Source organism: Centroberyx affinis, unplaced genomic scaffold, assembly GCF_046629955.1.
Source record: "Centroberyx affinis isolate AG114_WGS23_722 - 3 ecotype Tasmania unplaced genomic scaffold, CSIRO-AGI_Caff_v1 ptg003124l_1, whole genome shotgun sequence".
NCBI lineage: Eukaryota > Metazoa > Chordata > Actinopteri > Beryciformes > Berycidae > Centroberyx > Centroberyx affinis.
The window spans coordinates 1-72,089 of NW_027281186.1; the positions used below are offsets into that span (position 1 = coordinate 1).

A 72,089-nucleotide genomic window follows, 5' to 3' on the forward strand; every position below is an offset into this window, starting at 1 on the left:
GTGATTATGAATATTGTCCCTTCTTCATTCCCCTGGTTCTCTCTCACCTGTCCTCTACTCCCAGTGACGTTTTTTCTCCAGTCTGTCGAACATCTTTCCACTAAAGTGACCCAAACTGAATTCCCCTCTCTGACCCAGGAGTCCCTGGTGATCGACACGCCCCGAGTGAGGAAACAGACGCGTCACTACAACTCGTTCGAGGACGACGAGCTGATGGAGTTCTCGGAGCTGGACAGCGACTCGGAGGAGCGGCCGTGCCGGACCCGGCGCCTGGGCGAACGCAGCCGGCGGTACCTCCGGGCCGAGTGCTTCCGGGTCGAGAAGAACCTGCTCATCTTCGGGTAAGGACCGCAAGCTGGATGAGAAGTGTTCCCATACAGTCCTGCAGCCACAGTCTCACTGAGCAGCTGCACTGGAGCTCTGGGGGTGTTGGGGTTCCCTTGAGCAAGGCATTGTTTGTTTTTATGAACTAATTGTGAACTAGGTTTTAGGGCTGCAACTAACGATTATTTTCATTGTCGATTAATCTGTCAATTATTTTCTCGATTAATGGATTAGTTGTTTGGTCTATAAAATGTCAGAAAATGGTGAAAAATGTGGATCAGTGTTTCCCAAAGCCCAAGATGACGTCCTCAAATGTCTTGTTTTGTCCACAACCCAAAGATACTCAGTTTACTGTCATAGAGGAGGAAAGAAACCAGAAAAAGAGAATTTTTACCTATTTTTCTTAGAAAAATACTCAAACCGATTGATCGATTATCAAAAAAGTTGGCAATTAATTTAATAGTTAATCGATTAATCGTTGCAGCTCTACTAGGTTTTACAGAGATGGTAATAGCATAATAGATTTGCTTTTCTTTCTTTTTTTTTTAAGATTATTAAGGGCTTTTTTTCCTTTATTAGACCAGGGTTCCTACGCAGGTCTGGAAAGTCTGGAAAAGTATTAAAAATGAATTTGATCATTTCCAGGTCTTGAATAGTTTGGGAATTGTCTGGAAAAAATGTCTGAAAAATGTCTGGAAATGTATGGAAAATGATGCGGTTCAGGTCCGATACACACATAATTCTAGCTTTTATGTTGTTGGAGACCCACTTTGAGTCCACAGTTTTTGTTGATGTGAAGAATAATGTTCAGGGAGAGGGACGCTCTTATTACCCAGCTGCTGTCAGCATGCAGTCAAGAACATAGGGTCTGGGAAAAATATGGAATTTTAAAATGGAAACCGTGTAGGAACCCTGCCAATCGTCTCTCATATTCTGATATTTGTCACTGTGAAGAACAATCTTCATCTATACAGTGATATGACCTAGTTAGCAGGGGCAAGATGTCTATCTGCGTAAATCATATTGAACACCAGACAAAATCTTCAGAACAAATTAAGGTCTTTTTAATTGAAAATGTGTAGGAACCCTGTTAGACAGTTCCAAGTAGAGAGTGACAGGAAAGACTGGGAGAGACAGAGAGGGGGATGACATGCGACAAAGGTCCTGGGCCGGATTTGAACCCAGAGCGTTACATGGTACACGCCCTGAGCCACCAGGACCCCCCAGATTTGCTTTTTTTCAATGGAAAATATTTGACATTCATTCATTTCTAGAAGTAAACAGCCGGCTTCAGAGAAGGAAATAGATTGAAATGCTTTCATTTGCACTAAGTATTGAAAAAAAACTGAATAGTTTGGTATTGAAAATGCGGGTCTTGGTCCCCTTCCAAGCAACCTGCAGTGTGGTTTGAACATAATCCAAACCAACAACGGGACACAACCCCAAAACGCAAGGGTTTATGGGTATGAGGAGACTGATGTTGACATCTGATAGCCAGCAGTTCCTCATGCTTGGAAAGCCTAGCAGAGCAAAATGAAGTGAGGGAAAACCGTAATCCCCGCCGCCAAAATCTCTAATCTGGCAAGATGACAGGTTACTAAAACTCTGTCCAATAAATGAGCTACTTGTGAGTCATGTGACTTTTGTTTCCAGGCCCTGGTTTGCTTGTAATTAGGCAGTGTGAATCTAAACGAACTAAATACAAAAATGCAACAAAGTAAACTTTTCCATTCTGGTTCAGACCAAAGAAAACAAACTCTTGGTGTGATCCATTGTACTTGTTCCTGTGTTTTAGCTGTCCGATACTTAAGAGTAGATGACTGTTTAATGCCCTCCACCCCTCTTTACGCTCCCTTTTCCCTCTCTCTCTCTCTCTCTCCTTTGTTCCTTCTCCTTCATCTTTTTCTCTCCCTCCCTCCCTCTCCTTCCCTCTCTCCTTTTTCCAGTTGGGGTCGGTGGAAGGACATCCTAAACCACGGCCGGTTTAAATGGCACCTGGCAGAGAGAGACATGGAGGTCGTCTGCAGGTAAAGACGGGAAATGTTTTTGTTGTCACATCCCAGGAACTCTGAAACATATTCACTTAAGAATGCTCTGGCATCATTTCACTATTTTCATTTAAAATCTGTAACTCCATTTCTCATGTTTACTACAGTATATGTTTTTTTCTTTTTCTTTTCTTTATTAAATTTAAAGTGTACATGGTGTACAATTGAGTTATGATAATTTTGTTTAGTTTGAACGGAAGTGAAGTGAACACTAGTGAATCAAAGTGAAAAGAAATGTATTTAAGTGATTTAAACTCTTACCCGGAGTGATTTACAGTGAGTGTCACAGTAAAATAAGCTTAATTTCCTTCATCACCAACATAATAAGCAGCCAATCTCGGCTCAAGGTTCGGAGCCACGGTGCCCTGATAATATTCCTGCAAACACTGAATGATCATGTATGAGAGTAGTGTTAGAAAAAAATAAATAAATGTGATAAATATTGATTTATTTGGTGTGTAGGGCTCTGCTGGTGTACTGCCTGAGACACTACAAAGGAGACGACAAGATCAAGAGCTTCATCTGGGATCTCATCACACCCAGCAAGGAAGGCCAGGACCAGGCGCTGCTCAACCACTCCGGTTAGCATTTTACCTTTCATTTACACTGTAATGTTAGCATAGGAGCTAATACCCAACCAACTTTGCATGTCACCATTCACCTGCACTGAAATATTTGCATTGGGGCTAATGTTCATCCTCTCTCTCCTCTGGTTAGCATATTACCCTTCACTTGCACTTAGGGCTGCAACTAACGATTATTTTCATTGTCGATTCATCTGTTGATTATTTTCTCGATTAATCGATTAGTTGTTTGGTCTATAAAATGTCAGAAAATGGTGAAAAATGTGGATCAGTGTTTCCCAAAGCCCAAGATGACGTCCTCAAATGTCTTGTTTTGTCCACAACCCAAAGATATTCAATTTACTGTCATAGAGGAGTAAAGAAACCAGAAAATATTCACATTTAAGAAGCTGGAATCGGAGAATTTTGACTTATTTTTCTTAAAAAAATTACTCAAACCGATTAATCGATTATCAAAATAGTTGGCGATTAATTTAATAGTTGACAACTAATCAATTAATTGTTGAAGCTCTACTTGCACTATAATGTTACCATAGCTAATGCTTGATCGGTAAGGATTGTAGCATTGCCTTTCATTACAATTTTATCTTAGAAGCTCGTACTCTTAAGTAGCATTTCACCATTTACTTCTACTGCAGTGTTAGCATATATACTGTATATTACACATCTATGGTAAGCATTTACATTTGCTACAAAGGATAATTGTCTAGACTCTGTTTTTGTATTCTTCTCTCTCTTACTTGCAAACCGTGACTGTGCACTACCTTCCTCCCTGTATTTACTAGTGTACTTTGTTGGCTTACAAGTAAACTGATATGAATTTGGAAAGGTTTTAAAAAAAAAAAAAACATATAAAACATACATATAAAAGAACAAGCAAAATGCATTGTGTTAAAAGAATCAAATCAATAGTGACACATGCACACACCTTTCTCCATCCTTCTCTGCCTCCATGCCTTTCTCTCACTCCGTTTAGCCTTCTCCTTCTCTCTCCATCCATCTCACCTCTCTCTCTTTGGCCTCCATTCATCGTGCTCTCTCTATCCCTTCCATCTTCTTTGACTCAATCTCTCTCTCTCTCTCTCTCTCTCGCTCGCTCGCTCGCTCGCTCGCTCGCTCACTCACTCACTCACTCACTCACTCAAGTCAGTTCAGTTCAATGAGGTTTTATTAGCATGACCATATACAGTAGAATATTGCCAAAGCACATACCCAAGGGCAATAACAAAAGAGCAAAAAGTAAGAAAAAGAATGATTAGGCCTATTAAGGTTAAAATAATCTCTCTCTCTCTCTCTCTCTCTCTCTCTCTCTCTCTCTCTCTCTCTCTCTCTCTCTCTCTCTCTCTCTCTCTCTCTCTCTCTCTCTCTCTCTCTCTCTCTCTCTCTCTCTCTCTCCTCCTCTCTCCCTCTCTCTCTCCCTCTCTCTCTCTCTCCCAGGTTTATCAGCCCCGGTGCCTCGGGGTCGGAAGGGGAAGAAGCTGAAGAACCAGCTGAATGTTCCTGAGGTGAAGAATGCAGACTGGCTGGTCCACTGTAACCCTGAGGTGGTGCTGCAGGACGAGAGCTACAAGAAACACCTCAAACAGCACTGCAACAAGTCAGTCTAATCATTTAACTAGTTCTAATGACCAGATTAAGTAGTTATCTGTAGTCTACCAGTCTGTAGCTGGCCCACTGTAACCCTGAGGTTTACAGAAACACCTCAAACAGCACTGCAACAAGTCGGTCTACTCATTTAACTGGTTCTGATTAACCAGATTAAGTTATCTGTACTCTACCAGTTTCTAACGATCCACTGTAGACTTCTGACAGCACTGCAAGAGAGGAAGAGTACAGAAACATACAAATCTGAATTTTCCAGGACTCTTGGGGCACGTTTGCTCCAAACATTTTTTGGAGAAGTTTGGTCAAAATTCTGAGCGTTTACTTCTTTAGATTGGTTCCTTTGTCCAGGTGAGAACGATGCCATTCAAACTCAGGTGGCATCAAGTAACGGGACACAGAGACACCTGAAAATGCGAGTCGTCTAACAAGAGAAGTGTGGTGTGGTTTGTTAGGAGACCTGAACCAAGTACAGGAGACGATCCCAAAAACGCTAGTATCTGGCATCTGACAGCCAGCAGTTCCTCATGCTCGGAAAGCCCAGCAGGACAAAATTAACTGAGGGCAAATTGCAGTCTGGACTGATGCTCTTATTCAGCTATTTCTTCATGTGTTCTTAATTGGTATGACCACCAGAGAAGAAGAGACAGACAAGTTCTGAGACTGGAATCAAATTAGTGTAGGATCCCCCTCCGCAACGGCAAAATCTCTACCTTGGTGGGATGTCAGGTCACCGAAAGTCTGTCCAGTAAACAAGCTGCTAGTGAGAGTGTGTGTGTTTTGTTTACAAGCTTTGGTTCACTTGTAATTGGGCAGTGTGAACTTAAATGAACCAAATACAAAAATGCAACGAAGTAAACTTTTCCACCATGGTTCGGTCCAAAGAAAATCAACTGTAGCTGTGATCGCAACCTTAACGGTCCTCCCTCCCTCCCTCTCTCTCTCTCTCTCTCTCTCTCTCTGCCTCTCTCTCTCTCTCTCTCTCTCTCCCCCTCTCTCTCTCCCTCTCTCCCTCTCTCTCTCTGCAGGGTGCTGCTGAGGGTGAGGATGCTGTACTACCTGAAGGTGGAGGTGTTGGGCGAGGCTGCCACCCAGGCTCTAGAGGGGATTCCTGCTAGGTACGGAGAACACACACCATGTTCTAGATGTCATATCTGATAAAGTAGATTTTAATAGATTAATTGAATGGGTGACTGGCTGATCTATTGATTGACTGTGCAGACAGTAAACTGCAGAAGTCTCTACTCTGTGAATGATTTTGTGAATGCTTGTTTCTCTGCTTTCCAGCAAACTGGAAATGTATCAGCTGCATAGAGATTGTAGCAGAATAACAAATTCAATGACAGATTTTTGATTGATTGATTGATTGACTTCTCTTGTGTTGTCAGTAAACTGGAGGTGTCCCGACTAGACATTCACACAGCAGATTCCAGAAAAACACTGAATGATTGACATATTTATTCTTTTTGTGTGTGTGTGTGTGTGTGCGTGTGTGTGTGTGTGTGTGTGTGTGTTTGTGTTGTCAGTAAACTGGAGGTGCCTCTCCCTGACATCGACTACATAGAGATCCCAGCTGGGTGGTGGGATGCGGACGCTGACAAGTCGCTCCTCATAGGAGTTCACAAACACGGTGAGGATAAGTGTGAAGACAAACGTTTGCTCATTTTTAGACAAACACCACTTCTACTGTGTTTCCTGGGGCGTTTTCTTTTTTAAGTTTATTTACCCAGGGAAGGCTGCATGAGCGCAGTCGCTTTATTTATTGCAGCCTATTTATTCACAGTCGCAGTTTAAATATGATTCAACACTTAATAGCTCACCAACTGATTTTAATCCTCAACTGAATTTCAATGACTGAATGGCAGGAGCCCTCGTTTTAGCAGTTTTCAACATTAATGCTTTTTGAATTTTTCTGTTTTTTCCAATTGAAATATGTCAAATAGATTTTGACTCGCGCTGTAGTTGAGCAGCTGAACAATTGTATTCAGGGAACAAATGTAGCATCTGGTATTTGAGTGTGTGTGTGAAACAGCATTTAAACCATTATGGGACACTAAAACACCCCGTTGAATCCCAGACTAATGAAACTTAGATGGGTCGGCTGCTCTTTAAGGCAGAGTGACACGCCACATCTATTCCTTGGTAGGGGAAACCCGGTGTGTGTGTGTGTGTGTGTGTGTGTGTGTGTGTGTGTGTGTGTATTCGCGTGTGTGTTTTTCTGTGTTGTAACACTGTATGTGTTTATTGGTGTGTGTCAGGCTATGAGCGGTACAACGCCATGCGGGCCGACCCAGACCTGTGTTTCCTGGAGCGGGTCGGCATGCCTGACGTTACCGCGCTGTCCGCCGAACAGGGAGGAGGGGAGGGGGGCCCCGACATGACCGACAGGTAACACACACACACACACACACACACACACACATACACACACACTTGGACAGATGCACACTACTACACAATAGAAGCACTTAAATAGGTACAACACATAAACACGTATACATAAACAAACTTAGATGGGCAACACACACACACACAGATACACTTAGCTAGGTGACACACACTCATCAACAGTTTGCATACAGACACACATACATACTGTAGGTAATGCACACACACACACACACACACACACACACACGCACACAGCTGCAAGCCTAAACCCAAACTTAATTTTTTACCATAACCTAACCCTAACCTCTAAAAGCTTTAAGGTTTTTCACAAGCTGTTTTCTGGTAGTTCTACTGTGTTCTACTGTACTCTACTGGGTGAGCTAATCCTGACAAAAGCTGGGGAAAGAGAAAGAGAGGAGAGAGCGAGCGCGGCGTGAGAAATTAATTTTGCGGGTGCCGCCGCTCCGTCGGTAAGGCTGCGGAGCAACATGCATTTGAACAGAAAGCTTTGATCTGTTTCCTGAGGTTTCCCGCTTTGTTCTTCTTTCTTTTCTTCTTTTCTTTTTTTTTTTTTGTAACGCTATCCTGCCTTTAACACAGATGATAAAGGCTGCATGGCACACGCTCTCTTTCTTTCATTCATTCATGCATTTCCCTCATTCAAACACCTAGGGAGACAAATGTGAACACCTAGAGAACCCGGTGAGACGTATGTTATTTTTCTGTGATTTTTATAGCGTTTCTCTTCTCTATTCAGTTTGTAAAATATTAAAATATGTTTTCTGACATGCGTTGTCCTCTGTCAAACACCTAGGTAACCCGGTGTGGCGTTGTATGTTGTGTTTCTGTGTTGTTACAGCTGTTCTCTTCTTCTCTGTTCAGTTTTTAAAATATTCTTTCTGTAGTCCGACATGTGTTTCCCTCAGTCAAACACCTAGGGAACCCAATGCGGCGTCGTATGTTAGATTTCTGTTGTTAAACCTTTTCTTTTCTTCTCTATTCTGTTTTTTTATATACATCTTTCTGTATCCTGACATGCATTATACTTATTCAAACACCTAGGGAACCAAATGTGGCGTTGTATGTTATATTTCTGTCTAGTTACAGCTTTTCTCTTCTCATTTCAGTTTTTTTTAATATTATTTCTGTATTCTGTTGGTCTCAAACTCAGAGGAAACCCAATATGGTCTCATGGACTATGTTTCTTTTTTGTGCACACCCTTTTTTTATATATTTGTCTGTGTCCTGACATGCGTTGCCCTCATTCAACCACCTAGGGAACCCAGTGTGGCGTTGTATGTGTTTCTTTGTTGTTATAGCTTTTCTCTTCCTCTCTAGTTTGTTTTCTTTATATTTAACTGTATCCTGACATGTGTTGCCTTCAGTCAAACACCCGGGGAACCCGGCGTTGCATGCATTGAGACAGAAAGCTTTGATCTGTTTCCTGAGGATAATTGAAGTTGTCATTCGCTTTGTTACCTTGTTAAACCGTAAGCTGTTCCCAGCTGAGCTCAGTGACTGTGAGGCGGGAGGATCTTCCTTAGTCTCGTAATGTTAACTCTGCAGGCTTCCTCATAGGTCAGGAGGAGGATGGGAACATAAAAACAAATAAGGACAGGGGAAACACTCGAAACACAGTAAATGTAGCCGTACAATACATGCACACTATAGGCAAAGTGTTTCAAGTGAATAAACTTTACCTCATTGCTGCCTGAGGATTGTTTTGCCTCTTTTTCTCCACACCCATCACAGGAAAAGTATGGAAAATAAAGTTGATAATTTGATTCAATTTCAGTGCATTTAAAAGTTCTGGAGGTGGACAAGAAGTCTGGAATAGGAAAAAGTTTCAGTCTTGATATACATGTCCTTAAGATCTGAAATTCTTAAAACATCTAAATTTAAGGCCTTGAAAAGTGTTTAAATGAATTAAATACAGTTATTAGTGCTCTTATCTTTTTCACCATGTAATGATTTATTTGCACTGCATGTCCACATGTTTATATTTTCCTAACTTTCATTAGCTGTGTTCAGTCAGAAATAGGCCAGTTTTGCCAACTCTTCATTTTGGTTTTCAAATTTGTCTGAGTTTCAGTTCCAGGTAGCATTAACCAAATCTTAAAAAGCCTTAAACTTGGCTTTGTGAAACTTGCAGATACCCAGTGTGAGGAATAATCTTAAAGTCACACTGCCCAGAGGATCTGATGACAGATCCTCAGACACCATCAGCTTTCAACATTTTTAACCCTTAACAACAAATTCAAAATCCAGTCCAGAAGTTAAGGACTGAAAAAAGAGTTTTGAAGTGGAAAAAGTTTTGGAACCCTGTTAATGATAACTTTTCTCAGATCTGCTCACCTTTGCTTTGTTTTCTAAAAGTGAAGGGTCAGTCCACTCTAAACCGGTATTCACCTTTCAAGTTGACTTATGAACAGTTTTGAAGCTGAAAAGTTGACTCCAGGAGGAACGGAAATAAATGTTCAGCCATAGACGATAGAAACTTCAGTTAAATTTCAATTCTCCCTATCAACAACTCTCCATCCAGCTCTGTGTCCTTGATGAACTCTGAAAAATAAAGCGCACGCAAGCTAAGATGCATATTATGAGTCCACAGCACTAAAAATAAATGATGAAAAACACATTTTTCTCCTTCTGCAAAGAAAGTATTTCCTCGCTGTCATGTTTCAGCTGTATGCCTTCACCAGTTTGTGATAGTGACAGTTGAACAGGACCTTAAATTACATCTGATATCCCCTCTGTCAGAAAGCGGCCCGGTCACAGCCTTTACACTCCCTGTTATGACAGCAGACACACTCCGCGGGAATCAACAACACACCGCTCAAATTTCTAAAAAAAACCCCCCGGGAAATAACAATCCACATTAGGCCTGTGGATTGCAATAAATCAACAAAAAGAGCTACAAAGGTAAAATTCAAGCCCGTCTGTCTGCTAGCTGTAAGTGGGGTCGACACGGCAGCTCAGCTCAGCGCAGGTTTTTATCTTTTCATGTTTCTCCTGTAGCAAAGAGCCTGGGGAACCAGATGTCAGCTGTTCAGTTATGTTTCCTTGTGGTAAACACTTCTTCTTCTTCTCCTTCTTTTCCTCCTTCTCCTCCTCCTTCTTCTTCGTCTTCTTCTGCTTCTGCTTCTGCTTCTACTTCTGCTTCTTCTTCTTCTCCTGCTTCTCCTCCTCCTTCTGCTTCTTCTTCTGCTGCTTCTGCTTCTTATACTGCTTCTCCTGCTTCTCCTCTTCCTCCTCCTGCTTTTCCTTTTTCTCCTCCTCCTCCCCCTCCTTTGTCCTTCCTCCTCCTCCTTCTTCTTCTTCTTCTTCGTCTTCTTCTGCTTCTGTTTCTGCTTCTTCTTCTTCTTCTTCTTCTCCTGCTTCTCCTTCATTCTCCTGCTTCTCCATCTCCTGCTTCACCTTCTGCTTCTCATTCTCCTCCTTCTTATTCTTCTCCTTCTCCTCCTTCTGCTTCTCCTCTTCCTCCTGCTCCTTCTGGTTCTTCTCCTTCTCCTTCTTGTCCTTCTTCTCCTCCTTCATTCTCCTTCACATTCTGCTTCTCCTCATTCTCCTCATGCTTCATCTTCTTCTTCTCCTCCTCCCTCTCCTCCTGCTTCTCCCTCTTCTCCTCTTCTTCCTCCTCCCTCTTCTCCTCCTCCCTCTGCTTCACCTGCTTCTCCTCTTCCTCCTCCTGCTTCTCCTTCTCCTCCTCCTCCCCCTCCTCCGTCCTTCTTCCTGCTCCTACTACTCCTTCTTCTTCTTCTGCTTCTGCTTCTGCTTCTCCTTCTTCTTCTCCTGTTTCTCCTGTTTCTCCTTCATTCTCCTGCTTCTCCATCTTCTCCTTCTTCACCTTCTGCTTCTCATTCTCCTCGTCCCTCTTATTCTTCCCCTTCTCCCTCTGCTTCTCCTCTTCCTCCTCCTTCTGCTTCTTATCCTTCTCCTTCTTGTCCTTCTCCTCCTTCATTCTCCTTCTTCACCTTCTGCTTCTCCTTCTCCTTACTCTCCTCATGCTTCATCTTCTCCTCCTCCTCCCCCTCCTCCTGCTTCTCCCTCTTCTCCTCTTCTTCCTCCTCCCTCTTCTCCTCCTCCCTCTGCTTCTCCTTTTCCTCCTCCTTCTGCTTCTTATCCTTCTCCTTCTTCTCCTCCTCCCCCTCCTTCGTCCTTCCTCCTCCTTCTGCTTCTTCTTCTTCTTCACCTTCTCCTTCATTCTCCTGCTTCTCCATCTCCTTCTTCTTCACCTTCTGCTTCTTATTCTCCTCCTCCTTCTTATTCCTCTCCTTCTCCCTCTGCTTCTCCTTCTCCTCCTTCTGCTTCTCCTCTTCCTCCTCCTCCTTCTGCTTCTTATCCTTCTCCTCCTTGTCCTTTTTCTCCTTCTCCTTCATTCTCCTTCTTCACCTTCTGCTTCTCCTTCTTCACCTCATTCTCCTCATGCTTCGTCTTCTTCTTCTCCTCCTACTTCTCCCTCTTCTCCCTCTTCTTCCTCCTCCCTCTCCTCCTCCTCCTCCTCCTCTGTTTGTTTTTAATGTCTCTGTATCTTGACATTAACTCAGACTGAAGCAGCAGCCCTAGTTTTCTCTCTCTCTCTCTCTCTCTCCTCTCTCCTCCATGCTTCGCCCTCAGCCAAACGCCTGGGGGAAGCGGCGGATGTGGCGTTGCTTTTTGTTGTTGTTGTTGTTGTTGTTGTTGTTGTTGTTGTTGTTGTTGTTGTTTGTCCCTTTAACTCCTGTCTCCCTTTCTCTTCTAATTTCTACCGCATCCTGATATTCAGCCAGATTAACACGACAGCGTAGCGTGTTTTTTTTTCTTTCTTTCATTCATGCGCTGCCATCGGCCAAACGCCTGGGGATGTGCTGTTAAGTTACCGCTCTTTGTTGTTGGTTTAAACTCTTCCGCTTTGTTCTTTTTTTTCTTTTCTTTTCTTTTTTCTTTTTTTTTACGCTACCCAGCCTTTAACACCGATTATAATGGCTGCATGGCGTGCGCTCTCTTTCTTTCTTTCATTCATTCATGCATTTCCCTCATTCAAACACCTAGGGAGACAAATGTGAACACCTAGAGAACCCAGTGAGACATAGGTTGGTTTTTTTTTTGTGATTTTTATAGCTTTTCCCTTTTCTTCTGTTCAGGTTGTAAGATATTTAAAATATGTATTCTGACCCGGTGTGGCGTTGCATGTTGTGTTTCTGTGTTGTTACAGCTGTTCTCTTCTTCTCTGTTCAGTTTTTAAAATATTCTTTCTGTAGTCCGACATGTGTTTCCCTCAGTCAAACACCTAGGGAACCCAATGTGGCGTCGTATGTCAGATTTGTGTTGTTAAACCTTTTCTTTTCTTCTCTATTCTGTTTTTTTAATATATATCTTTCTGTATCCTGACATGCATTATACGTATTCAAACACCTAGGGAACCCAATGCGGCGTCGTATGTCAGATTTCTGTTGTTAAACCTTTTCTTTTCTTCTCTATTCTGTTTCTTTAATATATATTTTTCTTTGTCCTGACATGCATTGCCCTCATTCAAACGCCTAGGGAACCAAATGTGGCGTTGTATGTTATATTTCTGTCTTGTTACAGCTTTTCTCTTCTTCTCTGTTCAGTTTTTTTATATTATTTCTGTTTTCTGTTGGTCTCAAACACAGAGGAAACCCAATATGGTCTCATGGACTATGTTTCTTTTTTGTGCACACTCTTCTTCTTCTCCTTTTTTTATACATTTCCCTGTGTCCTGACATGCGTTGCCCTCATTCAACCACCTAGGGAACCCAGTGTGGCGTTGTATGTGTTTCTTTGTTGTTATAGCTTTTCTCTTCCTCTCTACTCTGTTTTCTTTATATTTAACTGTATCCTGACATGCATTGCCCTCAGTCAGACACCCGGGGAACCCAGCGTTGGTGCTCTCTGTTATGTTTCTGTGTTGTTCAAGCTTTTCTCTTCTTGTCTGTTGCGTCTCCCTGTCAGTGTGTGTAAGAGTGAGGAGGCGAAGGACGACCCAGAAAGCAAACCTGACGGAGGGGAGGATCGAGACGAGAGCAGCAAGGTGAGGGAACGCTCTCCTGAGACTCCACATCGCCGTTTAAAAAAAAAAAAAAAAAAAAAAAAGACGTTTCTCTGTCTTCCTCTGTCTCTCTCTCTTCATCTCTCTCTAAAGAAACCCGAGCTGTTGAATGATATTTTGATGCATTGCAGCCTTCATTTACCTCGGTCGAGTCCCTGGAGATAAAATGTCTAATTTTGTAGGCAGCAAAATTCAAAATTGCCTTGGGGAAGGAGCCTTTTTATTTGCTACAAAGTCGATATACAAACAAAGCGATTGGCCTCCAGGTGCTTTAAAAAATGTTGTGTTGAGTCATTTAATACCCAGAACAACAGATTTAATACCCAGAACATAGATGATGTTATTGAGGAATTTCAGGTGTTGCCTGCTCAGGGCAAATAAATCTCTGGTAGCATTTTATCGTTCATTTTATTCGCTTTTATTTATTTTTGCTTTTTGTCATTTGTCATTGGATAGCACTTTGTAACTCTGTTTTGTAAAGTGCCATACAGCTATATTTTCTATAAGGAATGTAAGGAAACTATGGGCTCATCTGAAAAACCATTGTAGAACTGGCATGGTTTGAGATAAGAGTCATTTGCTCCCTAGCTGTTGTGGCTCATCAGGAAAACAATCTAAAACTTGATTTTAGTTTTTTTAGTTTTTTTTTTTTTTTTTTTTACAATTTCGTTACATTACTTGTTGAAAATAAGTATGACATATTGGATTCCTGTGAATTCTGACTGCTTGGTCAATGTGGTGAACTTCTTTCCTTTTACAAAAACTTTCAACCATATTTGTACCATTTATAGTTTTTGAGATAAAGAGCTTTTTTTTTTTTTAACGCTAGTGAAAATAGGTGAGAATGACAGAAAGGAGTTAAAAAATGTTGTGTTGAGTTCCTGAGTCATTTTAATACCCAGAACAACAGATTTAATACCAGAACAGTTAAATAGATGATGTTATTGAGGAGTTTCAGATGTTGCCTGCCTAGGGCAAATAAATCTCTGGTAGCATTTTAACGTTCATTTTATTAGCTTTTATTTATTTTTGCTTTATGTCATTGGAAAGCACTTTGTAACTGATTTGTAAAGTGCCATACAACTAAAGTTTCTGTAATATACTTCATATACAGTTAACAGTAAATGCATGATTTTAAACATCATAGAAACAAAATGAGTGTCCTATAACTGATCAGGATGTTTCAATTTGCCGGAAACCAAATTCTTATGAGAATGGATGCACATTGCCTGCTTTAAAATGGCTGCAGTCTGAGAGGCAATATATTACTGGGATCCATTCACTTCCATATTGTGTCCATAAATGTGCAGCTTGTACTTTACAACTTGTGAATGTGTAAAAAATTATTGCAAAAATGAACCCAAACACTCACAAATATCTCTTTTCACAAGTCACAAATGTTGTTTGTAGTTTTGTTTGTTTTTTCATTTTTGTGTAAAAAAACAACAACAACAATTTGTTGTTTGTATCATCTGTGCAATAATTCCAAGTGATTTGACCCCATCCAAATGAATGCAAAAGATAATACTAGTTTCATTCCATTATGAGATATCAGCCATTTGGCAAGATTGACACCTATTCGGACAAACTGTCTGTTGGCATGAAAGTAAAAGATATTATGGGTTTATCTTAAAGTTATTAGTCATCTTGAGACTTCAACTTGCAAAATAGTTTTGTTTTTGAGGAGAGCGGATAGTGTCTTTGAAATATTCACTGATTTCTGGAAGTAAAATCTTTATAATATGGAAATGCCAAGATATGGAATGAAAATCCTCAGTTTGTGTTGCTGACTTGTGATGTGTGTGTCTTTTCTTAACCTTGTGTGTGTCTGTGCTTCACAGGGAGAAGAGACTTGCTCCAGCACCGACACCTCGGACAAACCGGACAGTACAGGTCCAGGTGAGACACGTGAGGCCATTTCTCAGTCACAGAAACACCAAGACGATACTTGCCATGCTTGTGGAGAACGTTCTTCCCAAGTCGTCTTGGAGAGAACAAACTTCTCAAGAACGCAAGCACAGATCGCAGAAATGTACATTACATTACAATATGAGATGGGCTGTGATCATGTGACGTCACACGGATCAGTTAAGACACACAGCTGTTTGTTTTCCCAGCTGTTTCCACTGGCTCTGTGCTGTAGACTTAGGGCTTTTTCTCACACCTGCGCTTTTAGTCCGGTTAAATCGGACTGTGGTTCGTTTTCCCCCTTGGTGCGATTCGTTTGGACAGGTGTGAACACTGTAATCGCACTCGGGTGCGGACCAAAACAACCGCACCAAGACCCTTTAGAGGAGGTGGTCTCGGTCCGGTCCCAAACTAAGTCTGGAGCGGTTCGTTTGTGGTGGGAACGTGATCCGACCTCGATCCGACCCAACTACCAGGTGTACTCAATTTACATAGCAGTATAGCAGGTATAGCAGGTATAGCAGGTTTGGCCAGTATAGCATTTTCAAGACGTTTCCTCGAAGTGCATTCTGCATTCTGCTGGTACAGTGTTGCCTGGTATATTTCCCAAATAATTACAACAGTTATGAGCAAATGCCAACTCTGCCGTTGCTCCATGTTGCATAGCAATGTGCACTAGTCCAGAACACAGGACCTTCTTCCTGTATTTACTTTGCTTGCTCCCGCCCCAGACACATCTGACCAATAAGCGGAGTGAACGTTCTCACCTGGTTTGTAGTGATGCATTTTGGTTCGCTTGGATTTTTCTCAGTGTGAAAAGAAACCGAACCAAGGGGGAAAACGCTCCAAGTTTACAAACTCATCAACTGATTCAGACCAGAGCAAACGAACTTTAGGTGTGAAAACGCCCTTAATAGCGCTGTTTGGACGCGATGTGTCGTAATGAATCTTAGGCCTTTCCCTTCGTTCTCGTCGGCCAAGTCACCATCCAGTGCTTCCTGAGAATCATATTGTGATGATGATTGTGATTTTTGGGATATCGTGACGCACATTTCTGCTGTCTGAACTGATGATAACAAGCAAAAATAACAAGGAAAGCTTGACAAAATGTGGTATGAAACATTATACAAGACAGGTTTTGTTTGACATCACACCTAACCTGACCATTCTGTTCAATGGAACGAAGATTAATTTGATGATTTAACGTGTGATTTTGTAATATATAAGCCATATTGTGATATATATAGATATTGTGATATTGATTTCGACCATATCGCCCAGCCTTAGTCGCCTCTCTTTGCCTTATTCCTTGTATATCTGTGGCTTCTTCCTCGGAGTGATGGCTGCACAATGTGTGTCAACATTTCCAAGTCGCAAAGAATCAGTAGTATATTTGCACATACAAGGAATTTAGCTTAGTGGCTGCTTCTGTACTTGTTAAAGACATAATAAAAATAATAAAACACAATATAAAGCAATAAAAACAATATATAAAAAGAGAAACAGTATATACATATATATACATAAAATAAATAGAATATAAACAACCCAAAAAACAAATAGAGGCAGTAGGAGAAAGATGAGATCAGACACAAAAATGTATTATTGCACTGTAAGTAATTGCACTGTTTGAGGCATTCAAAACTATCATTTGTACGGGTGATTTTCATTTTTCGGCTCTCCTACACTACAATATGACATGAAGGCGTCTCCCAGGTCACACTCTCCTGTCCAGTCAGACCCAGAGGCGTTTCCCTTCACCGTTTCCCATCTTCAGCCCACTCCCCCCCCCCCCTTCACTCCGAAGTCTTCATTATCCTCCTCACACTACTGAGGGTATGTGAGTGATCAAATGTGTGAAATTAGTTTTGATAGTTTTAATGGCGCTCACTGTCTCAGTGGATAAATTTAATGGCCATCTAATTGTTGAATAGCACACTGGAGGAGGAGATGGAGAGACATTGGCACCCTTTAACCCATCGCTTTGGTGCTAATGGGGGAATTTTACATAGAGAAAAGTGTAAAAACGGTCTTATCTTGTCTTATTTTCACCCTTTTTTTTGTGGAATTCTAAACATGCAGGATGAGGACAATGCATTTACAAGTGTTGGACAAATTTAACTTTTTAATCTCAACACCCAGTGGCATGGATGAGCGCTCGGTTCATGATGTATTGCTTTGATTGATTCGGCGGTGGTAATTTCCAATTCATGAGTGTTGAAGGCTTTGTGTTGATCACTTTGGCTTTCATCTTACCGCGATGATCCATTCAGATACAAGCAGGATTAAATGAGCGTTTTATTGAATATATGTCTGAGTTTAGTGCTTTCAATGGAGCTAAACCTCTTATGAACACATTCCAAATGGTTGGGCAAGTTGTGTGTGTGTGTGTGTGTGTGTGTGTGTGTGTGTGTGTGTGTGTGTGCATATATGCAGCCAAAACACTTCTCACTGAATAAATTGTACTGCTTTTGTTTATACTTTTAGCATGTATTTCTTTTTTCTTGTGCATTTGAACTTCCTTAATCCAGACCTCTTGGAAATGGAGGTTGTTGAGGATATAATGGTCGTCGTTAGGAAGAATTAAATATCCGGCAACATACACTACCAGTCAAAAGTTTGGACACACACATTTTTCTACTATTTTTACTATTTTCCACATTTTAGAATAATAGTAAAGACCTCAAAACTATGAAATAACACAAATGGAATTATGCAGCGACCAAAAAAGTGTTAAACAAATCAAAACTGTCTTATATTTCAGATTCTTTAAAGTAGCTGCGCCTTTACCTTGATAGAAAGGCAAAAAGGCTTTGGAAAGAAATTCACACATAGGATCAACTTCACTATTTATATTTGTCTAAGAAACTAATTTCAAGCATTTAAGCAGAAGCCTTTAGATCAAAATGGCTTTAAGAGAATGAAACACAAAGAACATTCAATCAGGTGACTGGTAGTGTGACAAGCAGCCAATAGTAAGGAATATAAGGCTCAAAACCAAACGTCCCTGACAATAAATATAACCAATATTCCTCTGTCTCTACAAAGCTCATTTATAATACAGAAAACGTCTCTCCTCTCCTCCCAGACTCCCAGATGTCAGGTGAACTGTGCGCCCAGGACGGAACGCTGGTCACCACGACGACGACGATGACGACGGCGCCGACAGGAACGGGAAGCGGCGTGGCGTCTCTCCACGTGGTCCAGGGCCGGCCCCTCTGGCCCACCGGCCCCGCCCTAACGGCCCGCCTGCGCCGCCTCATCACCGCCTACCAGCGCTTCACGCTGCGCCGCGAGCCGCTGCTGAGGCACGACTTCCTGCTTCACGACGGCCTGGTCGGCATGGGGATGGGAGGAGGCGGGGCCGCTCACAGCCACCACAGCGGCGGGCCGTTGGCATGGCAACTGGGGGAAGAGCTGAGGCGGTGTTCCGTGGTTGCCACGGAGCCTGACCCTCTATTTCTGGAGTGGCAGAGAAGGTGACGATGTTGGAAATCATTTGAATTTCTGAGTGTGATGGAAATTCATGCAGGTGTTTTTGCGAAATACCAAATTTCTGCTTACAAATAAGTGACTTCACTACACATCAAGATGAATTGCTCCAGTCAATAGTGATCAGCTCTGTTTTTCATGTTTGATGCCGACTTTACAACATCAGGGCCAATCCATATACATAATAGATAATACATTTTATTTGTAAAGCTTCCAAGACGCTTAAATTGAAGGAGTGGGAACAAAAGTTAACAAAACAGTGTAATTTATTGCTGATTTAAGAGATAATCCAAATAAAAGTCAACCAATCAACTGAATCATCATATTCCATCCTCCCTCTCCCTTCCCCTAAAGCGTTACACTGACTTTTTCACAAATAAGCTCTTAGGTCGACTTACTGTTGTGTAACAAGCAGACTGATAGCAGTTTCACTTAAGCTTTAGAGATGCTGCTGCTCTCACCATCTGCTAAACATATTCAGAGTGCTGGAGAGTTATCACCCACCTTAACGAACCAGACAGTCGAGCTGAAAGGTCTGCCGATCTCCAAGTTGATCAAAGAGCTAATTTGCCAAAAAGTCAGTTCTGAAGGCAGTGGTTCTCACACCTTTCAGCTCACAGCCCTCTTGTCAAATTAAGCGATACCCACTTGCGACCCCTTTGTTGCAGACAAAAATACACAGAATGGTGAAGTCAGGCATCAAATGATTATTTTTATTTTCTCTTTTAGGGCTTTTACTTGATTAACTGTTGGAAGAAGCCTAGCGGCTGCAAATATTCCTTATTTCACAAGAAAAAGGTTCAATAAACTTATATCAGAAATATACAGTACTGTGCAAAAGTCTTAGGCACCCAAGAGTTTTTATTTAAATTGTGTCGTAGATGTTTATTCATTTTCATTCAGTAGACTGCTCTTTATAGTACATTTTTTGATATTTAGAAAGTATTTAGTATTTAATTATTTTAGAAAGCATCCTCACTTTCCTTTTTTTCTTTTACACGTGCCTAAGACTTTTGCACAGTACTGTATTTTGTACATTTCCAAAAATCAACTCACAACCTCAAGAACCCCAAGTTTAGAGTTTGAGTTTTGACTTTTACAGTCCTAGAAATCCTAGAATTTCAACCATAATATGTATTTGTGTGTCTGTGTTTGAGTCTGTAAAACAGTCTCTACATTTTTTTTTAATGTTTTCTTTTACTTGTTCTTCTCCATATTTATCGCATAGTTCCTGTATTTTTGACACTTTCTGTCTACATGCTGTGTCGTCCCCCCTCATGTTCATATTTAAGGTGGACTCGCCGGGAGCAGGCGGACTTCTACCGCACGGTGTCGTCGTACGGAGTGGTGTACGACCCGGAGAGGAAGGCCTTCGACTGGTCCCAGTTCAGAGCGCTGGCCCGGCTGGAGAGGAAGACGGACCAGAGTCTGGAGAGATACTTCAGCTCCTTCGTCAACATGTGCAGGACGGCCTGCAGGCTGCCTCCCAGGAAGGACGAAGGTATTATACATGGTCGCACACATGCAGATACGCTGTACATAATTAGGTACACATTCTGGTCTCCCTTGCTGATTTAGTTTACTTTGATATTTGGTCAATTACTCAGGGTTTTCCTACTGTGCTTTATAGCCAAAGAGCACCCAACTCTGACTGTAAAACCCTACAAAACTCCATTATTTATGAGTTTATCTTCATTGAGACCAAAGCCATGATGAACACAGGGTCCAATCGTGACATCTGCTGACCAGAAGCAACACTGCAACCAATGAGGAGTAGATTTTTGTTGGAGTATCAAAGTTAATTGTTAAACACATATCAGTGTACCTTGTCTGAAACATTGGTATTCAGCACCCCTGTATTTACTAGTGTACTTTGTTGGCTTACAAGTAAACTGATATGAATTTAGAAAGGTTAAAAAACAACATAAAACATGCATATAAAAGACCAAGCAAAATGCAGTGCGTTAAAAGAATCAAATCAATAGTGACACATGCACACACCTTTCTCTCTCTTCTTCCCTCCCTTTATCTTTCTGTCTCCATCCTTCTCTGCCTCCATGCCTTTCTCTCACTCCGTCTATCCTTCTCTGTCTCTCTCCATCCATCTCGCCTCCCTCCCTCTGGCCTCCATTCATCTCTCTCTCTCTCTCTCTCTCTCTCTCTCTCTCTCTCTCTCTCTCTCTCTCTTTTTCTCTCCATCTCTCTCTCTCCTCTGCCAGGGTTGGTAGACCCCGCTGTGTTTGTGGAGCCTCTGACGGAGGAGAGAGCAGCCAGGACTCTGTACCGCATCGAGCTGCTCCGCAAGATCAGAGAACAGGTTTGATGAAACCAAATCCCACCATGAACACTGGTTCACACCGCCACAGTGCAAATCCTTCTTTCTCCTCTTCTACTAAAACTAAGAAAAGTGACTTCAAACTTTATCTCCTGTCCCAACAAAACTACTGTTTGCATTGAGTTAGGCTACACAGGTACTGCTGTAATACTGCTAAAAGTAAAAAAAAAAAAGAAAAGTAAAACTTAAATTATGTAACACTTTTTAAAACACACAGTTACGAAGTGCTTCACAGAGACAGAAAAGAAACATTAAAAATAAATACAGATAAGAATACAAACAAAATGACAAACTGTCCAGTGATTTTAACTTGTTTCCAGAGCTATCAAGCTTATGTCATGATATTTTTAGTCAAATTATCTCACTGCACTGGCAGATCATCTTGCTGGTTTCAATAAATTCCACTTGATGCATGCCAAAAAAAAAGACCTGTTTTCAAGAAATCATCATAAAACAATGAAGAAAATCCTGAAACAAGAAACTTTCTCCAAGACACTTTCACTTTTACCAAGTGAATGTCCTGAAAAAAGTTACATTATCCTGGAAAAGTAAAGTCAATAAAATTTCTCGAAACCGGAAAAATTTGATGATAAAAAAGATGATTTAACTAAACAAAATCCTAAAATAAGCTTGATAAGTCTGGATACAAGATGCAATTGAACAAGTACATGCAGAGTATAACAGCACAGCCTAACTATTGTAGACAGCAGGGCAGAAGCAGGATGGAGGATTTCTACCATGACTACTACTGTTTTCCTAACAGTTTTCCTCTTCTGTACACCTTGTTAGTGATGTGTCGGTCGCGAACGTGTCGGCTTTTTTTGTAAATGAATACAAGACAGAATAACAGGACGATCTTTTTGCCAAACTGCTCGGCCACGCGCACGCCATGCACTGACTGAATGTTGTGTTGATGTGTATGTGTGTGCGACCAATCACGTGACAGATGATGACAGACAGAATAGCAGAAAACAAGATGAGTGACAGTCGCAAACGAAGTAGCATTTGGATGCATTTTAATAACATAGACAAACTAAAGGCAGAATGTAGTGTTTGATGTTTTTACATTATTTAAGGTTTTTATACCAAACACAAACGTAAAATTATGGTATTCTGGAAATTATAAGATTTAGTATAATTACATTGAATAATTTAAGTGATATAAGCGCACACATACCAATCATAGGTTAAAACATTGCTAAATTTGGCTGAATTATAAAAGCCAGAAGTGGTACTAAATGAAGAGCCGTTCGGGAGCCGAAAGCCGTAATTCCCATCACTACACCTTGTGTCTAACCGCCTCTCCCCCCCCCCCCCCCCCCAGGTTCTCCGTCACCCGTTGCTCTCGGCCCGCCTGCAGCTGTGCCGTCCCTCCCTCTACCTCCCGGTCTGGTGGGAGTGTGGCAAACACGACCGCGACCTCCTCATCGGGGCGGCGCGCCACGGCTTGAGCCGCACCGACTACTACATCCTGAACGACCCGCAGCTGAGCTTCCTGGAGGCTCACAGGAACTACGTCCAGAAGGAGAACCAGGCGGCGGGTGGGTACGGAGGGGTGGCGGGGATCCCTCCTCATCTTCACCCCCAAGCTCATCACCACCCTCACCATCCGGGCTTGGCGACTCACCCCGGCATCTCCTCGTCGTCCTCCTCCTCTTCGTCCTCTTCGTCGTCTCACCCGCAGCTGCCTCATCCTCACTGCTGTCTGTACGATTCGGGCCTCGGCTGCCACTCGCCTCAGCCTCCCGAGTACCCCCACCACTCCTCTCACCACCACCACCATCATCATCATCACCACCAGCACCACCCCGCCCCTCCCTCTGCACCCTCTCCTTCCTCCTCCTCGTCCTCTTCCTCTCACCCGCACCTCCACCCGCCGCCTCCGGAGGCCCAGGACTCCGCCTCGCCGAGCCTGGGGATGGTGCCCGGGTCGCGGGGAGATTTCCTCGACTGCCCCGCTCTGGACGAGAGCCTGGAGCTGGGCTCGCTGCAGCACGACGCCATGTCCGCGGATCCCTTACACGGAGGAAAGGCCTCCAAAGACGCCCTCAACGGGTTCCCCTTCAACTCGGCCGCAGGAGGCCAGAGCATGCTCAACTCGTACGGCGTCGGGGGAACGGACCTGGACTCGAAGCTGCGGAGCGACGTGCTGGTCGGGGAGCAGGGGTCGTCCGAGGAAACCGGGCTGATGGCGCCATCGGTGGAGCTGGATCAGTTACAGGTACACACTCTGTTTTAGATCTGTGTTCTTCTGCTGTAGTAAAAATATGTATTTGAACTGCTTGAGGTGTGCTTGATTTGTCGCTGTCTTAAAAAGCCTCAAAAGTAGAGCCTTTCTTCACTGGCCTGACAAGTGATTTCAAAGTATCCAAGTATTTAATGAATGCTCCTTGTTTCATTATTTTTTTCCATCCATCTCAATCATCCATTCCTATTTCCTTCCTTTGTTGTCCTTCCATTCACATTCTTTCCCAATGATTGATTAATTGAATTCATTTTTTTTATCATCCACCTATCTGTGTATCATCCCTCCGTCCCTCCAGGCTCCTTGGGATAGTACAGATCACTCCAGTCCAGCTCACCATATGTTCAACGAAGCAGATCCAATTCTGGGTCCCCCCACCCTGGAGACGGGCTTTCTGGAGGAGGAGGATGAGGAGGCGCAGGGAGGAGATGCAGGAGGGGAGGAGGGCGGGACTCTGGAGGAGTGCCTGGGCCTCCCGCCTGCGTCCTCCCCCTCTCACCCCTCAGCAGGAGACTCTGTGGAGCCGCTGTCGTCAAGTTACATGCTCTTCAAGGTGGGTTTTTGCACTCTCCTGTCAGTGGCTGGTGATAGGGCCACATTATCATGGAATGCATATTAACAAAAGTATAAGGAAAGAATACTTTAGGTTATAATTTCTGTTAAAATGGGCCATCTTTAAAATGTTACCCATGTATCATGGCATTTAGGCAAGCTTTAAAATATTTTAATTGAGATCTTGATCACCTAATCTCAAGATTAAGATGTTCTGCAAGTGGGTTGCTACAGAACTATTAAAACCCTGTTTGAGTCATGTAAAAAGTCAACTAGGAGGTGGCTGAAGTCAGAAATAGCCAGTGAAAATGAGTGTGTAGTATATTTAGAATGGAGAGGATAACCTTTAATTTGAGAACTTTCCAAATTTGAGAAAGACAAATTTGATGAAAAACTACAAGTGTCTTGTTGAATAACTTTGTATTTAAAAATGAATCAAAAGAAAGGAGAGAAAAAAAAGAAAACCTGTTCAAGTGCTATGCACTTTTGCTTAAGCTGAAATATTTAAAATGTTCACCACCCGGTGTGCTAGTCACTGAAGACATGCTTGGCTCTAATTGCTGTCAGAATGGCACACCAGGGAATGCTTTTGATTTTAAACGATGAGAAAAGACACCAGCACTGCAAAAAGAAGTCCACAATGAACACACTGCCTTAGGCTTGAGTTAATATCGTTGTATCTGCTTTTGACATCTTTGTTTTGTGTGTGATTGGAATTTTTTTAATAGAAAGGAGCTGAGGCAGGTTTTCCCCTGTCATTTTTGTGACAATGGTGGTTGATTTTGGTTTTGGTTCCATGTCTGTCTCTGTTTTGCTCCCAGTTCTGTTTTTACTGATGATATGTTGTTATATTTCACTTTTGTTTAATCTTGTTGGGGTGAGTGAGAAGGTCAGTATTTAGTGAATAGAAATATGAACTATTACAATTTAAAGTGTTTTAATTGATCACATTGTCTTGATTTTTCCCTCCAGGACATTGGTGTGAGTGAGGAACCCAGTGCAGACCAAACCGACCTGTCAGCAAGCCCCCCTCCGCCCTACGTCCCCCCTCCACCTCTCTCCCTCTCTGACATCACTGCCCACGAGCCCCAGGATAGGTTGGGCCACTCTGATGTCGCTGACAGCCTGACCAATCCTGTGGAGGAAGAAGGAGAGGGCCAGGAAGGAGACGCTGGGTTTGAGTTTGACGATAAGGAGGAAGAGGAGGTGCAAGATGTGTCGAGGGAGACTATGGAGCAGAATTTGGAAAAAACAGGGGAAGTTCTAGAAGAAGAGTGTGGTGCAGACCAAGGTAAGTCATCCCATAAATCTTTATTTTACAAAGAAGGTGATCATGAATGTGAATCTGAAAAAATGAGAGGTAGAGACAAATGCCTGGCATAAAAATGTTTGAAATCTCATCATTTGGGATGCTATTTGTCAATTTACAGTTAATAGTGGCTCAAACTCAACTCAAGCCCATCATGATTTGTGACTTGTCTGCTTCTCACATAAATCCGTGATTCATCTCCCATGTCAGATTGTCCCTGTTGTCTCACGGTTCCAAGTGGTTTGTATTATTGTCTCAGTTTTTATGTCTGTGTCTGAGACAGTATTGTATTATGTCCTTATGTTTTTTTTTTCTATCTCTTTGGTTTTGCTCCATCAGAGACCACACTGGAAATAATGTGTTATTCCCTGGGACGCATATTAATTTATCTACCCAAATAAACTAAACGGTTGTGAATTTATTAACAATCATAATCATCCACTGTTGTGAGATTGATAGGCCCCCTGCGGTGTCATGTAGAGAAAGCGTTATGCAGTTTAAATCAGCAAAGCCCCAATAGTCCCCTCTAACTGCTGTTGAATGTACAATAAGCTAAAATTGCCAGGCACTGCTTAACACCTCCATTGTTTACGCTCACAGGTGCGGACCAAAGCTTGGGGCCGTTGAATCAACCCATGGAAAGGCCACAGATGGACGGGATAGAGCCAGACCCGGGCCTGGGAGAACAGGACGAGGCGATGGAGGTCTCAAACCAACCGTGTCAAGAACTCCGGGGGAGCCTTGACCAAAGGGAGCATCAGGAGGACTTACCCCAAGAAGTGCACCCTTACCTGGGGAAGCTGGAGCAGGATGCGAGCCTTGCATGTCCCGAGCCTATCGAAGAGCCTGGAGAGGTGGTGGACGGGTTGATTTTGTATCAGAGGGTTGAGGAGGAGACGATGGAAAACTCACTCGACACCGAAGCCTCGATGGGAAGGGCGACTGGAGATTTTCCGGAAGCAGGAGGAATTCCAGAACATTCCAAAGAGGATGACCTAGCAGATCAAGTGGATGAGATCTCAGAGGGGCAGGTGGATCAGGTTTCCCTCATGGATGTTCCCATGGTTGAACGCTGCGATGAAACCACAGAACAGGCCATGGAACAATTAGATGCCAAACCTCCGGAGATGGAACTAGAGAGCATTTACACATCCTGCCCTTCCACCTCCACCTCATCCCCTACAGTTACATCCAAGTCTGTTGAAACCATCGCAAAGAGCCATGGTGGAGCTGGAGTCAAAATGGAGTTGTCCATGGATCAGGAGAGCTGTGAAGGTAAAGCTGAAGATCTAACCTTACCTAACGACTCTAAACACAGAGCTCTAGCATTCTCGCTTGACCCAGAAAGTAAGGGGAGCAAGCTTGATCATCTTGGGGTACCTGAAGACATCTGCGACCGAAAACCAGGAATCAAACTTGCTCCTACTCTAGCCACAGACAGTATTGACACCAAGCTGGAAGATGTGAAGTTTTCTCTTTTACCGGACAGCTGTGGTGAGAACAAACCAGACCCACTGGAGCTGCCAATCAAGACAGAGGAGACCAAGACAGAGGCTGCAGAGGAAGGACTACCCATCTACCCTGATAGCTCTGAAGTCAAACCCAGAAAACTTCTTGCATACTCCATCAAGTCAGAAAGCTTGGTCACCAAAGCTGAGCAATTGGACTACTCTATAAAACCAGAAATATTGGAGGCCAAGCCTGAAGATCTAAGCGATCCCATGAAGCCTGAAAGATTGGACAGTAAACCTGAAGTTCTCCAGTTTGCAGCCTACTCGGATGGCACTGAGATCAAACCCGAAGCCAAACCAGAAGGTCTAGGGTTTGCTGCTTATCCAGATGGCTCCGAGCTCAAGCCTGAGACTAAACCAGAAGGTCTAGGGTTCGCAGCCTACCCTGATAGCTCAGAGATCAAATCTGAGGCCAAACCAGAAGGTCTCGAGTTCGCAGCCTACCCGGATAGCTCTGAGATCAAACCTGAGGCCAAACCGGAAGGCCTCGGGTTCTCGGCTTACCCTGAGATCAAAGCCGAGGCCAAGCAGGACCTTTTGGAGGCCGACAGCACAGTTCTCACCCCAAAGCTAGAGCAGATAGATGGGCTGGTAGAGAGCACAGGGCAGGTGAAGGAGGAGAGGCCAAAAACACCAGGTATGATCGCTCAGACTTAGGGGTAAAACTAGGGCTGGATGATATTGACATAATCAAATATCACAATATTTTAGACCGAATACCTCTATATCGATAATGTCATGATATTTTGGGGATGAGTATTCGTGCTTTCATAAGATATTTACAGACAAGAAAATTTTGAAAATTAGTAATTGTCATTAGTAATCAGTAATGTGTAATCAGTGATAAGTAATGCGGATATGATGACCAGGTAAAGCAAATCATTGTTCATTATACTCAACCAGAACAGGCTAATAAGTGCACTTTATTGTAACGCTGCCTTTAAGACCTGGAAGAAGTAACATTCAAGTTGTTAAACAATATTATGATAACCAAAATCCCAGACGATATCTAGTCTCATAACACGATATAGATATTATACAGTATATCGCCCGGCCCTAGGTAAAAGATTATGCAAACGGGTTTCAAAGGGTGAAACATCTTGTCACTTACATTTGCTGGGTATAAACAATATATCCACATGAATGAAGTCTGTTTGTCTTTGCACTGTTATTGTTGAAGTTTCGTTGTGATTGGATGAATTTCATTGTGATTAAAATGCATTGCTTTTAAAAAACGAGACAAATGGTTGAACTCAAACTGTGTCCTCCTGTTCCGTAGTGTCCGTGGTAGAGGGGTACGCAGGCAGCCCCAGGTTTGCAGCTCCTCTCTCCATGTGCGAGCTTCCTGACAGCCTCCATGACTCCAGGGAGCCGACCATCGCTCAGCTGTTGCAGGAGAAAGCACTTTACTCTTTCTCCGAGTGGCCGAAGGTACTGTCAATCACCTCTCTATACAAAAACACCTCTCAAGGTTTTGCCCGGATTTGTTTTGCATGTCGTCCGGCCCGCAGCTGCAGAGGGTTAGCTCTATTATTTTTTGGCAAAAAAAACCAAAACCTACCTGCTCATTATTCTTTTCCGTTTTGAATAGCCTCCTACTCTTCCTCTAATATATATATGTAACCTGGTGTGTTTTCTATTCATCTGTAATACTACCTGTCATTGCATTATTCCTTTCCCTTGCGTTTTCGGGACTTTCTCTTGTGGTGTCAGGCTCAACAGATTTACATTTGAAATAACTGTATACCCACCACAGACTGTTAAAAAAAGATGGACATAGTGAGTGTATTGACTATATTTTTAGCAGAAGTTGGGTTGTGGTCCATTGACTTCATGGAGTTGGGCGGTTTGGAGTCTTTTTGGAGCCTCTAGTGGACGTTAGAAGAACTGCTGCTGCTACACTTCAGTACTGTCTTCGACACCCATTCACATTATCTTCTTCATGCCCTCTTTTTGTCTGCGATCTCTGGATTCTGTGTATCACGGTGCCTTAAGGTTCATCACGGGTTGTAGAGCCCTCACTCACCACTGCACCTTATATGCTCGAGTTGAGTGGCCTTCTTTGGCGACGCGCCGCCTTACGCACTGGCACACTTTTATTTACAAAGCAATCCTAGGTCTACTCCCCCACTATTTATGTGATTACATTTCTAAAACCCACAGCAATTACTGTTTACGTTCCAATGATTTGTACTTATTAAACGTGCCAACGGTTCGTTTTGAATTTGGGAAGCACTGTTTTAAGTACTCTGCACCTGCTGCCTGGAACTCACTGCAGAACACATTGAATCTAAAGGAACTCATCACTCTTGGAACTTTTAAAAACCGTATGAGAGATTTTGTAGCAGCTACATATCGCACTTGTTGTTGTTTTAATGTAAATTGTTAATCCTGTTGCTTATATCTAGCATGTATTTTATTTATTTTGTTGTGTGAGTTGGTGTTGTTTGTTTTTAATTGTTGCAATTTTAATGTTTCTTAGGCTGCTGTCTTGGCCAGGCTTCCCTTGAAAAAGAGGTCATTGTATCTCAACGGGATCGACCTGGTTAAATAAAGGTTAAATAAAAAAAAAATGCCCCTAAGTGTGTTCAATATTTTGCTGTTCCGTTGCCCCCCTGTAGGACCGGGTGATCATCAACCGCCTGGACAGCATCTGCCACGCCATCCTGAAGGGTAAATGGCCTTCATCTAGTCAGCAGTACGATTCTCTCAGCTCCCTGGCTGCCAACCCCTGCCTGGCCAACAGCCTGGCCCAGCACCACCACCACCGAGCGGGCTTCCTCCCTACCACGGCCTCAGGCTCTGTCCCGGGTCAGGCCCGGGTCCAGCAGCCAAACCCTGGGTTGGCGTTCCAGATCCCTCCCCCTCTCACAAGACTACCTAAGGTGAGAACATCGAACTGATGAATGAACGAATCCCCCTTGTTGTACATATTAATGTATCTTCCATCTGCATTTATCCCCATTGTCTCATGCCATGGTTCATACAAGTGGTGTCCAGTTTATAGCACTAAATATTCAGGCTTGTTGTGGATCTAACTGCTGATTTCAGGCCGCTGCTGTTGGGCTAGAAGCCTGGTACAAAATCTACAACTTAAATCTAAAATTCATCTTCGTTTTCTTTGTTGTTCATTGAAGTTTCATGCTCCTAAAACATATTACTATCCTTTTCTATCACAAAATATGATTTTACGTAAAGAAAAGCTACGTAGTCATTTAAGTACTTTAAACTTGGTCAAATACATTTGATTCAGCTCTTTATTATACACAAATCATGTATTTCATTATACACAAAGCCATGTTTTTTTTTTTAAATCTAACAACTGATGGTAGTAAACATTTTTTTTATTCCACAGATTTTTACTAAAACATGCAAAAAGTAAAGAAAGAAAACTTTACTGAATCAGAAAAATCACTGTTTAGTCAGAATAGTGAAATTTTTGTTGAAATCCAACATTGTCAGGTAGTACTGGGCACCTCTAGTTCACACCATCGTTGTGTGCAGCTCCTTTTCCTGTCTCTGTAATGTGTGCTGTTGATATTATACATGTTGCTATCAGACTTGGGTAAGGAAAAATAATAAATAATAATTCAAATTCAAAGGATTTATTTATTTAACAAATTTAAAAAGCATCATGAATGCGTTTGAAGGATAACAGTTGTTAAGGATAAAACATCCTGGACTTGTTTATTATTTATACTCAATTTATATTCAAACTAATGATCTGAACAGTATATTCTACCTAAATGCATCATTTACAAACCATATAAACACCTTAGATCAGGGAGCAGATAGGTTGTAAGACATTTATCCCACTCCATAGCTCCTGCTTTCAGAGTTAAACACTCCAGGTAGCCTTGATTTAACTCATCAGGCACTTGGCACAATTTCCAAAGAGGAAACATCTCTTCCAAGAGAATATAAATTCCTAATCAGATCATAAATCAATCAGTTTTATTAAATTAATATCTGTGAAGGTATTCGGCTCATCTATGTACCCAGGTCTGGCTGATAGCCGCCACTGTGTTGTGTCTCAGTCCATATGTATGTTTAACGACAGCATCATCTCTCTCCCATTCTTTGTCTGCCCCTCACCCACCCTGTCCACCCTGACAGTACAAGCCGCGGGGCGGCGCATGCGGGCGCGGAGCTTGGCGCCTCACCTCCTTGCCTCTCTTACAGGAGAGGCTGGTGGCTCCTCCCTTCCTCCCTGAGCTCAAACGAGCCGGAGGTCGGAGGCCTTACGACTACGAAGCCGCCGCCGCTGAGGTTTTAGCCGGTAAAACGGCGGCACCGTGCCACACCGCCTCCACCGGCAGCTCCACTGGGGAGAAGGTGCCGGTGGTGGCTCCGCCCTCTCACCGGAGCGGAGCGATGTTGATTAACGGCTGGCAAGAGACGGCCATCGACCTAACCAAGGCGCCGGTAGAGATAACTGGCACCGGTGGCATCGGGACAGGCGAAGCGTCTGGAATCGGCCATCACCAGGGTCACCACGGCACCGGCAGTGGCAGTGGCCACAAACTGCCCCCCCCGCCTCCCATCACGGCGCCCCTACCGGGCTCCGTGGGGATCGACATGGCGGGGATACTGCAGGCCGGGCTCATCCACCCGGTGACGGGACAAATAGTTAACGGGAGCCTGCGAGGAGACGATTCGCTGAGGAGGAGGAGAGGGAGGAGGAGAAATGTGGAGGCGCTTTACTCTGAGTTCGCCAAGAGCAGAGGGCTGCACCTCTCCGAGACACAGGTGGGTAGAGGGAGGATGGAGAGAGGGATGGAGGCAGAGAGACATGGATACAGGGAGCGAGAGAGAGAGTGAAGGAGGAAAAGTGAAAAAGCGTTCTCAAAGAGCAAAGAGACCCAGGTGGGTAGAGGAGGGAGAGAGAATAGGATTGATGGACAAAGTGAGGTAGATGAAAAAATGAAAGATAAATGAAAGATGGGTTGGATGGAAAATGGAGGCCCTGTATTCACCATGCACATTAGACTGCTCCATATCACATCATTAACTGAAACTTTAACGCACAGCTGTGACCAAGGTTTCTGTTGCAGCATAGCAACAATTCCTAGCTAGCAAAGTGGAGGCAGATCATTTTGGCTGCAGCACTGCAAATCAATTTCAGTGTTTCTTTTAACCTACTTGGAGTTCCAGATGGGAGTTGTTTACGTCATAAGGGCAGTTGGGGTTTGCTGTATTTTCAGTTCCCCTGAAAGTCCCAGTGTGGTTTGTGAAGCGCTTCCATTACACATGACCAATCACAACCTTTGAATGTGCAACATGTGCCCATGTGAACAAAAGGAAAGGTGGAGAAGCAGACAGCTCCCGTGGGAAAGAAAGAGAGAATCTTTACATAAACCATCTTTGGAATAAAGTAACAACAATTAAAATGGGAAAAGAATTAATTGGCCCAACAGAGAGAGGAAAATCCTCCCAAGTCTAAACATGAAAACGTTTTGGTTTGTAAAAGTGGATCATCATCTGTCATTTGGAGATACTTTGGTTTAAAACCAGATGACAACAAACAAGTAAAGATTCTGTGCAAAGTTTGCCTTAGGGTTGTAGCTGCGCCTTTTTGAAGTAAAATGCAGTGGCATACTACATGCTATGCATCTATTGTTTCAGTTACATTTGTTGTTTGGTTTTATTTCTTATTTGAATTTTGAAATAAGGACTGTAATAAGACCGTAAGAGTGAAAACAAGACTTTGTAAATACATGTTAAGGTGCAAAAGTACAATAAAATAACTCCTGAAACCCAGATAAATAATCATGATCGCAATATTTAGCAAAGTAATCAGGAATATCATATTTGCCATAATCGTGCAGCCCTAAAATATATATTTTTTTCCATTTACATTTTAGGAATTTAGTCAACGTTCCTAACAAGAACAACTTACAGTAATGGAACAGTAGAATAAGTTTCTATTCCTAGATCACCATCAGTAGAGTGCAAGAGACACAGTGACAGTCCTGACAATATTCATTCAACATACTTTTATAAACTTTCTCTTTACTTAGTTTTTGTGATTAGATTGATTACTATTATCTTTCTCTTTCATTGTTTTATTATGTTATACTATCTGTTTTTTTTTTATTGTTTTCCTTGTTATGTTGTTCTGTGAAGTACTTTCTCTCCCACTCACTACGCCCTGCCAAGGAGCGGCGCCTGGTGCTGCCAACACAGCAAGGCCCTAAGACTCTTCTCTTCTGTGGTTCCTCAGTGGTGGAACGAGTTACCAAACTTTCGATCCTCAGAGTCCCACTCAGTTTTTAAGAAAAGGCTAAAGACCCAGCTCTTTAGCAAACACCTTCTCACCTAATGAACTGTGTAACTTAAAAAAAATAAAAATAAAATTATTTATCTGCCTCTATGCACTGCCTCGTGGCACCTATGCCCTGTCGGACTACAACTTAGCTTTATGGCACAGTTCTCTGTCAAACAGTGTCTGTCAAATGGGAAATTGTAATTTGCAACCTTGATTTGAAAAGTGCTTACAAGATAAAGCTATTATTATTCCTATGGGATCTAGAATGGTCATATAAGAGAGAAGTGTAACGAGGACAAAATAAGTGACAGAAAGAAGTCAAAGGCATTTTTTGTAGCATTCAAGCAAAAACCAATTTGACTCAGATCTAGTTGCAGCTTCTGTTTTTTCATCTGCTGGCAGCCTGAAGCCTGAAGCCTGTCTGACTGTCTGACAGCAGCTGTGTGTCCCTCTCTCCCCCCCACAGGGCCGGGTGGAGGTGATCAGCCACTCGTCCGTCTCCTCCTCCACCTCCTCGCCGTCCCCCTCTCCCTCGGAGCGACCCGCGGGTCCTCCCACGCCCTCCTCCTCCTCCACGCCCACCCCCGCCCAGACGCCGCCCCAGCCCGAGATCGTGGCCATCGACAGAGAGGCGGCCAGCAAAGGCCTGATGGAGTGGCTGAGACAGAACCCCGGCTATAGCATGGACCTGCCCACCTTCGCTCATGTAAGTCAGCTGGTTTGGTTTTGGTGTGAATTTGTTTTCACTGCAGCGCCCAATTCAGCCGGGGCAACAAGAAGATACTTCACTCCTCTGTGCCTGGGAGCTATGAAACTTGGAATTATTTATTTTTTGAGCAGTATATAATTTCTTTTTTTTTTTTTTTTTTTAGAGCATCTTTATCTTAAGACATTTTATTAGTATTTTCAATTGACAGTATCAGCCAAAAACCAACATTGAAAATGAAATCATAACATGATGATAGTACAGAAGAGAATGAATGGAACAAGATGGCTTCAGGAAAAGTAGTATTTTTGTGGATTGGGAGCTGGAAGGGGTTTGGGGTTTTGGCCGGAGGGGGTTGGGAATCAGGTAGAGCAGGGACTGGGATAAGGAGGGAAGTGGTCTGGGTTGAGGGTCAGTTTAAAGGGCTTTCATCATGAGGGTGAAAAGCTAAGAGGTTTAGGGGTTAGGGCGGGGAGAACTCGGGTTTCAGAGATCGGAGGTTCTATATAATTAATAATATAAAGTACAAGTTGTATTATTGTCAAATTTTAACTCAAACTTTACATCTTCACATTTTAGCTACAATTTTACTCTCCACTAATTTCCTTTGTGTAAATAAATTGCACTGATACCAGACGGCAGGAGAAAGCACTTCTTCCTCTGGTTCTTCATCTATTACATTAGTTTACATGGACTGCTGCCATCCAGTGTCTTTAGCTGCCAGATGTTCATAGCTAACCCTTTTTTATCATGAAAAGATATCACACTCATTTTGCAATCAGTTACACTGTTGCATGAGCAGTGCTTCTATGTATGTCAAGTTTATTTGTGTAGCCCTTAATCACAGTTACTGTCTCAGAGGGCTTCACAACGCCCACATGAGGAAACAATGAATGAAAATGCATCTCACTGTTCAGCTGGGACCAACTTTTCTCAACCAACAAGCTTGTTCAGCATCCAGACATCAGCTGATTGTCCCAGGTCGCTCAGCTCTAGGTTCTCGCTCTGAACACACAGTAACATCTCCCTGAATCTCTCTCTTTCTCCAACTCTCCATCGTCCTCGCCCTCCTCTCTCTCTCTCTCTCTCTCTCTCTCTCTCTCTCTCTCACTCTCTCTAGTCCGGAGCCGGTCTGTTGCACGGCTTTGTGGAGCGTCCCAAGCAGAGGAGGCATCGCTGTAAGGACCCCACCAAGCTGGATGTCAACTCTCTGACAGGGGAGGAGAGGGTTCCTGTGGTGCACAGAGGCACCGGGCGCAGGGTATAAAACACACACACACACACACACACACATACACACACACACACACACACACACACACAGTCATTAAAGAATCCACAAACACAGCCGTACACACACCAAAACACACAAATACAAGAAGCATGCACACATCAGTTATTCCACATAGTATAATGTAATTTCTTTGCTTGCAAGGCCAGTTTGAATGTTTTTAGATTGTTGACGATATCACAGCAGTGGGAAGTTAAAAATATCAGTGACTTGCTGTCTTTCCCTTTGTTGCAGCTTGGTGGCGCTATGGCTCCACCCATCAATAACGCTGGCTGCCTCAAAGTTAAACAGGCAGGGAAAACCCTGAATATTGTTGGATATTGTTGTTCTAATATCATTGTACTGTGTTTTCCTGTGGTGCAGCTTGGTGGCGCTATGGCTCCGGCCATAAAGGAGCTGTCCCGGTGGCTGGATGCCAACTCAGAATACTATGTAGCTCCAGACTGGGCTGATGTGGTCAAACACTCTGTGAGTAAAACACACTACAGCAGTGGTTCTCAATCTTTATCGCTCACAACTTTGACACCAAATTATATTTTTTATTTTCCTTTCACTTGATGAATCATTGGAAGAAGTCTAGATTCTACAAAATCTAGACGTCACAAAATTAAAAACAGTCATTCCATTTCATCTCGCAAATCCCCAAAATCATATTTTGTAGATACATTGTATATCAGTTTTGTTTTTGACTAATTTGTAACTCTGTCCCTTAACCTCGTCCTCTCCTCTCCTCCTGCAGGGTTTCCTCCCTGAGGGAAAGTTCTCTCGGATCCTGACGGAGCCAGTGAACAGAGACCCGGGCTCCAGGCGTCGTGGGCGTCGGCCTCGCAGTGAGATGCCTAAGCCCCTCCTCTCCGTCTCTGATTCGTCCCCGTCCGGCCTCGGCCCGCCGCTCTTCATGAACGGTGGCTTGATTGGCAGCATGGACTCCATGGTGGCCATGCAGAACCTCCGCGGCGGCATTCCCGGTATTCCCATCTCTGGGATCATGGCGGCCGGATTTCCGCACGGTTTCGCTGCAGCTGTCCCGGCGGGAGGAGCCGGAGGGTCGGCAGAAGACGCCAAGAACGGGTTGAGTATGTTACCCATGATGCTCCACGGCATCCCGCACCCCCACGGGGCAGCGATCTCACAACACGCCATGTTCAGCGTAGGCGCGATGATGTCGCACACGCCCCCTCCACATCCCAGCTCCTCCTCCTCTTCTTCACTGGGTGCTGCGTTGGTCACCACGACGACCGCACCGTCTGCATCTGGAGCGGCCAGCCCCTCGTCAACGACTCCCGCTGAGAGAGAGAGCGCCTCCTCCTCCTCGGGCGCCGCTGGAGGCGAGAAGGAGAGGAGGCGGGACGAGAAGGGAGGGGCGGAGGGGAGTAAAAGGCCAGGAGGGGCGGAGTCAGCGGCCATCATCACCTCCACCAGCGGGGCCCATCTTGCCACCACCCACATCGGAGCCGGCGGCGGCAGCCATCTTACCTTCAACCCCTTCCTGATCCCGGGCATGTCCCACGGCCTGCTCTACCCCCACATGTTCCTGCCGCACGGCGGCATCATGGCGCTGCCCGCCATGCCTCCTGGCGCCGGGGAGAGCTCCCCGGGCAGCCCCAAGAGGAGGAGGAAGAGAGGGAGGGAGGAAGGGGAGAGAGAGGAGGAGAGGGAGAAGGAGAGGGAGGTGGTGGGAGAGGTAGAGGAGAGAGACGGTGTAGCTAAGGCTAGTGTTGCCTCCCAGCCTGCTTCCTCCTCCTCCTCCTCCTCCGTCCCCTCCACCTCGGCTCCGGACCCGGCTCCGCCCCCGGCCCCCGGCCCCGCTGAGGAGGCCCAGACTGGGCAGGGAGACGGAGACGCCGGGCCTACGGAGCCCCAGGAACCGGACTCCCATAACCATCCTGAGGGAGCGACCTCAGAGGAAAGAGCGGAGGACACAGGAGCCGAGGTGACGGAGGAGGAGAAGCGAGCGACTGAGGAGGAGAGACAGATGGAAGGGGAGGAAGGATAGAGGAGGAGAAAACAGTCGAGGATTGTGAAAAGGAGGAGCACACGAGAGACGGCCTCCTCCTCCTGCTCTCTCCTCCGTTCTCCCTTGTTGCTCTCTTTCTTGACTGAGCAAGAGTGTAAAGTTTGTGCCGTGTCTGTCAGTCAATGTCCATGTAAAGACTTTTATTATGATGATGACTAATAATAATGATTATATCCGACTTGGTCATGTTTATATACCTAGACCCCACCCACCCTCTCCTCTTCCTCCTTGTATACGAAGACTGGTGTAAGAAATGATCTATGTATTCTTCCCCTTCATTCTGCATCGAGACTGAGTCGGGAGGGACACTCCTCAACGGGAACACACACTCGCACACACACACACACCCACACACTGCAAGCAAGACGTGCTAACCAAGGAACGGCTTTGGCAGTAATATTGATATGGCTATACTGATGAAAGCTCAAAGCAATCCGAGATGGTCTGTTGCGAAGCTGTCTACCTAAAAAGTTTTAGATTCAAAGCTTTGGTCTGGAGTGTTGACATGGACGAGGGGCATGACTGGAGAGTCGTGGCACAGCCGGGTTAGAGGCGATACACTTTGGTTCTCTAGAGCCACTCTGAATCTCTATTTCTGTGCGTTAGGAATTCAGAGGAGCTCAAGCAGAGGAGCACTTGTGTATCATATTGTACAAGGGCACGGTTAAAAATGAGCCCGTTCACCAGGGTACTGTGTTGTTTGATTTCTTGCACACATCACTCAATTCTTTTTGCATTCTCTTTGTGCGATGTTTTAACCTGCGGACTAGATTCACTGAGAGGTTTGTCTTGGTGGGATGGAAGGCTCTCTGAACAAGCATTCAGAACGCGCGACACTAAAACTCTCAATTAAACCGATGCCAATTTATTTCAATGCTGGGGGAAACACTGGTCTTCATTATTCTAATATGCAAGAGCTACTCTACCAAGAAAACAGACAGCAGCCTAAATGCATTTTAAAAAGTGTAGCCCTTTTGAAAAGATATGTCGGTGTATTTTGCCACATATGACTCAGATATAACTCCCATAAAGTCTAGTACGTTTATTTCCCTTAATAATGTTTTCAATTCAGAAAAATAATCTTTTGTTCTCTTTGTAATTTTTTTTTTTGTTACCCGCTAAAATCCAGAGATTTGTGACTTTATAATATTGACTACGAGGTCAAACAGGTCACAATACATTTGAGATTAATAAATCCTCGGCATGAATGTTATATCTTAATTTTAAGATAGCATTGCCAGTCAGCCACACTTTAGTTATTGTCATGCTCATTTTTATTCTATCACTTTATTATTATCAATGCTATGCCATTGCTGCTACATGTACTTTTTAAAGGAAATTCAGAGAATTAAAATGTAAACTCATTCATCCTCCACACTAGAAGAAAGTTTGAGTATAATAGCTACTCAAAACAAGAAAAACTCCTCTTTTTCGTTTGCTTTTATTGATAAAAGCAGAGAACAATCAGGAGATTCATTTCTTTTTTTTTTTTTTAGATCATCAGGATTTTCTTTTTAATTATTATTCTCGGACACAAAGTCACTTTGACAGATACCAAAATGGTGCAGGTAAAAGACGTTTTTGTCCGGGACACCATTTTGAGTCCCAAATTGAATTAATGGATGGCTAATCTAAACAATGGCTTATCGTGCAAAATGGCTGCCGCAAACTGGTCGCAGTTGGGACCTGTAGCATCACGTCAGAGCCAGAGAGTTCTGGCTTTTGTGACGACACTGTCCTCTCCTCGCTTTTCCTTTTTCGGGGTTAGTTTCTGTGTTCAGAAAGTTATATCTGTCCATTCTCAACAATCTGTCCAGTGAAAGGGAAGAGTCTGTCTTTTTAGGAGTGAAGAACAGATGAAACGGGAAGGAAGAGGGATGCTAAGCAGTGTGAATCAGTCAGGCCGAGTGCCTCGTCGTTGCTCTTCGTCTCCTTTCTGTTTCTCAGATTCGTTTTAATATCCTGTAGACTAGCAGGCCATACTAAGAGTTTCTAAATATGTAAATCTATCGCTGTATATTGCTGTTGTTTTTTTTTTTTGTTTTTTTTTTTCTTGTTTACAAGTGTATCATGTATTTCTTTCTCCTTTTTTTTGGTTTCTTCACTGAAAAATTACTTGACATATGCGAGGGGGATTTTTGCGTTAAAATTAGTCCCAGTGTTTCCTGTATTGAACAGACTGTACTGTACATTAAATGGATGCAAATCGCTGGTTTTATTCAGTCTTTCACAACAGGGTCTGTATTTGGGGGGTATATGTCAAATGTTTTTCTTTTTGCTTATGACATTGGACTTCACTTTTATTTTTGGTTTGTTTTCTGATATGAAAACAACATTATTTTTGCACAGTGTCTTTTGGTGAATGTTTACCTGTCCCTGTACTGTCTTTTCTTTCCTTTGTGTGTGTGTGTGTGTGAGCGAGAGAGAGAGAGAGTGTGTGTATGTGTGCATGCATGCGCACACGTTTTGTAGTGGAGCTGTATTTCTATTTCTCTGTCTTGTCCTTCAAGCTCACCTTTTCTTGTTGAAAAGACATAATTGTTGCCTTGTCACAACTTTGTGGCTACATATAATTTATTGTATATTTTTTTTTTCTTTTGCTTTGCCAAATTTTCACCAAATATGACATTCTTTCTTCTTTAGTTTCATTATGTATTATTCAAAGTAAAATGCCTTATTTAGCTAGTGCTTTTTATATAGACGTTCTGTTACATCTCCATATTGGAAATTATATATCAAGATATTTGTGTTCAGTTTGTCCTCAGTTACCCTACGGTTGTATGCATACACGGCCTTGGTGATGTGCATTATCTTCAAAACTTAACAGTAATGTGATGGTACCACTGTCAAAATCATGTCATTTATTCCCAGTAGTCAATCCGTCAGCCCTCGAAGCACAAATGGAGAGTTAACAAGAAACGACTGTTTTCTTACCAGTGCCTCTAAAATTAGTTTTGTTCAATATATTCTCTTCTTGTGCGCTTCACTTGCGCACTGCGTTGACAACATCATGCTGACGTAGTGAGGTTATCCACAGGGAAATGACTTGTTTGGAAATGGAACCATGCCTGGTTGTTGGATTTCACTATTTGCCGATGACGCCACGCTGTTCAGTAAGGCTGGCCATTCAGTCTCCAATCATTCTCTTACTCTATGAGGCCTTCAGTTTGGTAACTAGCACATTTAGGATGACAATGCACACAAAGTATGTATACAACTTGAGTATTTGATTGTTGAGTTCATGTGTGTTTCTTCAGATTACTGAAAAAAGGCAACAATGAATCAGAAGGGTTGTTATTGTACTACAGCTAAGTTATACGTAAGTTTAAAAAAAACAAAAAAAAACACCCCAACTCCCCTGAGTTCACAGCCTGCTCACGCACATTATTTCCTGTTACTGGCTTGTTCTTGTGTAAAAACTTGAAACAAACTCATAGGTGCAGTATGTAACTACAGTTCAAGGTCAATCACAACGATGGTTCTGTATTGTCTTTTCATGTCACACCATGCCTTTTTTTGTTGTTTTTTGTTGTTTTTACAGTGTGCTTTATGTTCCATTGAAGTCCTTTTAGTAAATGTTCTTAAGAACGGTCACCTCAATTTCAACTAAATAATGTATTTATTGTACAGTTCTCGTCTTAGCAACGTTGTTTCATGACTGTTTAATGGCTGACTTGTTACTTTGGATGGTCTCCTGAAAGACAACAGCAGTTTGGTTCACATGGAGTTAAACTAATTGCTTTTCTTGATGATCCTCATCCCTACTAATCTGCTTTTTAGATGTTTTCCAAACAGCTGAATACTGCAAACAATGTCCCAAGCGTACCTCATCTTTGGTTTCTAAACTGCGCTACACGTGCCATAGATAAACATTCAAAATCGATAGGCTCAAACCTGCGTCACTTTCATTGCGTTCATTGGGCTGTAATAATGTACAGTACCCCATCCCAGGATGTAGCTAACAGGTGCTCCATCTATAAATCGTACACTCGTGTTCTTCTCTGCACGTTTGGAGGAGATGGCTTGATGAGTAGAAACAGGATGTGGATTGCCCTGCTGTGTGTGCTCTGGAAACGTACTGCTTGGACATGCCAGATAAAACAGTAGGCAGACGGTACATAATTTGGAGCTTATATGACTTAAGAAAAGACGTCCTTCTTTCCCTTTTTTCTTTATATTTCTGGGTCACTCAGAGTTGTAGTTGCAGTTGCAACATCAACTATAATGCTATACGAAAGACAGTGTATTGGCTTAAACAATTAAGACTTCCATAGTTGCCTGATTAGTGACTCTCACTAAGTCAGAGGACAGTTTCTGGTTTTTCAGAGGCCTGTATTTTGCGTTTCTTTCAGAAGTTCCAAAAAGTTCTGATTTCTCTAAAAATGATTACGGCGTGAGAAATTAGCATTATGCTAGGGCTTATTTGTCCCTTTATTACATCTAATGGATGTAAATCTAATGGCTACTGAGAAAATGAATGCACCTTCAGGTTGCATCAGTATCACAGCTCTCCTTGCTTACATAAGGGGCAGCAGGGTGTCCCCTTCACTCGGAGGCCCCAGGTTCAACCCCCCGTGTCGGCAAAAGTATTTATTTTCAGTGTTTTGGTTAGTGATAAGATGGGCCTCTTAAAATCTAAAACCTGTCCTCCAGCAGAAGGAAAGAGGGCAGGAAGCAAGGGCATATGATATTCCAGTTTTTTAACATTTAGACCAGACCTCAGAAAGCAGATGACCTCCATCATGGACATGATCTAAACTCACCCCAATAGTTTTTGCTCAACAAGTTACTGTTCCTGCTTTTGCCAGCTGGACCCAGTGTCTCACGGAATACCAGAAGTGTCACTGAAATGCTTCAAATATCATATGTTCCATAATAAAATATATTTGTCCCAAAAAGTAAATGCGCAAACCTTCGCCATGTCAGTACTCTGGATCTAAGTTCATGACATAATAGGCTGGTTTCACAGGCATTGAGGCGTTCGTCAGCAGAATAATGTAAGAAATTAAGAATTACAGCTGCTGGTATTTTTTGTAATTTTTCATGCAATATTCAGGTTGTCATTTGGCCTGAGTGTAGTGTAAGAACCAGCCGAAACTGGAGTGCATGTTTTGGCTTTCTCATAGTCGTCACACAAGCACACGCAAATTTTAGCCACCGCTAATGTGAAATGAAAGATTATGACAAAGGCAGCCTGGGAAAAAAAAAGCAAGAATTATTATCCAAGGACTTAATGAAGACACTGTGACATTTCTATTTCAGTCTTGTTTTTCTTCACCAAGCACTTGTACCTTTCTGCATCGGTACTCCTGTGACTGCCTATGGAGCTAGCTAGCAGCTTATTGCACCCATTGGTTTCAAGGAGGATGCAAACAGCGATGTGCAGGTTCCAGACTTGATTGTCTCTGTTGGGAAAATGTAGCAAGACCATAAAATGCAAAAACATTCACAGTGAATAAAGAGCTCAAATACAGAACATTAATGACATTAAATGAAACGGTAGAGTTGGATTGAAGTTGACGGCATGTGGGAAACTTAAGTGAAAGACAAAAGTAGAAACTTCATCCCCCACACTACCGCAACCACTGAAGAAGAAACTGTCAAAAAAACAAAAAACAATCTCATTGTGTCAAGATAGGCCTATCTCTTTAAATCATGTCTGTGAAACCTCCCAGCTCAATAGAATCAATCATGGCCAGTTGAATGATGTTGGATATACTGTACAAAGCCCTTTTTACTAGTAACATTGAACCAAGTGCACTGTATGTTACATGGGATCATAATTCACAAAGATGTCATACTTCCTCAAAGTGGAACAATGACAATAACTGGCTGATCCTCAAGTCAGAAACCCAACATGGTCGTTAATAACAGTTTTGTGGTGGGGTTTTTATCTTTCTTTTTATTTTTGTTTTCTTATTTGTAACTATAGCTCTCTGTATTCCCATGTGGACCAATCTCATGATTCAGAACATGGTATGTGTGATCTTTTATTGTGCAATAAAAGATGACTTTCAACTTTCTTTCGTCCATGCTTGGTATTTCATTAACTGGTATTTCATGTTATTAATCCTGGGTCTGTGATTGGTGCGTTCACTTCTTACTTTTGTGTCCGAATTTCAGATACACAGGATGTGATGACCCAGTGATGGACTGGTGACCTGTCCATGGTGTCTCACCGCCCTCTGCCCAATGCATGCTGGGATAGGACAGCCTGCCCCCACATGACCCTGAAAAGGATTAAGCTGGTAGAGATGAATGAATGAATGAGAGGATGTGATGAAAAGTCTCCTATGCCAAAACACTTGCTCAGGCCTTTGTCAGATGTCAAAAAAGCCGGGGGACCGCAGGTATGTAATGGGGTAATAAATGGTGAGGTTCCTACACAGGTCTGGAAGTCTAGTGAAGTATGTACTTAATAATTTCCACGTCTTCAAATTGCAGTAGGAACACTACGTTTTCATAAAGGCTTCATTTTATATGCTTGTTTTGTTACAGGGTAGGCTACTTTTATTTTACAGCATGTTAAACCTTTGTTAAAAAGTATCATATTATTATTATTAGTAGCAAGAGTAGCAATATAGCTGCAAGCACCGAAAGGACAAGATTAGGATTTGAACCCACAACCTTCCACACAAAAGGCTGATGCTTTACCTACTGAGCCAAACAGCTGTTGCAGGATTGCTGAGGAGGAAAAAAATGGAGAGGTATTGTGATACTACAGCCTGTGACTGACAGATTGACAGTGCTAATCACTTTATAAAACATTGTAGTACTCTCCATTAACGAATAAAACAATACTAAGTCACATGGGCCAGATCTCTGTGGGTTGAAAGGTCTGGCCACACCCTAATCAGTGATGCCAATCAGGTATTTTGCCATTGACGATGATGTCAAACACCTGCTTTGAGTTTTCTACACTCTGTAATTTAGTGATGATTTACTTTTCATGAAACTTCAAAATGGTCACAGTTCATCTGTGACTTGAACTCACAACAATGTGGTTCAAAGACCTGAGCTTTACCACTCTGCCAGCTTCCACTTTGCTGTGTGTCACAGTGGGGAAACAAAACAAAGAGACAAGTGATTGGTCATAGATGATAGTGCCATATTGAAAGCCTCAGAAAGAATATTATAACTGTATTAGTGCCCCACAGTAATCAATTTACACATGGCTTTACAGACATCATCTTGACAGTCCAGACATCATTTGTATTTAGTTTGATGAAGATTGATGAAATCTTGAACATATCACATTGTCAATTTATCAAACTATTTGCAGCTGCACATTTCCATCTACTGTGTGCTCAGTTTTCAAGATATCATTATAATTTTTGGGCTGTTTACTAATTAAGGTATGGCGATTTCAAAAATCATGTTGTTTTTTTCCTGTAACGTACGGTTTAGGAGGACAACACTGTGGGATCACAGTCAGTTTTTGCTATAAACAGGGGGGCAACATCAGAATCGGGGGTTGGTACCAGTGTACAAAAGATTTATTTCACTTCAGCCGACATGTCCTGAAAATTTCAGCTCTCTAGGACATACGGCTGATTTTTTTATGAATTTTTGAAGTTGTGCCTTTAATACCTATGAAGATTTGGTTATTATGCTATAAGCCACGCCCACTTTAATCAATAATGACCAAATTTGACTGATCGACTCGGACATCATCCTAGAACATGGGTACAAAATGTCATAAAACTCTATGCAGTCAATTATGAGATATTAACTTTTTGCATTTGTAGCGCCCACTAGTGGTACAGCTCAAAATGCTTTTGAGGCCGTGTTCAACACTGCTCAACGTGTTTAAAATTTTGGCTTGATTTGATGAATGAATGATGAATGATGGACGAGTTATGACCAATTTAGTGTTATGGTGTGTTTCACTAAAAGTTTATTGGTCAATAAAAGCTAAACCATTTGTCCTATCAATAACCTTTATACAACTTTGAAAGAGGACGGTCCCAAGATTCTCCACACCAAGTTTCATGTGAATTGGATGAACGGCCTAGGAGGAGATGTGAAAAAAAAATTGTTGCAATATGCAATATGGTGGACATTGAAAGTGATATATGGGTTGGACTCGGCACATTCCAAAGAATCTATGGATACAATTTTTTTGTCTACGACACACAGTTCAGAAGTTATTGGCCAAAACGCAAAGTTGCTTGTTATAGCGCCACCATCTGGCCAATGTGCATGGGCTGCCTTGCCTGAGTAGTGGGGGGCTGTAGGAGCCCACCTGCCAAATATGGTTGCTGTAAGACTTGCGGTTTCTGACCTGCAGACGCTTTTAGGGGGGAGAGAGAGAGAGAGAGAGAAAGAAAGAAAGAAAGAAAGAAAGAAAGAATTCCAGGAAAAACAATAGGGTTCTAGCACTATGTGCTTGGACCCCTAATTAGTAACCTACCAGCAGTAAAAATACAGCAATAGTAGCAATAGTATTAACAGTAGTTGGAGCAGTGATAGTAGTAGCAGCAGTATAGTAGTAGTACTACTTTCAAATCCCCATTCTTGTATATAATGTGACTGTGGGATACTGTGGGATATGAGAAGTTAGGAAATCAGACATTTTCTGTGGCAGAACTCATACTTCCATACTTCACATATTTCTTGTAAATGGTTATTGGCCTGCAGTCTGCAAAAATGTGAAAACACACTCTGTAATATGGGTGCAGTATCAAAATATACATTTATTAACATATACATTCATGTTGGGGAACAGTATCCCATTTCGTCATAGAAATAGTGATAAATATATTATATGACAGACAGAAAATAGCATATGAACATCCAAGAGACTTTTTCTCAAGTCCATTCTGAAAAAGGGAAGAACTCCCACACACTGAATCTGCTCCCAGTACATTTGACTTGTGCTCCTTTTCATAAACAGTGGCTGCTGTCACTGTTTTAGAGGCCATGGTGCTTTACAGAATAGAAAAGAGCTTGGTTGGTTGGTTGGTTACCTGCTGCAGTGGCTGGTGGACAGGATAAACTTACCATCCACAGCCAAAGTTTTGCTTTTACAGGTGTTAATTGCTCCTGCCTGAGTATTACACAAGGTTACTGTACGGCTTTGTTGAATACTCAGTTCTGATAGGTCAGTGAGTGTATTCTGAGGTCAGTTATTTCTGAATAACTGTTCCACATCTGCTGCAATTATATCACTCCGCAGTCAAAAAGTCCAGTTCATGCTGTTGAATTGTAATCAAATTACCTGGCACCTGCTAACCGAGGTTAGAAACATGGACCATTTTTCTAACATCACTTTTTATTTGGAGAACACAAAGCTTTTGATTGCTGGTTAAAGGATGAACGATGTTTCTGTGGTTACAGTTCTGCTACAGTGTAGCCATGACAGTCCTGTTGAACTTTGATCTTTTTGGCGGAAGCTTGTAAATTACTTTAGCTTGGCATAAATAATTTCAAATCAATATTTCATGTCAAACAATTAATGTCTTTGGGAAGTAGCTGTTTAATAAGTGGGATAATGTACAGGCAGCCGGTCATTACAGCAAATAAAATGTGCTTTTGAAAAGACTTCACCTGTTAACACCAAAGTGCTGTGGATCCACTACAGTTAGAAAATCAGCAAGCTACTTCCTGGTATGAGGATCTTCAGCCTCCAGCTGGTTGATGCTTGTTTGACTTTTACTGTACTGCCTGGTATACGCACACTGCAGGGCTCTTAAAAAGTACATACTGTAATTCCCCTAAGCACTGAGCATGGCAAAAAGCATTAAAACAAATGCATACACAGAGCCTGACTCTTATACACACTCCTTCTGAGTACCAAGAGCCTTCAGGGTTATCTGGCTCACTCTGCTTCATGTTGGAGTCTTGAATCGACCTGTTGGATCTTATTTTATTAGGATCTCACTTACTTGTGAACATTATGCTACATGCTGCAGGGTGGCAAGCTGTACTAGTGGGTAGATAAGATCCCTGTAACAGTCAATGTGTCCTTCAACAGCCATGTGTCGCTGACAAACCCTGCTGTACCTGCTGGCCTACAGTACGTTGCTCAGGAGAAGCATGTCGACTAGGTTCCTAAAATGTAATTTAAATGTTTCATAAGTGAAGCTCCCTGGCAGCAAGGTTGACTGTGTGGGAATTCCTTCTTTTTTTGACAAATACAACATGAAATCCTGTGAGACACAATGGGGAACACTTCACTTCAAGAATTTGTCTATATATAAAGTATATAGAGTTTCATTTCAAAAATAGATATCCATTTTGAAAGAAAAAAGTGACACCTACTTTTATGAGATTTATTGTACACAATTAAAACAAAGTATGGTACTTTTTAAGCAAGTCGTTTGACAGAATGAGAACTTTACAGACTGCAGGGTCCCCTGTATTTTAGAGAAGTTCTGTATATTTTTCTTTTCAAAGTGGATATATAGCATCTTGGAAATGAATTCTTCATATATGAAGCAATGCTCCAACTATTGGTGTAAGATCATAGAATTGGAACAGATAGAACAGCAACTTTCTGTACAATGGTAAGCTCCTACAACTTGATGTCTGCCAAAGGATTTTGATAATGTTGCCATGGAAACGAGCACTGTAATGTAATGTTCAGAGAACGTTATTTCAAAACTTGAGACATGCATCCATTCTGGAGGTCTGACTCTTCACTGCACGCTTGCTGCTCTATGGCTCCACCAGGAGGAACCGTTTGGAAAAGGTTCAGCATGAAGGTAAATATGTTGCAAAATGCGAGAGCTTGTAGACTTAATGCGAGAGCTTGTAGACTTGATGTGAGAACTTGAAGAACAAAAATGAATGTGAAGTCACAGAAAAAATATTCACAAATGTGTAGATTGATATTTACATGAATACAATGACAGCTGCAAACTTGTAATCCAACATTTACTCATATTTATTTATTTTACTTGAGTCCGTTTTCCAGTACAACCACAACTCTGTGATTACAGCCTCTCAAATCGGTCACTGCAACTTCACTCACTTGTAGCTGTGAGGGGGGGTGTGTGTGTGTGTGTGGGGGGGGGGGGTGTACCAATCAGAAATCGGAAGACGAAGCGCTCTCATGTGCTGTCCTCAGGACGTCCTCCATGTCTGCAGTTAGATCCGCTAACCTTATGGCACACCAAGCCAGGGTAAGTTTCTTCCAAAAGCTTTGTTTTGGTAGGTTAGTACTGTGATTAGTTAACTAACATAGTTAACGTTAGTCAAAGTGCGCATTCACTCTCATTTTGCTAACGTTACTACACGTTATAAGGAATGTGAGGTTTTGGTGGCGTGCGTAATCACAGTACTAACCTACCAAAACAAAGCTTTTGGAAGAAACTTACCCTGGCTTGGTGTGCCATAAGCACATTTGTGAAGTTGCAGTGACCGATTCGAGAGGCTGTAATCACAGAGTTGTGGTTGTACTGGAAAATGGACTCAAGTAAAATAAATAAATATGAGTAAATGTTGGATTACAAGTTTGCAGCTGTCATTGTATTCATGTAAATATCAATCTACACATTTGTGAATATTTTTTCTGTGACTTCACATTCATTTTTGTTCTTCAAGTTCTGACATTGTATTTTACAAGTTCTCACATCAAGTCTACAAGCTCTCGCATTTTGCAACATATTTACCTTCATAGTTCAGGCTCAGATGCACTGAAGCTTTGCACAGGGAGCGGCACGCACTGTGTCACCAAGACGACCAAACCAGAAGCCATGCTATTCACTAACTGCACAATGAGCGGAAAGCTGCCTAACCGCGCCGGTCAAAAAAATTAAAGCCTCTTTGCACTGGACACGGTCATGCATAAGTAAAGTATACTGTATGTAAATCTCATTATTGTAGGCGAGGCCATGCAGATCGAGGTTGCGCTCACTAACTTCACAACAGAGAGAGAGAGAGAGACAGAGAGAGAGAGATATTTCTATCCTACAATCTCAAGTCAGATCAGGGAGCGCTCCTCCAGGACACGAGGCTGCCAGCCTTGGTGGATTAGTCTTACAGATGAAGCATGCAATTTGTGCCTGCAATTGATGATTATTTTACTGTGCATTGCTTTGTTTCAAAGACTTATTCGCTCCACAACTTGATTTGCATGTAATTCAGTAAGATGAAAACTCTTGGCTCTTAACTGAGGCACAAAAAAAATGCAAAAAAAAAATTCCCCTTCCACTGCAATCTTTGTGAATCTGAACATGTCTCTGTCTTTTTTTTTATTCTTGGAATTCACAAGGAATGGTCTGGTTACTAGCTGGCTGAGAGACATTGGGGCTTTGTGTTAAAATATTCTAATTGTCTGCAGTACTAACACAGGATAGATGCAGGATAAACGCATGTAAGGGGAACCTCTTTAATGTCTGTCACTGTACACAGTAGTAATGCAGATAGATGCAATATAAATGCATGTAGCGGGACGTCTTTAATGGCTGCCACCAAGATGTCTTTTTTTTCTCAGTGGGGAAATTTGGCTCATTGCTCACATGAAATAAAATGTAAGCATTTTCCTGCTCATGTCCACTCAGAGTTTAAGGTTCCAATAAACAAGGCTCTCTTTTTTTTATATTTACTAAAGCTTTATAATGTACAGGCTGATTTGAAACAGTCAAATTGCACAGCGATCTGGCCTCACGGGTTACAAAACCACCGCTGACACGTCCGTCAGGTCTTGTTTATTTATATAAACACGTGTCCTCATGTGTTGTGTGCTGTAAGTCTATATGGGTGTGTGTGTGTGTGTGTGTGTGTGTGTGTGTGTGTGTGTGTGTGTCTTCACGCTGCTCCTCGGGGCCTCGCCCCGCTCTGTGGGCGCGTCTCTATATTCCCTTCGGCGGGTCGGCAGCCGTCCCGTTGGCCAGGAGTCGTAGTCGCTTTCTCTCCCTCTTCCTTCCCAGGCCTCCTTTTTTGTTCTTTCTCCTTTCTGTCAGATTAAAAAAAGCAAAAAGAAAACGATAAACACAACAAATCCAAATATTTTTGTTTTGTCCCACTGTTGATTATGTAGTTTTCGTTTTAGTTTGTTGTCCATCTGTGCTCGTTTAAAGTTGCGTAACTCTGTGCCTTGGACGCGGAGGGTATCTGTCATTTAAAAATCACAAACCAGCTTCACCTTGAGCGCACATGTATAAGCACGCTAGTAATGCTGCTAATGCCCTCAGCATCACCGCCACATAAATAACCTTGACACAGCAATCGATGGATAGATAGACTTTCCTTTCCTTCCTCTCCTCTCTCCAGCCAGCAATACATCAGCGCCGTCGCCAGCAGTTTGTACGCCCCGTTCTTCTTAACAATTTCAGAGCGCTACAATCATCGTATTACACACAGTGGGATTAGAAACTCGTCTCTTCGCGTATCCCTCTGTGACAAGATGCAATTTTCGGTAGGTCCGATTTCTTCGCTGACGTCCACGGTAAAATTAGAGACCGAAATTAGAGACCTTCTGTGTTTTCATATGTAGTTTTCGGGAGGGAGAATAACTTATTTTTTTATGGAAACCCCCGAAAGCTGGAATCAAATGCCATCCATTAAGTGACACAGATATTCCACGCTGTGCTCCAGAAGTCTGAAGCGGCGTTCGCCTTACACCCTAAAATCCCATTAAGACGCATTGACCCCGGTATGAGAGGAACCTGTGTGCTGCGGTCTAATGGCGAGGACCAAAAGTTGTCAGATTTCTGGCCCAAACCAGATCTGACTGGTATTCACACAGCTGGTCTGCACCTTCTTTTTCATACCTCAAGACCACATGTTTGCTTACTTTGCACATCAAACAAATGAGAGACAAACTCTGGCAGACTCCCTCCATAAACTACTTTCTTAATAACGAAAAGCTCAACATTCGTATGTTCAGAGAATCTGTGTTTACTCAGTATGAGGAGCAATGGGCTGATGATATATGAACTAAACCAAAATTGCGTATATTTAGGATGATAAAATATGAATATGGTAGTGAGAATTATGTTGTATATAATTTATCTAAAAAGCAAAGAGCCTTATGTGCCCAGCTGAGATCTGGTATTTTACCACTTACGGTTGAAACTGAAGAAGAAGAAAAGCAGATTTGTTCAATGTGCTGATTGACTGATATAGAAAATGAGTTGACTGGGGACTGCGCAATACTTTGTTTAGTAAGATAAAAACAGATATTGATTTTGTAAATATGGATGATGCACAAAGATTGAGTTGGCTGTTTGCTTATGAAACATTTAGATTAGCTAGTTACCTGGAGAAAGTCTGGGAGATGAGAAGAAAAGCTCTTTATCAAGATAAACTGGAAGTTTGTCGCAGTTCTTTTCAGTGTATTGTTCATTTGAAACCTATCATTTCAAATATGTTATTTGAAAGAATATAGTAGTACTTTATAATGTGGTAATTTATTTTATTTATTTATTTTTGTTGCTCTTATATGTATCACCGGAAGATGTATGTTTTATAAAATGGTGGTGTCCTGTAATCCCATGTGGGATGGGCCAGATGTTTGGCATGACACAGAAATAAAAATAAACTAACTAACTAACTAACTAACTACTCACATCCCATAAAACGATCTGTCCAACTGTGAAAAAATAAATGTAATAAATAAAGATTCAGCGACAACAAAGTCTGATCTTTCTAAATCTTTCTAAATCTTTCTAGCGATGCCATTAGCTGCTAGAATGTAAACAACAATTTAAAAATGTCATTACAAAGTGACAATAATATAATGTGGATGGAGAGCTTGTGAAACTGTGATGGTCAAGAGTCTCATTTGTGATTACTGCAGCAGAATATCATGGAGCTGATATTGCGATTCATTTTCCTGACCTCACATTTTTGTATTTCGATATATTGTCCCATCCCTAGCAGTTTGTTTTGTATAGAAGTGTTTGGGAGTGATATGATTGTTTCGGAGCACCAGAGGACGGATGTTTCAGCTCGTTGTATTTTCAAGTGGCATCGAAATGAGCCGGTCGTATGGGAACTTTCGGTACCTAAAGAGTGACGGATCCGCAACTCTCCGGTTTCCGGTTTTTATTCCACCCGCAAACGGGGCGAGGGTTTCAAACTGGCGACCTTGTGATTGGACGGCAGGTCATGTGACGCGGGTCGAGCAGAGGAAAGTAATCCCACGCTGCCGGTCGGGTTGCAGATCGCTCCTCACACGTTGCTTTGCATCATATTATGTTGTTTATTTCTCATGTCAGAGGCTGGAGTGACGAGAGGGGCTCAGCTCTCTGTTTACAACAAACCCTCTTCTCCTCTCTTCTCCTCTCTTCTTCTCTTCTCCTCCTCTCCTCTTGTCCTCCTCCTCTACTCTCTTCTCCTCCTCTCTTCTCCTCCTCTCCTCTTCCTCTCTTCCTCTTCTCTTCTCCTCTCCTCTCTCCTCCTCCTCTCCTCTCCTCCTCTTCTCCTCCTCCTCTCCTCCTCTTCTCTTCTCCTCTCCTCTCTCCTCCTCCTCTCCTCCTCTTCTCCTCCTCCTCTCCTCTTCTCCTCTCTTCTCCTCTCCTCTCCTCTCCTCTCCTCCTCCCTTTCCCTCTCCCCTCTCCTCTCTTCTCCTCTCCTCCTCCCTTCCCCTCTCCCCTCCCCTCTCTTCTCCTCCACTTCACTTCTCTTCTCTTCTCTTCTCTTCTCCCCTCTCCTCCTCTCCTCTACACTTCACTTCTCCTCTCTTCTCCTCCCCTCTCCTCCCTTCTCATCTCCTCTCCTCTCTCCTCCCCTCTCCTCTCCTCTCTTCTCCTCCTCTTGTCTCCTCTCCTCTCCCCTCTCCTCTCCTCTCTTCTCCTCCTCTTGTCTCCTCCTCTCCTCTCCTCTCTCCTCCCCTCCCCTCCCCTCTCCTCCCCTCTCATCTCCTCTCCTCTCCTCTCTCCTCCCCTCCCCTCTCCTCTCCTCTCTTCTCCTCCTCTTGTCTCCTCTCCTCTCCTCTCCTCCTCTTGTCTCCTCTCCTCTCCTCCTCTCCTCTCCTCTTCAGTCACAGGAAGTGCAGTGCCATGCCACCCTGCTGTCATCTGCCCTTCATTACTGATGAGGCTGAGTCCTTCCACTCCGCTCCCTTCTCTCTTCTCTCCTCTTTAAATCAGTCAGCTCTTCTCTCCTCTCCCTTTGCCATCCTCTCCTTTCATTTCCTCTCCTCCTCTCCTGTCCTCTATTCTCCTCTCTCTCTCCTCTCTTCTCCTCTCCCTTTCCATCATCTCCTTTCCTTTACTAAACGTTTTCCCTTCTCATATTCCCTATCTTCTTCTCCTTTCCTCTCCTCTCTGCTCTCCTCTCTGCTCTCCTCTCCTTTACTTTCTTCTCTCCTTTCCTCTCCTCTCCTCTCCTCCTCTACCATCCCATCGTTCTTGTAATCTGTCCTTCATTAGTGATGCTGTCACAGTCTGTCTGTACAGAGTGGCTTTGATTTGGGGCGCTGTGATGATTGGGAATTAAGACAGCCTGTCCTGAAATGCCTCTGTGCTTTGTGTGTGTGTGTGTGTGTGTGTGAGTGTGTGTGAGTGTGTGTGTGTGTGTGTGTTTGCATTTATGCATGTGCTCACGGGCCTATGTGTGCATGAGCATAATATTAGTGGATCTACGTATGTTTATTCTGTGCACATGCACAGATGTGTGTGGACATGTGATGCGTGTGCATGCGTGTGTGTGTCTGTCTGTATGTGCACACCTGTGTGTGTGCATATGTACATGTGTGTGTCTGTGGGTTTGTATGCATATCTGTATGTGTGTGTGTGTGTGTGTGTGTGTGTGTGTGTGTGTGTGTACATGTGTGTTGGTGCCTAATTACATTTCCATCCTGGAGGGCAGAAATCTGGTCGCTCCACACTGAGGCCCTGGGACATATCTCACACACACACACACACACACACACACACACACACACACACACACACACACAGACTTACACAAACAAAAACATGGACACAAACACACACACACACACACACATTTGTACACAAACATAACTGATGCATGCTCACTGGCAGATGCAGGTATATATATATCTGCTGCTGTCCTGTGAAAACCTCATAACGGCAATATTGGTGATTTTCCTGCCTGGACCTCAGTTCAGTTGAAGGATCACATGCTTCTCTCTCTGTGGGTTGAGAGAAACTCTGTAACCCTCCGGCTGGCGAAACCCTTTCAAAACCCGCTGGATGAGCACAAAAACGCACCGTGGTCAAGCCGTTCCCTACTTCCTGAAAAGTTGACAGTTTAGAGATATGAGGTTTTCGCCCGGCAGCAGCAAAATATGCAGGCACACGCATACACACACACACACATGATGCACATGAACATGGACACACACACACACACACATCTAAGTGCAGGCAAACCCGTCTCTACCCACAGAAATATCAAAGGAAACAAGATCATGAAAAACATACGATGATGCTCATCTCTTGCTCATCTTTCCTTTATTGTCCTTCTCTCTTTCTCCCTCTGTTTCTCTCTCCTTATCTCTCTTTCTCCCTGTGTCTCTCTTTCTCTTTCTGGCCTGACAGTATGCCTCTCTCTCTCTCTAACACACACACACACACACACACACACACAGAGACATTGAACCAGATGGATTGTAGTTGGTATGTCATGAGAGCGAACTATCTTCCAGCCATCTTAAGTGAATCAAGCGCTGCCCTGGAAAACTGCCCTGCTCATCACATAACAACCTAACCACAGACAGACTATACACACACACACACACACACACACACACACATAACTGTATACTTATGCATCATGCATGTACACGCACACACACACACACACAAACAGAAATTCTAGTGTTGTTGTCCCTGTGGATATTCTATTGAATGCCATTCATTCCCTAAACCCCACATGACTCACCCTTAAAGGAAAACACCAAGTTTTTGGGAGTTTGTCCCGTTGGTCAGTTTACCTGTTAGGTGATGAGAACAGAGACACCGCAATCATGATCAATCATCCATGTGTCCCCAGTAGATCATTATGTTGAGTGACGGTAAGGCCTCTGGTATTATCTCAAAATTGGTAAAACTGAGAATGTGTAGCAGCTCTAAAGCTAAACGGTAAGTAATTTTAAATCATAAAAGGCCAAGTCTCCAGTTTTGTGTAGATTGGTCAAATTTTCACATAACATGATACAAAAATAAGTGTTTTGAACTGCTTTCCCTGTAGGAAGGTCTCTCTTGCTGCAAGACTTGGAGCATGCCTTTGCTTCCATAGAAAGTGAAGATGATACACACTATGGCAAACTGTGTCACTAGATTTAGTGACTTGTGAGACCGCACCGAGCGACTTCGTCTGTCAGAAGTGAAATCTACTGTAGCTACTTTTTCAAACCACTGGGAAAAAACGTGTTCACTCCCAAATCATTTGGCAACAAATTGGTACGGCTGATGGCGATGCACATACATTACAGCGCCTCCTCACAGCCCAGCAGGAGGCCTGCCTGTGGATCCTCTGTCTCTACAGTGAACACAGGGGCTCCCAGCCTCAGTCCATCCTCAGTCCAGCCTCAGTCCAGGCAGCTGGGCTGAGCGAATGGGAGACGAGAGGAGACCCACTGACAAAACTCTAATGCATGCATGAGTAGCATATAGCTGCTGTGTGGGCAGTGGGAGAGTCTGTACAGCTTCAAGACACTGCACAGCAGATAAATACAAGGTTGATCACCTGAAGAAGTTTAAAAAATAAACCTGGCTACATCGGCTATATTGAGTTAATGATATTTCAGTTTTAAATAACAACTTTTTATTACTAAAAGGCCAGTCTATTTACTTTGGATAATGACAGTTAAATGCGATTACTTATCATGTATGCTTAACTGTTAGCATAGAGCAGGTTTTTCTGGAGATCTCAAATTGAGAACATAAACTGGAGAAGGGCTTGGCTCTTACCTTATAAGTACTGTATTTCAAACAAGGCTAAGGAAGTACATTTCAAAATTTTACATTAGATATACCCTGCTAATTGTCTTATTGCTAAGTTTACAGACATTGATATTTCTTGAACCTTCTGCAAACATAATATAGAAACAATTTCTCACCTATTTTTTGATTGTGAAATATCCCGGAAATTTTGTGTCCTTAAATTTGATCTATATGTGCTGCTATTGTTTACCTGAATGTTTGTCTATTATGCCTTTGTTAATAAAATTGATCTACTGGGTGCATGGGCTGAAATTACACCTTTACAATTGTAACCAGACTACATTTTGTTCGCTCCATTACCTCGCGGTTGAATCTTGTGCGTCAACGTGCCCGCCATATCGGTACGGGGCAGTATAACTATTGTTATTATTACTATTAATATAATTATTTAAAATATTTGAACATGCTGGTACAACCCTTAAGTTATTTACCTATCAATTATCCAGTATACTGTATATAGTAGTAATAAGGGTTTCCTCTATATACATTTAATACAACAGTACTTTTGGCGGCACCTTTGGTTTCCCCTTCAGGAATTGCTGTTGAGAATTTTTTCTGTTTACTGCCCCCCCCCCCCCCCAACAGTGAAATGAAATATCCACCCTTGACTGGGTGCCCTGGTTTCTGCCCGGGTGTGCGTGGTTCCCACTCTGGTTAAAAGCGGCTCATGCCGGGGAAATGACACGTAACAGCCGGACGAAAACGAACAATGGAGATGGGTAAAACAGTAAATTGATAAATGTCGTTCAGGCTTTCACAAAACCATAACTCTCTTCATGCTGGCAGTTATGGAAATGTGTTGGTTATGATTCCAGGAACAAGTCAACACGGGCAGCTACACCCTCGGCTTTTGCACCGTCTTTCATTCTCGTTTTTTTACTCGGCCGTCAAGCTGAGTAAAAAAACTTGCTGCAGCCTGCGCTCCATTTAGGTTTTTTTCTCCGCCCACGCCGCTACGCAATGAGCAGCACACCGGCACAGCCAAATGAGGTGGACCCTACGGTCTCATAACTTCATGGGTAATTTGAGCAATTTGGCCAATCTTGTGTGATTTTTCAAGTTTTCAAGTTTGAAACTGGAAGACTATCGCAGTGATGAATGGGCATAAAATGGCTCCCAATGACTATAACAATAACTCATTACCAGGGCTTTCTCAATGACAAATTTGCCAAACTTCAGAAGTGGACTTAGACTTAGAAAACTTGGTGGTACAACACAGAACATATAGACACATTTAAAGCACATCAAATCAAATAAACATGAACGACAATAATCCAAATCATCTATAGCATCCATCATAAATACCATCACAGTCCAGGCAGACATTTAAAGTGCATATCGATAACTGTACACCTGAGCATATAAACCATCAATAAACAGAAACCACAATAATCCAAAGCCATCATAAATATAGTATGAACTATCATAAAGTATAAACTATCAACACAAAAATGATATATGAACGACCACACATTTAAAAAAACGCTGCATTATCCCTTTAAATCAACAGAGATGTCAGAATGACAGAGGCGCGACCGCATCTCAAAAGAGAAAATTTATTAGACGAGGGCAAAAAGCGTGACAATTTTGGTATTATCCTTTTAAGCCCGTCCTGACTCTTTGCCACGACACGGAGTTACACCCAGAACCACATGTTGCGGTGCAGAACATGCACTGTACATCGGCATAGCGGATAATAAATCAGCGTGAAGTTATAAGGAGCATGGAGCCATGTGGGAACAGTGAAACCACACACACAAACACACACACACACACACACACACACATATAGAAATACCTAATACCAGCGGGGCATTGGCAGCTGAATGAGTAGATTTATCTGATTTTTACGGGGCGTTTTGGTCCGTTTTATTGAACTACACATTTGAATTGCATATTGGCAAATAAACACTCAATCTGTACCTCTAGCATTTGTTTTATGTTGAGTTAAACTATACCAAACTGGCAGGAAAGGCCTTAGAGAAGAGGAAGGTGCTGTTTTCCCCACTCTCCGTCCCAAGCCAGTCCATCTTCCACCCCTCGAGTGTTGAGATTTTTATGATATTGGTTGTGTGATTTTTCTGTTGACGCAGTGGTTTGTGTGCGGTCGGCCTTTTCTTCTACTGCCGGCTGTTTGTTGCCAACAGTTTCTACTGCTTCAGGCTGCGTGCTCGGTTGTTCTCGGATCAAACAAACGCTCCAGTTTTCTCACCCAGAACACACTGGAAACAGTCGTCCAATCGTAGGCTCCCACAAATCAGAACCTACATGTGAATTTTTCACGGCTAAAAGAAAAACATAAGACGAGGCGAAAAGCAAAAAAAAAAAGGGGCATTTTTGGCCCCTTCGTTTTTAATTTCATGGGTATTGTATGAGCTTTCAAGTGTTTTTGCCCTGAGCGCCTGTTTTTTTTTTCTACACACAGGCACTCACATACACACATACAGATTTAGCCATTCTAGAAGACCCACTTTACACTGCATGCTTGCTGAACTAATGCTGCACTTTGGCTGCATCCCTAACTGTGTGTTCAGAGTGTGAGCAACACATTCAACAAGTCACATGAAGTCCATTTATTTCCTACAGAGCGGCCAGTGAAACTCAACAAGCTTGTCAGCCGAGAAAAGTCTGTGGCAAAGCCTGAACTTGACATGGTCATCAACTGTCAACAGCTAGTCAGATTTCCCTGCTTCCTTATTTCCCTTGAACATGTTCCCATGAACAATAGTTCTGCCAGGCATGAGCAAAATGGAGAAGTTGATTCCAGCCATTCAAAGCTTCCCAGTTCTCTACAACTTTTATTTGAAAGACGACGGGAATAAACGTCTAAAAAATGTTGCGTGGTGCGCTGGTTGCATCCATTGTAGGCGTCAATGGTAAGGTATGATGGTATATGAAGGGGCGATGTGTGTGTGTGTGTGTGTGTGTGTGTGTGTGTATCATTCGTGTTTTCCTTGTCACCTCCGATACTATGAAACTCTTTTCGAGACATTTTTCTTGTTCTTTGTCCATTGTGTAGGTGATCTTGACTACCCATGAAGTTATAAAATTCAAATAAATGAAAAGTAGGGTTTGCAAAGGAGGTACACCGCTTGTTTCATTAGAGATAAACTGTGTCACTGACAAATATTTGATCAACATTTCATATCTTATGCTGCTCAGATCTCATATTCAGGTTGTAGCTGTAGGCTCTGAGCATTATTTGCCATTCAAATTTGTAGTTATTCCTTTTTAGCCAACAAAAGCTGATAATACCTCAATGGACTCTCAATGGATGTCAGGGTGTGGGATGGATTCAGTCTCAGAAAACAGGAGTATAGTGTGGAATGTGAGGTTCACTTATGGATGGCACTGTCCAGATCTTCATGTTTCAAAGAAAAAAATAAATAAGTGAATAATATTTAAAAAATACATATGGCTGCACTTTCACTGGAGTTTGACCTGTCCGATATCTGAGAAGATAAACTCCAGTGAAAGTGCACCTGTATGTCTTTTCGGATATAGTGGAGCATGATCATTTATTTTTTCTTTGAAACTTGAAGACTTGGGACCCCAACGCCATCCATAAGTGAACCTCACATTCCACGCTATAACTTTTCTGAGATTTAATCCATCCTACGCCCTGAAATACAACGCATTGGGCAAAAACTCAAGGGGTGTTTTTCATATCACTGTAGTCGAGTCTGAGCCAATTGCAAGACCAAGACCAGAGCAAATCAAGTCCTATTCAAGACCCCAATAGGCAATAAACAGTCTACATGTCTTTCCAAATGTAAAAATAATGCTTAAGGAGTTTATTGAGGATCAGTAGAGATGTAGATCTATCTGCTGCAGCTCTGGACTAAACCCTTCAACATCCAGCTAATCAATGCATAGGACCTGACTAATCAATGCAGAATAGCTTGAGGAGCATTATATATACTGAACAAAAATATAAATGCAACACTTTTGTTTTTGCTCCCATTTTTCATGAGTTGAAATAAAAGATCTAAGACTTTTTATATGCACACAAAAGGCTTATTTCTCTCAAATTTTGTTCACAAATCTGCACATTTTAGAGTGGCCTTTTATTGTGACCAGCCCAAGGCACACCTGTGCAATAATCATGCTGTTTAATCAGCATCTTGATATGCCACACCTGTCAGGTGGAAGGATTATCTTGGCAAAGGAGAAGTGCTCACTAACACGGATTTAAACAAATTTGTGAACAAAATTTGAGAGAATAAGCCTTTTGTGTGCATAGAAAAAGTCTTAGATCTTTTATTTCAACTCATGAAAAATGGGAGCAAAACCAAAAGTGTTGCGTTTATATTTTTGTTCAGTGTAGCCTCTACAGGTGAAATCCCTTAAATGTAGCGCTGGGGAGAAAATAAACCAAACACCATACTATTTTTAGATGGGAAGTTAAGTCAACATCCAGTCGTGGCCGAGATCAAAACAAGTCCGGGTTGAAAAAGGAACGAGACCGAGACACATCAGACACGTGTTCCAGAGACCGGACTCAAGCACTATAGCCCTTTGATATTGTCTAAAGCATAAGTTTAATTTATTCTGCTCTGCTATTGACATCACATCAACAGATGAAGGTGACTGAGCGTTTAGAAACACCATCGCATATCTGAAGGTCCCAGATTTGATCCCTGCAGCAGCAGTGTGTCCATGAGCAGCCACGGGTGAAGTCAAAGTGTCCTGGATCAAGACCCTGAACCCACCAGCTCTCTCACTGTGGGCATCAACTGAACGCTTACATGTAATGAATAGGACCCAAAAGAACAGACTGTCAGCTTTTGATTATGAGTTTTTATGGGCCTCCATGTGGAGCCATGTTAAAATAATTAAAATGATTACGTAATCAAAAAAGGTGCGCTTTAGCTTACTGCCACAACACTTTTGCTGCTATACGAACATTTCAAAATATATCTATTACCTGTAATGTAGAGCAGGTGCACTTCCTCTTGTGGCCCTTTTTGGCTCGTTGCTCTGCTATCACTAAAACCTGAAGAAAACCACGGGGGACATGGGAGAGCGGCACGCCAAAAATCCAGAAAACTGCAAGACTCAGTTTACCGTTTTATTTTTTTTTTTTACATTTTGGCTTCATCAGGGGGAGCGTGTCTGTGTTCCCTCAGCCCTATGTTCCCTCAGTCCTATGTTCCCTCAACCCTGTGTTTCCTCAGCCCTATGTTCCCTCAGCCCTATGTTCCCTCAGTCCTATGTTCACTCAGCCCTATGTTCACTCAGCCCTAAGTTCACTCAGCCCTAAGTTCCCTCAACCCTATGTTCCCTCAGCCCTATATTTCCTCAGACCTAAGTTCCCTCAACCCTATGTTTCCTCAGCCCTAAGTTCCCTCAACTCTATGTTCCCTCAGCCCTATATTTCCTCAGCCCTATGTTCCATCAGCCCTATGTTCCCTCAACCCTATGTTCCCTCAGCCCTGTGTTCCCTCAACCCTATGTTCCCTCATTGGCGGAGGTACTGATCTGAGGGAACATAGGGCTGAGGGAACACAGGGCTGAGGGAACATGGGGCTGACCCCTCATCGGGAAACACGTTTCAGCATAAAGCCTTCATCAGAGCATCACTACCTGTATTTTTCAACAGTTGACTCATCAAACATCTGTGACCATTTCCTACCCGAAAATAAGAATAACTACGACGTGTGAGACGCCCGAACCAAAACGCAACAGTAGATGTAACCAATTAAATATCTGCAAAGTAACAAATAGGATACAATCCAATGTGAGGTTACCAGGAAGGTAATCTTACAAGCAGTAATGCGAACCACATGCGAAGAAAAACCAAACCAATCTTTCATTTTCCTGTGGTCTGGTTTGGCCTGTAGTTTTGGCCACACACAGTTCACTCATAAATATCGTTTCTATCATACTATGCCAACATACGGCTATAGAAGAGAATACTGGGAAAATGCTTTTTTTTATATTCCCCTAAGGGTTTTCTTTTTTCATCTCACCTGCACCAATTTCTATTTTTTCTCTTCTTTCTGTCTTATTGTGTTTTATCACGCCATTTCTGTGTATTATCACAGTGCATATACAATAAATAAAATTCAGCATGTCATTGGCTTGATTAGAGAAGCCGGCATGTGACAGGACGGTTGCTATGTGTCCATATATAGCCAACCTGCCAGGTTAAATATGGTTTTAAAAAACAGATGTACTGCAAGTATGGATGAGGTGAGGTGAGGGGGAAGCTGGTGGGTGAGGGGGAAGCTAATATATGTTGGTAATTATTTCATTTAAAGGAGTCTGCTGTCAGTGACTGTCAGAAGGAAAGTCGAGTTGATGAGTGGTAAGGGAACGGAAGATAGACAGAATGACACTGAAGAGATATACTGAGGAAATCAATAAAGGAGAAGTACTATGAATAGGTTATGATAAATACACACTGCACAAATGTGTTGACAGTTGTGTTGAGTCAAGTTATGCAAAATAAATAAGAAAAATATCACCATGATGTTAAGTTGTTAGAAAGTGATAGAAGAAAAATATGGAGCCTTCGCAGAAGAGACAGAATGGAGAGACAGATAGTTTTCCCCCGGAAACCAAACCTGTATGATGGCCCTGGTGAAAGGACTGAAACGCTTTTTAGGTTTAGAGTTGTGTGACATTTTACCCTCATAGGGGCTCAACTTACCCCTTACTCATCTTACTTCTAAAACTGTACTAGCTACAGAAATTGTTTGAATTTCCATGAATGCCCTACAACCTTGAGTATGCATAGCAATTATTGTTTGAAATAAATATCTATTTATTTTGCTGTAGTAGTACAAAATGTAAAAAGGCGCCCAATTTACCCTGTGCTCCCCTATTGGCTACTGTGAATTCATGGGGTGGCAACTGCACATTCGAGGTTAAAGGAATAGTTCATGCAAAAATGAATTTTTTTTTCATTGTCTACCCAACCTCGTCATTCAAAACACTGAAGTTTGTATGTCAGTTTAACACACAGCAAGTTTGCTAGCACTGCTCCGAATCAGCTTTCTCCAAAAGAACTAAAATGGCTGGAAAATGGTTCTTTAGAGTTCCAAAAGGACAAAAATGACCATAATGACTCCACATAATAATCCAAGTGTTCTGAAGCCAAACGATTGCATTGTGGGTCCAAAAGGCCAATGTTTACCTCATTATCTTCTAATTTTTCCCCACTTGTCAAGGACAAATATTAAACGTTTGGACCCACAGTGTGATCATCTGGCTTTGGAGTAATGTTACGGTTATTTTTTAACCTTTTTGGAACTCTAAAACCAGTTTTCAGCCACTTCAGTTCTTTTAGAGAACATGGATATCCAGCTGCGCTAGTTAACTTGCTGTGTGTTATGTGGATATACAAACTTCACTAGTGTGTCAACTGACATGAGAGTGGGTAGATAATGACCAAATTTGTATTTTTGGGTGAACTATTCCTTTACGTCCAGGGGACATTCACAGTATTTTTAAGGAGGAAAGAGCATCCCTGAAACTTTGTGTTACAATATGCCTCTTCATGTGGATAGCAACTGGAAAAGAATAGGCTGCAGTGGGCGATACTTCTACAAAACGCATAGAAGTACGCATATCCTACTAAAGCAGGATAGACATAGCATGATGGGGTATTCATGTGATGGATATCACTGTATACAAAGACCAACTGTTGCGTACTGAATGTCCACATTTTTGATGGGCAGATAAAAATGTATAGAATAGAACAAAATTGAATCGCGGCTGAATCCAGCCAAATTGAATCAGCCAAACTAACAAAACACAGCAATTGGCAAGGAGTCCACAGCTGTTTCAAAACCTCCTAAAAATGACAGGAATCCACCTCGAAACACATACTTTCTTTTTTATTATTTTTTTTCCAACCCCGCCAACAACTTTGGGGGCAGTGTCTGGGGAGAAAAAAAAAAAAAAAAAAAAGACTATTTGCTTTTCACTTATAACATACCTGCCTCTAATATGATTTAAGCACATTGGAGGAGAGGGAGTGAGAGAAAAGAGAGAAGAAGAAAGAGTGCAGCTAGCAGCTCCGCCGCTCCTTAATGAGTACCTGTTGTCCGGGGTTTAGTTCCCGTGCCCCGAGGGTGCGGCGGCGCTGGGGTTGCTATGCGTTAACCTAATGCATTCGATACTTGGAGGGGAATTGACTTTAGCTCGCTGTCTGTGTTGTGTTACACTGTAAGCTCTACCCAGATCCATGTGTTGCAGGATGAGAGGGCCACTGGGTTCGGCTCTGGACGGGCCGCGTAGTGAAGTAGCGACGCCTGACACCTCATAAGCCGGAAAATAAGTCGCTTTTTGTCAAGACGGGATTTAATTGACTGTGTTGGTGGATATATGATTTTTGTGGGGGGTTTTTTTTGCATAGGGTTAGGGTTTCTTTGTATTAAAACAATGATTTTGCCTCAATAAATTTAGTTCCATCCACTGCCTCGACAGAAACTGAGCTGAAAATTAATGGCTCCCAGTGTCTACAGCGTGCATTTGCAAGGAATTCAGATATAGGAAAATATTCCCCCAAAAAGCTGATATAAGGTCCGGTTTGTCATTTCCACCGAGGTGATCTGTACATCGCTGTGTCAACTTTGCAGGAAGTAAGAAAAACAGCCTCGTCTTTAGTTGACTACCATGCAGTTTTTATTTTTCCTATTTTTCTTTTTAAAAAAGGTTTGATAAACCCAAGGGTCAGATAACTTTCTCAACCCATACAGGAGCATGTAATCTTTCAGTTGAAGTTAAAACATGAAAATCAACAAAATTGGAGTTATAAGGTTTTAACCGGACAGCGACAATATGTAGAAACTAAACCCACAACACAGTCGTACAGAATTTTGTGAAATGAGCACAAACTCTGAACCGCAGATTACGTGTTGCGGACATGAATGATGTGAAGTTTATACGTTCCTTCACCGTGGAAGGATTATGTGACGATAGCACTAATTGGAAACGACATTTTCATGTGTCCGTGACGTGAAAATGTTAGCCAACTTCAACAGACTGTTGAATATTTAGTTTGCTATATGGGGAACACAGTTTTGAATTCAGTCTATTCTGCTGAAATGACTTTAGATCATGATAGCGGCCTTATTACCAGACGTAGCCACTTTACTAGCTGCACATCTGTTCTGCAGCACAACAAAAGCTTTTTTTTGTCCAATATCATCCACCAGGACACTGTAAGAAGTCTTCAAAACTGCTGATATTATGTCCGTGTGCTTGTCTCATGCATTTCCAAGTCCCTTATCCTGCATCAGTGCTACAGTGGCAGCCATGGTAGAAGTTTCCCCTCCTGAGTCTATCATAAAAGTGTCAGTTGTCAATGAGCAAGAGGCTGGCCATGATTTTGTTTGTGCCTTTACACCTAAATGAGCTTAATTTTGTTGTTTTGCTAACAGTGCCAGACCAGAAAATGAGCTCATATCCTCGTAAAAACAGCCTGGATAATATCAGAGTGTCCCCAAAAAAAACAGGCTTGATAAGGTCACACGTGGTCTCTATTCATCGCTAATGGAGCAGCTCCAGAGAGTGTCGCTTGTTAACATCACAGACAAGAATCTCGGTTCTCTTTGTTTTTCTAGCTGTGGGAGAGACTCTTGTAAACAGAACTAAACAAAATCTATGCACCATCAGAGGGGTAACATATGTTTTGCACAGGCTTTTATTGTCTAAGCTCTGAATTGCTTTCTCATCATGAAGTACATTGTATTGGCATGATTTATCGCATATGATGAATTGATCGAATGAGGCAAGTTCTATTTGTGCTTTCATACCTCATAAATTAGCATAACTCTGGGTTCAATAATTTGGGTATCAGTATGGTGTCCTGTTGCAATATTTGCCACACTATTAATATCCCATCATAGGATGTATAGGAGGCTGAAGTCAGTATCACATCTGATGTAATTCTCATTCATTGACATTCTAAAGTAATGTCAGTAGTTTCTACACTACACAGTTTCAAAAACAATCTACATTATGGCGACCTTACACCAAACGACTTTTCAAGAGATTTCACTGTCGCAGACAAATTTCCAATGTCGGAATAAAATCATGATCTCGATCATTTGGTGTAAGCTGGTCAGAAAACTCAGTCCCAGCTGTCTTAAGTCAGTCTTTTTCTCGTCTTGACGTTCCGATAAAATCAAACTTATTATCGGAAGTCTTTAGTCTTGGCTCATGCAAATAGTGAAGTTCAATGACATGAATATTGTCAACAACCAATAGTTGTGCTCTCTCTGAAGGAAAAAAAGTGGACAGAAATTGCTGTAGCCCTCAAAATCCCCGGTGAGTATGCTATATGCTATAGCTAGCTAGCTAACCACTGTCCCGAACGGGGCTACTTGCAAGCTAACGTTAGCTACTGTAATGTTTGCTATTAGCCTACGAGCTAACCGTACGTTTCAGCTGAAGATTGTTAGCTTCAATCATATAAATCTGGCTGCAGTGCTCCCTCTCTCCCTTTCTCTCATTCATATGTGTGTGTGTGAGTGTGTGTGTGTATATAGGAGGGGGATTTACTTTGTAGAGGTGTTCACAAGTCTGACTGGCCCCTATAGCCTTCACAAGTAGGCTATGTTTACAATCTATTGGAAAACTCTGAATAGTAGGGGAAGCCCTTTTCAAAGTCTTCTAGTGTATGGTAGGCAGTCTTTGCAAAATCTTATATTCTGTGACTAAAAACTCACTAAAAAGTGACTTATGACACATTGTCTTTAGATGTGAGATGGATGTGAGAGGGTGTCAGACTTTAGTCTTTTAAAAGTATTTTCAAAGTCTTCTAGTGTATGGTAGGCATTACTTGATTGTTAATGTGAATCTATAAGATTATGTATTGTGCTGTCTGTTTATACCAAATCCCCTCACCAACCTCCTTTGTCCACTCATGTCAACATAAAAGGAAAAATCACTTTTTTCGGATGTATACTATTAAAAACATCTTATCTACCAAAAGCTAGGACAGTACACAACTGTTTCACATGGCTTACATCTGATATTTTCATGTGTTTTGAAATTATTTCTAGTTATCTGTAGCTGGTGAAACCACAAATGGGCTGTGGGTCTGTACCGAATCTGTACTTGATTTCGCGTTCAGTGCTTGAAACAGTACACAGAACAGAACAGATGCACCATTATTCTCCTCCCAAGAGGAATCGCTAATAAAATTCAAGCTTTGTTTTCTTTTCAGCATTCAGAAGTAATGAGAAGTAATGCTTAGGGAGTAAGACTTGAGTTTTGCATTAAAATATACCCATTCAATTCAACAAAGAAAAGGCTGCAGCACTAATGGACTGCTAATGGAGGATACATACATGGCATAGCCTGTTGTAGGCTAGATGTGAGCCAGCTGCATGCTGGGGGACTTCTACCATGGATACCACTGTTTGCCTCCAGTTTACATTTGTGCTGCGCCCCATCATAAAATACTAGCTATGCAGCGTCTTTCGATTTTATAGCAGGGGCAACGCATTACGTCCTACATAAGAGCTGCACCGCCTCTCTCTTTCTTTAAAGGAGTTGGGGGTAATGGGGGTAAATCAGTCAAAGCATGGGAGATTATCGCCACCATAAATACAGCTTAATAAGCTCTCAAACTAACACCAAACATGTGCCTGCAGCTGCAAAAGGCATTCTATAGGCTTCATGGATGGGACCTAAGGAGAGGCTGTTGGAGTTATCAACATGTGGGCAGAATATGTATAATTATACGGCCTGTGATTTGTTATCTTTTCCAGTTACGAGTAAATTTATAAGCAGTGATTCGTGATGTACTAAACCCTCGTGGATAGAGAAGCATATGACTCATATAATGTGTTTGGGTTGCTTTGTTTATGTGCTTACAGATAATGATGGAGAGACTCTTTGATTGCTAATGTCTTGAGAGTCGTGGTTGACTTCTGCTTAGTGATTCACTGCAGTAGAATCAAGTCTTTCACCTGACATCATTTATTTTCCTAAAAAAAGTGTGCAGTCCACTCACCTGTACGTATCTGTACAGGTGAGTGGAGGGACAGAGGGAAAGTAACAGGAGCGAGTAGTAGTAGAGTAGAGCAGTGATTCTCAACCTTTTTCATATCAAGGACCCCAAATTTAGTCCACATTAGGGCCAGGGACCCCCATTTGATGAGATTTTGTCTCTCGAACCCAAATTGGAGAATATTTTTTATTGTTAGACATGATTTTGTCCAGAATTCCATGACTATCTTTATTGTAGGTAGAGAGACAACAGAGAAACTATGATCAAAACAGTCATTCTTCTACATTCAATTCTGTTAACTTCTTGCAAATGAAATAATGGTGAAGTGCAACAATTCATCAATTTGCTGGGGACCCCCTCAAGGACCCCTGGTGGTCCCCGGACCCCACGTTGAGAGCCACTGGAGTAGAGGAAACGGAGAAGAAAAAGCTCTGGCGGGACACACAAGGCGCGAGTTCGTGAGATTTTGTGTCTTGACGTCAGTGACACATTAGGAATCAGAAGGGTGACCTCACTTATATTGTTCAGTATGTGATACCCCACCCTCATCTAGCGTGAGCGCTTTTTTAATGCTAATTTGCGGTTAACCGCATGAGACTAATAAGCGATAGGTGCTAGATATCACAGTGATAAGTCTTGTTGGGAAGGAAGTTTAAAAGTCTTGGGCACACTGGTTGCGGTATCGATTGAACCTGTGACCGGTTTGATCTCTCTAACTGCCAGGCCACCCGCCATTCATTAGAGGTTACTGTGGATAAGAGAAGAAAAGACAGCGCGACATCTTAACTGCCTGTTAGATGTTGCTAAATTGCCAGGAAAACAAGCTAGGAAATCTCCGCTCAGCATGACAGTCTGCTGCCATCGGTGAGCAGACGGCAGGGGAAAACACAGAGGAGACAGCGGACTGGAGATGAGACCCGTGTCCCTCCTCATCATCTGAAAACAATAAGACAACAAGAGGCTGGGAATTAAAGAGGAGAGCTGTCTAATCTGGGACAACGGAGGAATGTCAGGGAGATGCCACAGCACCCTTTCATCCCAGATGGGTGCTATTAGGTCCACGGGCCCGATCCCCGCGCCAGACTGCTGGATCGACTTTCCTCCTCTGCTAATGCCACCGGACATACGATCTGACAATGATAATGATAATTACTGCAAACGACATGCCTTCCATTGTGGAAGAAGTGGAAAACACACACACATAAACACACACACACACACAAAAAAAATATTGCGGAGCTTTAAGCAGAAAGTACCGCTGGCTGTCTCGCTAATTGGGAAAAGGCAAAAACAACATTGCTCTGTACATTCCTCTGAACTATTTACATGTCAGTGTTTCTCGGAGTTTCTCGTGTTGTTTATGTAAGCGCAAGAAAATACGGAGCAATAAAAAGGTCGCAACAACAACTTGGTTTTGGGGGGAAACTGGGAATTGCAGCCAAGTCTGGCTTTAATGTTTCGAAATATTCATTTGAAGTTCGTCATTAATTTAATGCAAAGTAAAAAACAAGAGCCAGACACTGTCTCTATTACAATAGTTCTATTGCTGATGAGCGTCTAACAATAGGGGACTTAACCATGTAATCTATGTTCTTGTTCTCTTCAGTGCAATTTAAACCAGTATTGACAGCAATTCCACAACACGGAGCTTTCGCAATATATGTTTTTTTCTGTTGGAAAGTCTATTTTCAGGTTGCCTTGGACCCTGAAAAATACAGAACACATGATGTGCGTTTTGCCCTGGACACGATCGCTCCTATCTCTGCGAGTTCCACAAAATCTCATAAATGAGAAGCTGCAGACAGACTGGGTATCCTCGGATGAAAGCAGAGTAAACTTATCAACCTCTCATGAAGCTGAGTACGTGTGACGTTTTAAGATGTTATCTCTGGCCGAGCAGCCAACACAAAGAAACACAACTCCATTTTTAGCCAGAGGAGACACGAGAGACACGAGTCTTTGCTATCTGTCTATTCATCTTCATACTTGCTCTTCTCTGTTTTGGTTGTTCCACCCTCTCTTTTTTTAGTTGAGAAGCTAGATGGTGCTGAGATCTGGTGTGTGAGCATGTGCATGTTGGCTGTTGCTCTATGCCACTAAAAAGCTCTAGCGCACTTCTTTAGCTTGGTTTAAAGACACTAAGTTTATCATTTTTAAACATCAATATATGTGTCAAATCAATTGTGATTCATTGGTATAATTACCATAAATTCATGAGACCATGGTCAGTATGATTGGTAGCCTCTATCTCACCTATCGCTTCTTAAAATGTAGACTACATTTCCCATAATCCCTGTTGCTTACTGTAGTAAAGAGGATGTTCCTTGCCCCCCCTCTCCCTCTCAGGCGGCACTCCACTTATTATTTTCTCTCTCACTTTACTGAAGAGGATCAACATGCTAGAGGTGATTTTTCCATCAGCCTTCCACCATCTTCCATTGTGAGAAACTCAATGTTGTGTTCATGTCCTGTTGGATTCGCCGTAAATACGAGCTGCCGGCTGGGGAAAACGGCTCACGTCAGCCTCAGAGTGGTTAGTACATGTAGGTCGTGGGAGTTTTATAGGCTCCGGTATCTCCCACTTGGCATCGTAAATTGCAGAAATGTGTCAACACAACACTCCACACATTTCAGGGAGTCCACCGGTGTCGGCAGTCCAAGGTAATAAAAATCCAAATTATCAGCTATATTCACACTAATACAGTAAACTACTACTTCAGATGCTACTCTACATCTGCAGCAGTGTGTTTATGGTTGATTTTAGATTCATAAATAAAAATGACTTCCAACCAATGGCGTTCCAACGAATTAAACACTTCCAAGTTGTAGCAAGGAGATATCATCCCGTTCTGGCGCTTCTTCCAGTATGACGTAAACGCAGCTTTAGCTCCGTTTGCTCTGGAAGAACAGAACCTCTTCCTGTTTTGTGCCGTAAAGCGATCCAGCAGATTTCCCTCCAGATCCACCGGGTGGAGAAACAATGGAAAACACAGTGTAAAGGCTGCAAAATGCTGTCAATCTTCTCTGCAATGGTCTTGTTTGTTTACGTAATTACGGTAATTTTGTCTTAAAAATCAATGTGGTAATGCTTTGTTGATGTTAAAATGCTGTGCACCTTTAGCCAGGGAGTTTGTTTAGCGAGCTCTTTGCTCTTTTCCCTGCTTCATATTCACACTCTTTCACACACTTGGTCGCTTCCCAGTACAACCTCAGTGTTTACTGTTGGCTACCGAGCGGCTCCACTAGAGAAATGTTGAGTTAAGTGTCTTCCTCAAGGGCATTTTGACAGTAGCTGTGGAGGAAGAGGAGCCTGTTACTCACTCACTGCCCGCACATACTTTCCAATTAGTCTGGGGACTAATGCAAACCAGCAGATTTCCGGTGTCAAGCCGCTTCTCTAAGCTTTAATCTGCCGCTGCTGCTTTCTTTCTCTTCCTGCTTTTCTCAAACCTTTTCTCCCTTCATTCCTCCTCTGACTTCCTTCTGTTATCATCTGAACTGCCTTCTCTTTCTTTTTATCCTCTCCTCTCCTTCCCTATTTCCTTCTGTCTTCAATTATTCCCTGCCTTTGCCTGTCTCCTTTTGCCTGTCTCCTTCTTCTCCTCCTTCTTCCTCTCCTCAATTCTTCTCTCCCTATCCCTCCCTTCATCTTGCCTTAAGCACATCCACTCATTTCATTCATATCCCTCCCTCCCTCCCTCTGTTTCACCTTGATAACTCTCTTCTTGCCACTTCCCTCCTTTCCCTTCACCTGTGCGATGCCCATTCTTTGTTTCTTTCCATCTTTCCCTTTCTTCATCTCACCTTTAGGACGTCTCCTCTTCACTCCCGCCTTCCTCTTCATCCCTTCCTCACATCTCCAGGGCATCTATTTTTCCTCTCTCGCTGACCATCATCTTCCTTCCTTCCCTCGTCCCCTCCTTCCCTCCCTCCCTCCCTCTCACCTGTGGGACACTTTTTCTTCATTCTGCACCTCTGCGTCTCGCTTTGGGACGGGCAGAGCGATGCCGCTTTCTCTTCAGGCGTTCCTCCGGACAGCCCTCCCACTCGGGTCCTGGTCTGCTTGCCCCACCTGAAGCCACAGGAGACGCCGTTACGGAGACAGGCGCTCCAGTCGCTCCACTCTCCCAGCGGAGCCAGAAGACAATCCTCTGAAGGAAGATGAGAGAGAGAAATGGCTTCAGTTCAAATCTGGTGCAATTGAATAAGATCAGATCACATCAAATTGAGACACGTAAGAAAAAACGGTTTCTTTCAAACTTTCAAAACGGTTTCATATGTTTACTCAAGTATAGAATCAGAGCTCTCGAAAGATAAAGGTGTGAAAAACGATTGTTGGAGTATCTTGCTGGGTGTGCTTTTGCAAAAAAATATGACAAAACAGCTGATTGTGTTAAATGTGGGGTTAAGATAAAGAAGATAAACCACTAAATTATAACCCTAAACCATGAAGTGAGTATTTTGACAGCCAGATAATATATGAAGACCGCTGGCAGACACATTGCTATTATTTGAGGTAGATGACTGATTGCTAACTAAAGCACCAATGGTGTTGCAGCAGTATGTGGGGCATATAGCAACTCTGGTAGTGATTGGCTGCTGATGGGCGATGTCACCCAT

The 72,089-nt window shown here is 42.5% G+C and overlaps 2 protein-coding genes across 2 annotated transcripts in view; one reads left to right on the forward strand and one right to left on the reverse strand.

The window, feature by feature from the left end:
• Positions 1-138: 138 nt before the first annotated feature.
• On the forward strand, positions 139-42,627 carry LOC139659493 (chromodomain-helicase-DNA-binding protein 6-like; the record flags this gene model as incomplete). Its single annotated transcript, XM_071537786.1, has 26 exons — positions 139-341; positions 2,271-2,351; positions 2,835-2,953; positions 4,394-4,553; positions 5,587-5,676; positions 6,085-6,188; positions 6,817-6,946; positions 12,902-12,980; positions 14,840-14,897; positions 17,995-18,385; positions 19,691-19,899; positions 20,618-20,715; positions 22,058-22,954; positions 23,277-23,531; positions 24,503-24,821; positions 25,119-25,141; positions 25,490-26,114; positions 26,160-26,186; positions 26,277-26,987; positions 27,630-27,781; positions 28,972-29,235; positions 30,467-31,099; positions 33,085-33,324; positions 34,445-34,585; positions 34,979-35,083; positions 35,355-42,627. Coding segments are annotated over 26 exons (7,371 nt in total), but the record flags the coding sequence as incomplete, so codon positions are not given.
• Positions 42,628-71,309: 28,682 nt separating this feature from the next.
• Positions 71,310-72,089, reverse strand: part of rspo4 (R-spondin 4) — a 21,529-nt gene continuing 20,749 nt past the window's right edge. The window contains exon 4 of the mRNA XM_071537785.1: positions 71,310-71,620. Within this exon, the coding sequence (XP_071393886.1) occupies positions 71,310-71,620 (311 nt within the window). The remainder of the gene's footprint in view (positions 71,621-72,089) is intronic.